Here is a 68,338-nt window from a genome sequence, read left to right as displayed (position 1 = left end):
ATATTTTAACACTTAAATTTTTTGTTATTTTAAAAATATCCTTAAACTATGTAATTTTGAGTTAATTGTACACCTCGACAAATTTGTTGAGGAACAATTGATTCAGGAGTGTAATTGAAACAACAAAAAGTTTAACTGTCCAATTAACTCAAATTTGTAAGTTCAGGATGTCTTTGAAATAATATAAAATTCAAGTGTTTAAATGAAAAAAAAATACAAATACACGAATTAAAAAATATATATTGCCTTTCTATTTTTCTATTGCTCTTGAGATTCCAATTCTTTAGGTTAGCATGACAATTAACTCTCTAGCACGTTTATTTGTCTATGAATAATAATATTTGGTCCAAAAAATCAGACCCCATTTGGCCCACATATCCGGTCCAATATTTCAGACCCAATATTGGGATCCTTTGTCCATAGTGGCATGATAGTCTGACAAGTTAGCAATGTGTTCGGCAGTTTTCAGGCACCTGTAGCACTCACTATGTGGCCCCTTGCTAATGCTGGCCTTGTACTTCTTGCTTAGTTCTCGTACGTGATTTGGGCTCTGAACCTTTCCTTTGTCGTAGTTCAGGGTGGCATGTAATTAGGTTTTTGCTGTTGTCAACTTGTCATTTTGGGTTGTATGATTGCGATTTGAACTTACTATTCCTTCTGCAATCCGATCCAACAGATTTCAGATTGTGATTATATTTATCTGGCATTTGCTTGAATAACGGGGCAAAAGAGGCAGGGAAAGGCTAGGAGGGTGGTTGGATTAGCTTAAATTTTGATTGAGAAGAGCTTATAAATTTTTCGATGACATAATTTGTTTCTACCCGTTTGATACATTATAAAGAGTTAGCTTATAGGCCAACCAGCTTATGTTTTTCCATGAGCTTATTTGGCAGGTTGGTCGGTTGTCCTGTAGCTTATTTTTTTAATGGCTTATAATCCGTCACAAAATAGGCTAGTATTGACCAAGTGTGTTTAATTAAGCTCTTACTAGCAAACACTTTTAACAATTTATGAGCAAATAAACTCCTAGAGCTTATAGCACCTATGAGGCCAATGATAGGTTGTCCAGAATCACAGGGCGAAATGAGTGGTCTAACTTATAAAAATGATGAAGTACCCCTGTCATACTAGTGACAATCAATACCAACATAAGTGCAAAAATTTTCATTTCCGTGGGTCGGCCGCTCATGTTAATCTAGTGATTTCAGATAGCCTATCATCGTTCCTTATATAATTTATGCTTTTAGTTTATTTCTCTTTTTCAATGCGAAGAAATTGCCATCCCTAGGTTCAGATCAAACCCCGGGGGGGGGGGGGGGGGGGGGGGGGGGGTGATTGGGCCACTATTGTTGTCCATGTTGGAGGGGGAAAGAAACAGAGAGAGATTAGTGGAATCCTTGAAGGGGAAAAGAAGGGGGGGGGGTGATTGGGCCACTATTGTTGTCCATGTTGTTGGAGGAGGAAAGAAACAGAGAGAGAGAGATTAGTGGAATCCTTGAAGGGGAAGGGGGGAGGTTAATTGTGCCACCATTGTTGTCCATGTTGGAGAAGGAAAGAAATAGAGAGAGACTGATGGAAACCTTGAAGGGGAAGAGAGAAAGGAGAGAGGGGGAGAGGTTGATTGTACCACCATCATTGTCCATGTTGTTGAAGGAAAGAAATAGAGAGAGACTGATGGAAACCTTGAAGGGGAAGAGAGAAATAAGGTGGGGGGAGAGGCTGATTGTGTCACCATCGTTGTCCATGTTGTTTGAGGAGGAAATAAATAGAGAGAGATTGATAGAAACCTTGAAGGGGAAGAGATATAGGGCAAATAAAGTTTAAGGGTATTTTATTAAATTAATTAATGGCTTTTAAATTGTTTCACGTTTGAAATTTCAAATGTGGTCTTTTTTTTTTATAGCCCAAGTTTCAAATTTTGCCTAACTAATTCTGGAGATGGGCGACCTTTACCCCTAATTTTTTCTCGTTGAAGAAACTCAAATGCGATTATAGCATATACACACATAGAACAGGACATTCAGTTCACACCTATACATGGGACAAATACCATCACAAAGATTTGATCCCTGATAATTTTTTTGTGAAACTCCACATGCTTTACTGTTGAGCCATGCCTGAAGGGCATCAAATGTGGTCTTTTAATTAGACCTAATGTTAATGTTGTAAATGTTTTGTGTAATTTAGGTTGTGTTCTTTTTACTTTTCAATTTTTAATTTTGAGTTTTAAATTCATTTTCATTTTTCTGTTTTGATAGACTGTTTTTAAAAAATTGAAAATGCGTTCTCTTTATCATTTTAAGAAATTATTTTTTAAAACAGAAAATTAGAAAATGCGTTCTCTTTTGAAATTTTAAAAATAATTTTTTAATGATATTTTATTTAATAAATTTGATTATTCAATAAATTATAAATATTTAATGTTAATATATTATTAAAAATATATATCCATTTTAAAGTTAATGAATTTTATAATATTTTTTCTCATTACAATAATAAAATATAAATAAATAAATATGTTTTAAGTTTAGAGTTTGTTTTGGATGAAAACACTCAAAACAATTTTTTGTTATTTTGAGTTTTTTTTATAATTTTTTTTTTGTTTTTAAAAACAGTAAAGAAAACGCGTTTTCATTATTTTAGAAAATTAAAAATTAAAAATAATTTAAAAACAGTATAGCTTTTGGTTTTTTTAAAGTGTAAATTATACTTTTAACAATCTTCAATGTTTGGGGAAAGTTAAAAAACACTCCTCACGGTAAGAAATAATAAAAAAAAAAACTTTTATTGTTAAAACAATCTTTATATATATAAAAGTAGGATAGCTTGTAAAAGAATTTTTTTTTTTAAAACTTGCATTAATTACTAAAAGAAGTAGTAATTAAATGCTTTTGTTTTTTAATAAATTAAAAATAGTAATTAAATTAAAAAATTAAGCATGGGTTTCAAATACTATTTTTAATATTTATTTATTACTTAATTTTAAACTCAATTAATCTTCTTATCAATTAATTAAAAATAAGTATTTTTATCAATATTATTAATTAAAAATATTTATAATATTATTTTTTATTAATTTCTCAATTAATCCCTCAACCAATCAAAAATAAATATTATTTCTGAATAATATGAATAAATAACTTAAACTATTAATTAAGTCATAAAAAATTGTTTATTTATATAAAATAAAAATAATTTGCATTTAGTACTTATCATTCCAAAGCAATTGGAGATCTCTTATAAAGTACTTTGGAACTTTTTATTATTAATTAAATAAATATTATTAATAGAAAATTTGAATAGATAATTTAAATTATTAATTAAGTCATGTATAGATATATAATTTCACAATAAATTAAAAAATATATAAATACTATTAATCAAAAATATTTATAATATTATTTTTATTAATTTCTCAATTATTAAAAAATAAATATTAATGTATGAATTTTTTAATATTAATTAAGATTTAACAGATCATATTTGTAAGACTATGCAAGAAAATTAATACAAAGTGAAAGAAAAATAAGTCAAAATTTATATTTTCAAAATTTTGTTATCACTACAAAAATTAAATTTCAAGATCAGAAATTAAAAATTTCAAATGAATTTTTAATTAACATTGAAAAATCTATGTTTCCTCACATTTAGAAGTTTTAATTTATATTTATATTTATAATTTATAAATAAATATATAATGTAATAAATAATTTTATTTTAATAATTAATTAATCACTACTTTTAATTTAATGCAAGACCAATACATGAGTTTTTCAATGATTTAAGATATTGTATTTTCAAGACTAATATATAAATTTTTTAATATTAATTAAAATTTAATTTTTAAATTTATTGCTATTACACCTCCCATGCGATGCCACGAGTGAACACTAGTTGAGTAAATAGATATTATACTCCTAGATAATATTTGTTAATCAAGACATAGATAAAAAAAAGAAAAAAATATTTCAAATTTTTATTCTTTTTAACGTGCTTGTTAAATTTATCTGACGACTGTTAAAAAAAAAAATCATGTAACTTCTTATCTGATATATTCAAAATATGCTTATTTATCTCCTCATTTCAGATAAATATATCTTGAATCTTACAGTTAAGAAAAAAAATGACGTATATATCCTTTAATGCATTTCAAAAAGTTTAACAAATAGTTTGATAAATTTTTTTGAATGTTTTCTAAGCTTATCTTGATTATTTCATACCTTGATTTGAAAAGCATTTTAACTTTATTTTAATAATTTTAACAAACAATATCCTAAAAAAATACTTTGCTCAATCTTTGAACTTGCTAATCTCTTCTCCCATTTTTTCTTCGTTCAGTTAGAGAGCAACGTTAAAGTCTTATCATTGAGGAGGTTGAAAATTGATTGGAAGGAAGAGAGAAGTTGGTGAAAAAGAAAGAAACTTGAGATTGAAATGAGGGACTGTGAACAGGGTATGGAGAAATCGATGGCCAATGACTTGGAAAATAAGGTGATAGTATGCTTGAGATTAGGGGTGGGCATAGTGCGATTTGAACGATTTAGGGGAGATTCAACACGCCAAACCACACATGCGGTTTGGTAATGCCGAGTCGCACGATCTAATTTAGTGTGTGAAAATCACACTATATCACATCGCAAAATGTATAAGAAGAAAGGGAAATAAATAAGCTGGCAGCCCTAAGGTTAGGCCTTATATTTAGTTTTATATATTTTTTAATTTTTTATTAATATAGTATTTGGTCAGTTTAATTTTTATTCCAATTGAAACATTTTCAAATTGTAAATTGCACGGTTTGAAGATTTCTCAAACATTGTTAAATCATTCTCCTAAAAAATTGCATAATTGAGTGCGGTGCAATTCGATACGATTGATTTTTACGGTTTACTGATTTTTTTGCACCCCTATTTGTGAAGGTCAGAACTGCCACAGAAAAAGAAGGAAATAAAGAAATAGATGATCAAGAAGAAAAAGGATAATAAAAGTGGCACTGGTGACTGACCTCTCCCTCTTCTCCCTCTCTGTCAGCTAATCTGGAGGAATCGAACCAGTTAGTCATGAATCGGACCAGACCAAATTAATATCGAATTTTTTCAAAGTTTTAGATCGAAGACTGGATTGGTCTCAAGGAGGACTGACCCAGACTGGACCACTTCAGTTTAGTTTTGTCCAATTTGGTCCTATTTTGTTTTACCTTAATGAATTTAAGTATTATCTTTATATATAATATTAGTAAGCAACAATAGTCTTTATACAAATTTGACTAGTAGTAAGGCTCATATTGAAATTTTTTACATAATATAAAATGATGCAATTAACTTAAATTTTTATGTAATTGAAAAACCTATAAAAAAAAAAAGTAAATTTAAATGTATAGTACAATTTCAAATGAAACTTGCACTCATCTAATCATTTCAAATCATAGTCGCTCATATAAAGAGTGGAAACAAAAAAAAAAACAAATTTTACCATACATTTTTAGTTGTAATTGGGTGTGTGGGTTTTAATTAAACTCTTAATTCATAACATAACATAACATTATATTTTTAGAACAATGTGTGTGAATTCTATTAGTTTTTAGTTTTATGTTTTAGTTAATTCAATTTTTGATTCAAATGGATGCACAAACTAAGGCCTGTTGGCTTAGATAGTTTGATCGCTTATAAGTTGACATATAACTTTTAAGCTATATAACTTATTTAACTGAAATATTTAGCATATTATAAGAGCATTTAAGTTATAGCTTAAATGCTCTTACATCAGTGTTTTGCAAAAGTTGGTAAGGGAAACTTTTACAAAACATTGCTATCAAATAAGCTGTATTGACTGGATATTTTATTATTTTACTCTCGTCTTTTTTACTAATTTCCAACCATACCCTCTTCTTCAACCTTTGTCTTTCATTGCCAATCACCCCAATTTTTTTGTTCGTTATCATCAGCCATCACTGTTGCCCTTATTGTTCGTCCATATCCTTCCCATCGCCGTTCTCACCCTTATCGATTGTAGCCTTCAACTCCCTCGTCGCTATTGGCTGCTACCTCTAGCTTCCATCACCCGTGTTTGTTGTTTCTTCCTTTGTCGACCGCTATTTGCCACTTCTAGCTTTCATCGCCCGTTGTCTGTTGCCCACATCCACTACTGCCATCGCTCGCGACCACCTTTTTGTGGGTGTATATTTAAATATATGTATATATTTAGCATATATATTGTATTAGTATTTTTTTAATAATTATATATAGTTTTGGTAAAATTTTATGATTTAGACATTAATTTATAATTTAATTTTATTAGAAATTAGTATTTTTATATCTTTTATTTGTATTATTTAACATAATGTCTATTTTTGTCTTTTTGTCAAATTCTAATAGTTTATCAGATCTTTTAAATCAAACACATAACTGTTATCTCATAGTTTAAAAACACATTTATACAAACACATTATCAACTTAAACGTTATTTAATTTAAAATTTTAAACCACTTAAAAGTTGAGTAGCTTAAAAGTTTTCGAAAAAAAAAAAAATCTTAGCCAAACAGACCCTAAATTGGATTTTTTTTAGTTTAATCCATTTTATTTTAAAATTTAAACACTCATAAATTGAGCAATATTGGGTTCCAAAAATTGGAACTCCAATGATCATTGGAGTAAAGTTTCAGGCACTAAATTGCTAGTTTTCCAAAGATTTGGTAGAGATGGAGAAACATTAGACTATATTCTTTTTGTTATTTTTAAATTATTTTTAGTTTTTAATTTTCTAAAATAAAGAAAATGCGTTCTCTTTACTATTTTTAAAAATATATTTTTGAAAACAAAAAAAAAATTATAAAAAAAACTCAAAATAATAAAAAGTTGTTTTGAATATTTTCATTCAAAACAAACTCTAAACTCAAAATATATTTATTTATTTATATTTTATATTGTAATGGGAAAAAATATTACAAAATTTATTAACTTTAAAAAATATATATATTTTTAATAATATATCAACATTAAATATTTCTAATTTACTGAACAATCAAATTTATTGAATAAAATATTATTAAAAAATTATTTTTAAAATTTCAAAGAGAACGTGTTTTTTAATTTTTTATTTTGAGAAATAGTTTTTTAAGATGACAAAAAGAACGCGTTTTCAATTTTTTAAAACAGATTAATAAAATAAAAAATAAATTAAAAAATCAAAATTGAAAATTAAAAAGTAAAAAGAATGTAATCTTAAAGTTTTAGAAATTTCTTGGAGATAAGATAGAGAGGGGAAGGAAGGAAGAGAATTTGGTTGTCAAAAGAATTTTGTTGAAAGAGAAGGGAGAGAAAAGGTGATGAGAGAAAGAAATAAAAAGGTATTTTTGACATTATATAAAATTTAACAATTGTTTAATCACTGTGAGGGGGAAGTGGTACATAATTAATAAAGTTGAGAGAGTTTTTATTTTTGTTATTTTTTAAATACGGGGAGTGTTTATGTGTTTTTATCAAATTTTAAGAATATTGCGTGTAATTTATACATTTGAAAATAAAAAAAGTAAATTCTTTTTGTGTCCAAGGGGCCTGCTATCTATGATGCATGGAAATGACTCATAGGGCACTGTTTTTGAAATGTTTTATGAAATATTAAAAAATATTTTTGAATTATTTTTATAATTTTAAAAATGTTTAAGAGTTATTTTGTAATATTAAAAAAATATCAGTGGTTACTCTTCACTCTCTAATTCAAAACTATTAAATTTACTATTTATTTTTAAGAGTTAGTAAATTTGTAAATTTATTATTTTTATTATGTTTGATTTTTTTAATTTATTATTTATTTTTTATTAATAAATTAGGATTAATGGACGATAGATCTTATGTTTATATTTGTTTGATTGTATTATGAAGTTTATATTTATTTTTTAGTTGAATAAATATTTTTAAAAAAAAATCTTGTATTTTTTTTTATGTATTCATTTGCTCTGCATTTTCATTTTTATTTTTTTTAAATACTGTTTCTCCCTTTTTTTTATCTATACCCGTTTTTCATTTTGATTTTCGTGGAAGGTAATCTGATGGATGGAGCCAGCGCATGTTCAAATTAGGTCAGAAAACTTCAAATTCCAATCCCAACCACCCAACAACGCCGCATTATGCATCAGTCGAATCCAACCCCATGTGGTCCAACAACCACTCCAATCATCTACCTCTTTTATCTTAATGTTCAGCTCATCACAATTATTTACAACTCATCCTATTTATTTGGCCCCCTCATGTAAAATATTTTATAATCACACACACATTGTTTTGTTTTTAATTACTGTTCTTAAAATAATTTAATCCAACATATTTAGTTAATAATTAGTCTAATAAAAAAATGAAAAATCTTACGCGCCAAATCAATTTAATTAATATCAAATTTATTATACATCAACATAGCATCATGATTGAATTGAAATATGGTGTCACATGGAAGCGCACTTAAGGTCCTTTTCAGTGAGCCCGGAGATTTTAAAGCCCAAGCTGGCAATGCCAATGCCATGTGAAAAGAGTCCAAAACTCCTGCTGAACCCGCTTCAGTTTGAAATGAATCTCCCCTCCCCTCCCCTCCCCACTCATTCTGTCCATTCTTTATTCCATTATAATATTTATATTGATTGCAATACCATGTGAACTTAGTCATACATACATACATACATTCCACGCAAACTCCATGACATTAAAATTAAGCATTTTATCTCATAGAAAAATAAAAAAAATGTGGAAACAGGGATGGAAGGAAAAAGAGTCCTTCCCTTGCTGCTTGGGCGGAACTAAACTAAATCAAACTCATTGATTCAATATTTGGTTTAAAAGTTTTGAGCAATCTAAAGGTTAGGGGATGACGTGTGTGTGGTGGCAGGCACAATCTTATTGAGTTGTCACATTATGTGTGACAGCATTGCTTGGCTCTCTGTGTATGTATCTGTGTGCTCTCTTTCAATAATCAGAGTTTGAAATTAGTATTATTTTAATATATATGGGCTGGTGGATTCCATGATGTTCTTTTGAGTTTATTTTTCCCATCTTTTCTTCCAAGTTGGCCCCCTCCCGCCCTGCTTACCATTTGAATTTTTGTAGCACGTATCATATATATGGTTGATATTTAAATACTATAATTACTAAGGCGGCCATAATTCTAATCAATTCCGTGCACAATGGATGAACATAATGCTCTTTTCCTAATTAAAAGGGAGTAAGGTCACGATGATTAGACTAAATCTTTGTCCTTTAAAGAATTATAGTACTATTGATGTGGTAAGAAATTATCAAAATTATTTATAAAATGTATGGTATCTTGAAACGTTTTTCACGTAACCAAATTTAAAACACATTTTTTTTATGATAGCGGTGTATTATTTTTGAAACAGCCAGTGGTAACGAAATAATGACAAAGCCAAATCTAATTTCGTTAATTATGAGTTTCATTGGACATTGCAAATAGAAAAAAAAAATAAAAAAATATTAAATAAATCAAAATGAACTGCTGACAGCTATGTCGATGTGAGGTCGTGACATGCGACGTGTGATTGGATCCAAAATCCATAGAATAGAAAGATTCGAATAAGGAGGCGGCATCTTCCTTCCTTTCTATTCTATGAAGATACCCCACCACGTGCCACCTCCTCACACGCAACCCCGCCACGTCCGGCGTCCGCCGCTGTCTCTCCCTTCTCTTTCTCCCCTCCCCTCCCCTCCCCTCTGGAATATACCATTTTGCGATTATCGGATAACATTGATTTTTGTCAAAAAAATTATTATTCTTTTGAAATACATCCAACTTGTAACGCTCATGTCTTCCTCAAAAGCATTAGTTAAATATAATTTGAGACTTATAAAAGATGGACTAATATCTGTATATATATATATTATAAATTTTATATACTTAATCAATTCTAAGTGAGTCTTCAATACCATATTTCTCTATAATTATTTATTACTTAGGAATGAGTCGGGATAGCAATTACAACCGAAATCGTGGAGAACCAAACTGAAACTGAATCGGTCAATGCAATTAAAAATCATTTAACTGGGTAATTATTTGGTTTGGAAAAAAATCGAACATTGTTTTAATGATTATGGTTTTCACTAAAACAAAACTAAAATCTGAACCGTTATGTAGGTAATTCAATCGAATCGAATGTATAAATATATATTATATATTAGAGGAGCGGCTGCAAAACCCAACCCTAAACCCACCCCACCCCAGCCTACTTGCAAACCCTTCTCTTCTCCTTCCTCTCTCGACCTTGCTCTCGCTCTCTTTCACCCTCGCTGCCTCTCGCTTTCTGCCTCTTCTTTCTTGCTAGTATGCTGGCACTCGCCTTCGCTCTCTGCCTCTCTATTGCAGCCTTGCTCTGGCTCTCATTCTCACTCACCCTCACTGGCTCTCTCTTACTCTCGCTAGGGCTCGGCCCTTCTTTCTCGAGCTTGCCCTCGCTCTCTACCTTTATTGCTCTCGCTTGCCCTCGTTCTCGACCCCTCTCGCTCGTGCTCACCCTCGCTCTCTATCTCTCTTTTGGTCTCGCTCCGCTCTCTCCTGCAGACAGCAGCAAACCCTTATCCCTCTCATCTTCTCTCTTGATCCGTTCTGTTGCTCGCCATCGGCCGCTCACCTTCGCTTTTGCTTGCTACCTATCTCGCCCTTTCTGTAATACAAATACAGTTTTGAGAGCAATAATTGAAACACAATAAGTGTCGACCAGGTAAGTCAAGAGTCGTGGACCTTCGTTTTTCTGAGCATCACACTTGAATTGCCTTATGTAATTTATCTATGTACGTCGACGGCAAGGTCTCCCTCTCTCTCTCTCTCGACTACTCACAAATTAGGGTTTCTGACTTGATTTATTATTTTGGTCTGATTGATGCGCAAATGCCTAAATCTAAATCTAACTTCTATTCTATATTTTTATGTAAATCTGTAATGTTTAAGAATGTATTTGTGTTTGCTATTTCTTTCTTTACTTATATGTTTTAGTTCTTTTTTCCCTTGCTGCAATGAATTGGAAGGTCAAACTTTTTGTTTCCTCATTCCGTGCTTGCATCGATTTTTTTGATCAAATATTAATATATATTATGGGTGTGTTTGTGTTTGTCATTTAGATGTATAATAAATTAAATTATTGCAATTTAGGAGACACTATCAATTTGAAGCCAAAAGCATGGGGTTAATGTTAGGATTTTCATCTAATAGTTAAATATATGTTTGCATAATGTTATTGTTAGTTGCCACAACTGTGAAAGGCATAATGTAGTATATGCAGATCAATAAGTTTTTATGAATACTATTTGTAAGAGTTTGTTTTTATTTGTTGTTATGGATCAAACTAAAAAAATCATGGTTAAAATCAATGGGTTAATGGTTTGATTTTGGTTTTAGTATTTTAAGTTTGGTTTGGTTATGGTTTTAGTAAAAATCGAAACCAAACCGAACCATTGCCAACCTTAGGAATGAGTAGAAGTTTAGGTAAATCGAATTAATTGAATCGAATCGACAAGTTCAGCAGGTTTGGTTCGATTTTTTACCAGTAGTGGTGTGATTCGATTATTTATCTCAATATTTTCAATTATTTAGTTTGATTTTATTATTTTTTTAATAAATGTTGATTATTTGATTTGATTTTTTTTAATATTATTAATCGAAAAATTAAATTGAATTGACAACCCAACCTTTTTTTATTAGGTTTGATTTAATTTTTTTGGTAAGAATTTTAGTTCGATTACAACGACTCAAAATTTAGTTAGTTCGATTTCGATTATTTTAATTAGTTTAAATGACTCGATCGGTTTGATTCGATTAAGTTATAACCGATTATAGACCTTACAATTACTCAATAGAATTATCAGACACACACAATCAATGTTAAATGAACTTGTGTTACGAACTTTTGTGCATGTAAGATTATAATTTTATATTTGGAAGTTTATATATATGTACAAGTAGTGCTCCATAATAAAATAAGACATAAAAGGTGAGGGAATTAATATAAAGTTTGTAATTGTTTTATTATTTGGAAATAATAAAATATAAATGAGTGTTAGGACAATTTGTTTTCTTTGTTTTTTGGTTTAGATAAAATAAAAAAGACAAAGCACTATAAAATAAAATTATAATTACACTCCTTCTTTTTAAAATAAATAAATTTAAAATAAATGAACAGGAGGGACAATATTATTTAGGTACATTGAGTGTTTGGGTGGGCCATACATCCCAGATTTAGCCTCAAAGGGTTTTAATTTGATTAAAAAATTATTTATTTTATTTTTATTTTTAACCAAACCAAGAAATCTTGAATGGGCCCACCCATATACCCAATACCCAATAGACTAAAATATTTTCTAATGCAATTTTCTATTTCATTCCATTTTATTATAAAACCCTTCTTGTCTCGAAATAAAAATAAAATTCTTCCTTTCTCTCTTCCTTCCTTCTCCCACACCCTTTTATTATGTACTTTCAGTTGAAACGCGTGGTTACATCATTAATTTTAAGTTAACATTGTTGAAATGTTGAGGCGGCAGTTTTAGGTTAGAAATGCAATTTAATCTTTAAACCGCGAAGGGGCATAACTAATGATCAATCTGTAATATTGTTTTCAAGGGTTAACTGATATTAAGTGATTCTTAAGGGTCTCCGAATAATTAACTAATCCTGCTACTTACAAATAAATTCACGCGGTCTCTCAAATTTCTCTCTTTCTTCTGCCTTCTCTCCTCCGTATCCATGGCGATCTGAGAGACGGCCGCACTAGATATAACCAGAGTAGGCGAGAGACAGAGGGGGGGAGGGCGAGAGAGGACTGCAGTTTTCAGCTGAAATCTAGGGCTTTTTTTTTTGAAACAATGTCGCCTCTCGATTCTCTCGATGCAGTTCTCATCTCTGCCAGCAGAGCCTTTTGCAGTCCCCTCGCCATGTTCATTCAGATCCAGGTTCGTTTGTTTGATTTATCTGTTTGTTTCTCCGTGAAAAGTAGAAAAATTCTGGAAGCCTTTTTGATTTTATTCTCCATTTTGCATTTCTTGAATCTGGGAATTAGGCCTCTTTTTGTTTGCTAGATAACGCGAAGGAATGGAAGGATGAAGCGGGATTGTTACTCTACGTAGAATTCTCCTAGTCACCTTAGTGGATTTTATGTAATCTCCGGTCCAAATTGAGGCGCACTTACAACGCAAAATTTGCTTTCCTCTGGATTTGCCACAGCAACCCTACAAATTTTAGTTTGCATTGTTCGAGATTGTGGTTCTCTAAGAAATTTCATTTCTTTTTTCACTTCATTTTATTCTTCCCATTTTGTTTGACTATAATTTGTGTTTTACGAACAATGGAGCTTAGTATTTCTCAGTTTTGGAGCTAAGGATCTCAATCTTGAGATTTGTACAATTTGTGGCCTTGGATTGACAGGGCATTTAAGGGGCTCCCCACTACAGGATGCTCCTTGGTCCGCAAAGGGTCATCTCTGTAGACAACCTTACTTTTGTTTTGCTAAGAGGCTATCTTAATAACGCAAGCCAACCTTCCAATCGCAAAAGAACAACCTTATGTCTGCTACCGTGCTACTAATTTGTGGCATGGCATTACTTTTTTAAAATAGAGGAGACAAAAAACCACAACTATTTGGTATATTATTTGTGGCATATTGGGGCTAGTTGTATGAATTCTGTTGGGAGTGTGCAATGTCGGTGCCATCTAATAACCACAACTATGTGGTACACACTCTGTGGCATATTGGGGCTAGTGGCATGGATTTGTCGGCGAGTGTACAATGTTGGCGCCATCTAATTTTGGGCCAATAAAGTGGGGTTTTTAGCTTGTGCTTGCAAATAAATGTAGTTTTCTAACACTAAACCCTCTAGTTATTTAAGGAACATTATTTTTGCCTGCCATTATGGCATTATCCTTTTTGGCTAATAGAGTCACCCAAGCTGTTAAGATGGCTGTGATATGGTTCCTCTGAAGTTTTTATCATGCTTGGTGTAGTTCAGGAATGTCTATTTTCCTTAAACCAGGAAGTTTAAATTATTTTCACTCTTTGATTGGAGAATGCTGTATCTAGCATTGGCTTCAAAAGGAGGTTAATTCACCTGCAGCAAATTCCAGGCCCAGTGTGATTGAATTGCCTAGGTTTTTTGTTGCTTTTGCTTCCTTTGGTAAGAGATGGGGCTTACTAGTTATCAGCTTCTGTTTGCACAGTTGCACTATCTATGTTATGTGCTTTTCATTCCAATATTGAAGTTGGGATCTTTGCCAGACTTAAAAGAAAGGGCCTTTGGATGAAGCCAGACTTAAAAGAAGCCCTTTGTGTTGATAGATAGAACAAACTGCGTTGGATATTAGCCGTGTATCAAAAGTGATAGGAATGTTCATCTCAACAGTCTCTGTCAGGGTGCCTTCCGTGTCCCCTTGGAATGGGATGGCTACTCATATTTAGGCCAATTTTTCAAAAGTCACATTATCAAAGTTTCATGTAATTTCTAGAGAAAAAGTAGCTGCATCTTTTTTTTTGGCTACTGCATTTTTTTTGGAAGATCTCCTTCATTCTAATCATTGATGGTGTGATCCTAATAAATGATTTGTTGGTAGATGACATACTGATTTATTCTTTCTTCTAGGTTGTGTTTTTTGTTGACCAATTCTATTAGAATGGAAACACAATGGGATTAACTCCTACATGACAGAAACATCTAAGAAATGAACAGATTCCACTTTTTAGGTTTATCAGCTATTTAAGACTTGTTTGATTGTTAAATATTAAAAGTAATTAGTTGTCCCTTCTGTTGAATACAAACCTCTAAGCTCATTAAAGTTTATTCATAACACTATGACATGTCTTGCTGAAAATGACAAAGAGGGCTAACAAGGGTCTTCTGGCTGACAGAGACCTCAATGATAAAGACCAATGAGTCAATGACACAAGCGGTTCTTCTAAGGGGGCCATGGGCAACAGGTTTGTGGTAACATAGCTAAAAAGTAAATATTATTGCCGTAACTACAATAGCACAGTTGTGGATATCAACAATGTATAGCCACCTGATTCATGAACTTTAACAAATTTTATGTTGAAGACTTCAAACACACCTTTAAAGGAATAGTGCTAGAAGTAGAACATTAGCTAAAATATTCTATTATAGGAGTACCCTAGTTAGTTGTTGCAAAGATATCAAAAGTTAATAGCCAATGGATTAATTGTGAATTTTAACATATTTCTACGTCATAGTACTTAGATCCCAACTTAAAGGAAATGCTGCAATTCATTTTCATGTACATGATATGAACATGTTATTCTAATTCATGTATAGTGTCAGGGAATGAATTCATTTTGTATCATGCATAGTTTAACTTTTCTCTTCAATTATTATTGAGCAAAGGAATAACTTGAATCTTCTTACTTGCAAGGATTAAAATTTTGTCATAGTGTTTGTTTCAGTGAACATGGAAATGGAAACATTTTACGAATATAAGGGAAATCACAGAAAATTTGAATTAATAGAGATGTTTGGTGACTAACTAAAGCCTGTATAGTTGATTACGCTAACACAATAATTGAGCAATCAAATATGTTTGTGCTTTATTTATAGGCTACATGAGCACCTGAATCATGCCAATATTATTATCCATTTGAAATTCCTGTGAGGTTTCAACAAAATGGATAATAAAAATTCTAAAAGATAGTAATGTGAGAATAACATTATAAAGTAAAATTAAAGTCTGGCCAAGGTTTGGAAGGTCCTTTTGAGTAAACACAGTTGACCTCTTTTATTTTATTTTATTCTAATTTTCTGGACAAGATGGTGATTAGGCTTAATAGAATTCAATGAATGTTAATAACTCACAAACAAAATGCTTAAAGGGTTAACTGGGATGGAATCCAAAAGACCAAAGTAATACTATGTAAAAGAAGCTGGCACAATAAAATAAAAGTTTAGAGAATAAGTGACCTAAATATGTTTGTTTCCTCTTAACATCTCAGTCTTTTGTCTTCGCTTTCTATCTTCTCAAATTCTCTAATAAATTTAAGAATTGTCTTTGTTCTACAAAAGTGGCATTTGATACTCGTAACATTTATTGAAATAACTCATTATTTCCAAATATTTCATATTATTTCTGCATGCTCTGGTGTGTTTAATTTAAGTGAGTTCCCATGGAAACACTACAATTTAGATTCTCGACTAATTTCTTCTATTGGTTTCCTAGGAAGTGGAAACCATAGTTGCCAAATCGAGATATGTATCATGAATCAGAAGGCCTAATTTCTGATTCGTGAATTGCGAATCATGAATTGTTTTGTATTGTAATATAGAATAATAGTTTGATAAATAGCTTAAAAAATATAATCCAAAAGATGTTTATGCCTATACTATGAAGAAAATACTTGAATAGTAATTATAACCCAAGTTTAACATTATTGATATCATGTCTGGACTAAAATAAGCTATGAAGGATTCCAAAATTAATCATAAGTCTTGCATAAGTCATAAACTCATAAATTATAAGTCAAAAAATCTTAAAATGATGAGAAAAGACCCTATTTGACCTGAATTTTTTAACCCTAAATAGGACTGTTTGCATCAGGTTAAGGGGGGAAAAAAGAGGAAAACTGAGCTGTTTCACATTCTGCTTGCCTAGATCCGACCAGGCCTGCTGCGACCCCACTGCAGAATTCCACTTCTGTGGTCATTTTTTGAATCGCCCGAATCATGTGATTCATCCAGAATGTCTTGTATTGTATGATGCATGCGATTCATAGAAAAATTCGATTGGCTCTTTGGTTTGTATCAGTGAGGATGAGTATTGAACCAAATTGTACAGCATGTATTGAGTATTTGTGCGATACTAACAACACTGGTGGAAACTTTTTTCCGTTCTAATGGAAAAGAAACAGATTTTGTTCCTTGCTTATGTGAATTGTGATGGTGTCTTTTATTGGACTTTATGTTCTTTGTCCATGTTTTTGTGGACTCTAGTATGATGCTCCAGCATGATTACGTATCTATCTGAATCCTTTGTTTGTGCTGTAGGGATATTTTATTTGCTTAACTCTTGCTGTTGGGTGGGCTTTTGCTGCCTATGTCAGGTACCAAGCGTTTATTTCTGTGTTTAAAAAGATGCTGCTTTAAGTTCCTGCTTGTTTTCATTCTTAACCCAACAATAAAGTTTAAACTTTTAAGTGGCTTTTAGTTGTGGAAAACAGTTCCAGTTTTCCAGAAATTACTCCACACAAAATGGAAAACTAGAAAATTTGTTCAAACACAAAAATTTTCTAAACAGAAAACGGGGATTTCAAAAACGTGGTTCTCCAAAATTGAACTGAACTTGAAAAACTCTTAAAATGATTTTTCCAAAATTTCCACACTAAGTTGGAGATTAGGAAAATGCAGTTTTTCACAATTTTTTTCCCAAATCATCTTCTCCTTCTTTAACACAAGCCACGAATGCATAAGGGAAAACCCCTCTGTTCCTTTCTTTCTTGAACATATGTTCTCATTTTCTGGATTGGAAATTAGTTTCTAGTACCTCTAACATTTGAACATGCTTTTCAAATTTTCTGTGGAAAATGAAAACTAGTGAGTTTTATAAAAAATTGGAGATAGAGGACTGGAAAACATCTTCCACAACTAAACAGCCACTAAGTTTCTTTATAACGTTGCCTTTCTTCTCACAGGAGGAGAGAGATTAGACAGATGGAAGAAAGTATGAAAGGTGGCAATAGCTTTGCATTTCTTTATCATGATATTAATGACCTCAAGCACTCCAATCAGGTTAACTTGCCAAGAGTGTCTGTTGTATTGCCGTTAAAAGGCTTTGGAGAGTACAATCTGCATAACTGGAGAAGTCAGGTAAATTATATGGAAAGAATACTGCTTGCCAATTTTCTTTCCTTCCCAACCTCTTGGTTGTTTTGGAAATGGGAAAAACATAAAGAACTTGATTACTTTTTTTTTTTTTAAATAATTAATATTGGTTTTTTCTTGGTTAGTTTCTTATAATCTGTTGAATTATTAGAAAATGTAAGCATATGCACCCTTATTGAAAGAACTGTTGGGGATACTTCCTCTTATTGCTATAGTTGTCAATACTATACTGTATCGAGGACAGTATCAGGTATTGTTTTGGATGAATAACTATATATAAATAGTAATATGTATTATAAAAAACATATAGGAATATAATAAAATATTATTGAAATATTATTTTGTTTTATCAGAGGTATTTTGTTATACCACAGAAATCATTTGATTTTGTCTTTCAAAGAGTTTGCTCCACAGATTAAAATTCACAACAATCATTTGTAGGATTAAATTTATCATTAATGGTAGAATCAAGATCAAAATTATAGAAAACAATCATTATAGAGAACAAAAAAACAACAAAGGATTGAACCAGAGACCATTGTCTTTGGTACCAGATGCGATGGTCTCTTGTTTAGAACTTCAGTTCACCACAATATATGGTATTTCTGAAAAAACTTACCAATCATTTTTGGGCTGGAAATTTGTGTTTTCTATTTGAAAAATGTTGGAAAACCGAAAACAATCATTTTTTGTGATTATAATGGCATTTTCCAACTGTCAGTATAAATTTAGAAAATTTGGAAAATCTCTAATTTGAACACAAATTTCAGTTTTGTGTTCATTGTGAACAATTTTCCAGAGAACAGTTCTTGTTGTCCGCTACTGAATGGTCCTGGGACTTCTATAGTATGATTTCCTCAATTGGGAAGATTCTTATTGTCTAGTTGCCTTCATTGTAATTATGCTTCATGAATAAAAAATTGCAGATCACATCTCTCTATGGTGGTCCCTTGGAATTTCTTTTTGTGGTGGAAAGTACAGAAGACCCTGCTTACCATGCTGTAAATCGATTACTAGCAGAATATAAGGTATATATTGTTGCATTTATGCTCTTTGGAATAACCACAATTTGGTAAAATTTGTTCATTTGATTGAACTTGGATTTCCCCATTGTGAGAAAATAGTTTACCAATATATTGTGGTTGCTTGCTATGTGTGTACATCTTTTATTGCTTTTTTTTAGGACTTTGTGGAGTATGTTATATCATTCAGAAAATCATGTTTTAAGTTTGAGGAATAATTTTCCGGAGAAAAATGATAGAGTGTCCGATATGTAGAATGCTATTTTGCTGCTTATCTTTTCCATTTCTGCATTTGAAGCAAATTTTCTGTTCTTTGCACCGTAGATCTGAGCTCTTCCACCCCCTCCTTCCTTTATATGGCTTGATTTTTGTGACTTAGAACATGATTTTCTGCTGTTATGGATGTGTATATTGTGCTAGCTACTCAAACTTTCTATTGTCAAGACTGTTGCTAAAACTGGAGTTTTTGATTTATGGCTTTCTATTGGCTTAATGTGTGTATCATGTTCAAGCTACTAGAATTGTAATAGCTTGCTGTATGCTAAAATATGTTTATTAGTACGTCTCATTGTTTCCTAACACATCTGATTTCTTCTTCCTGTTTCCCCCTCCTTGTTCTCGTATTATGTGCAGGATGATATTGATGCTAAAGTTATTGTAGCTGGTCTGTCAACAACCTGTAGCCAAAAAATTCACAATCAGTTGGTAAGTCACAAGTTCACAGCTTCAGAGTTTTTTCCTATTAAAATAACAGTCTAGTATTAACTAGCTTTCTCCTTTTTTATAAAAAAAAAAGGGATACTAACCTTTTTTAAATTATAAATTGAAATTAATTAAGGACTAGATATCAAAAGGATTGTTTGTGGTGTAATCTTTTAGTACAATGTCATATAGAGCCATCCATATTTACAGCTTCATATGCAGACTGGAGCTATTTGTACATGTTGCATTTATTGTATATTTTGATTATTGCTTAGATGCTTGCATCTTATTGTCATCATCAAGTAAATTCTGGTGAAATTGTACAGGTTGGGGTGGAGAGGATGCATAAAGACAGCAAGTATGTGTTGTTCCTTGACGATGATGTTAGGCTGCATCCTGGATCAATTGGAGCCCTTGCTGCTGAGATGGAAAAAACCCCTGAGGTGTAGTTAGTAACTATGCATTGTTCAATTCGTTTCAATTGATGTTTAGTTGGTTGCTCTGGTTTTGATTATATATTCCTATTGTAGCCTCAATGCATATTCTAATGATATGCAGATTTTTATTCAAACTGGATACCCTCTTGATTTGCCCTCTGGAAGCTTAGGAAGTTACTGCATCTACGAATATCATATGGTATGCACTGATAATTGTGTTCGGTTCTTTTCATGTTTCATTGTCCTTGCTTGCATACATATCCACATGCGTATGATTTGTCTTGTTTGTTTCCAGCAAGCTGGTATTTTACAATTTTCTTTTGAACTATTGTAGAATGTGTCTTTGTTTGTGTATACTTATCAATGTGAAATTGATGTGGTTACAGCCATAGTTACCGGCCTCAATCCCCCCCCCCCCCCCCTCCCTGGGGAATTGTCTGGACCATGTGTTTCTTTTATGTGCCTGGATTGTGAGGAATGTGATTCGATCCCCAAGAATGGGGATCCCAAACGGTGCATGATTTCGGATAAAACAATTTAAAAACTAGGGAGTAAACTTAAAGTCAGAATACTTTTCAAAGAAAATTACAGAAAAGAAGGCTTGCCTACCTCACTTTCTTGTATATTTTATTGCATTCTGAAATATATGCAAACCTGACTTTGTTGCATAGAATTATTCATTGCATAAGTTGTACAAATAGAAAAAAGAATTCAAATTTAAACAAAGAAACCAGCTTCTATAATAACAAAGTATCAATCCAATTCACTTTGACCTGAGTATAATTATAAAATGTACTGCAATCTGAAATAAAGAACCAATTAAGCCTACCCCTCCATACTACAAACCTAGCTTACTAACATACCCCTTACCTGTTCCTGTACCATGACACTAAACATACGACGTTCTTGGTAACTATGTTAAAACATATTAGGTCCACATGTTCAATAAACACAAAATAACATATCAGGATGAAATCAAGTCTCACATTTCATGTTACACAATTCCAAATTCTCCATACCCGAATGATAATAATTCTGTTAATACATGATAAGTTCTTTTGGTGTATTATAGGACTGCTGCTTTTGTACTTCCTTTCTTACTAAGAGATCTGATGCAATTGGAATTAGTTAATTAGGTCTCATTGAGCTAAGTCATTATTTGCAAGATTCTGGAGTAAACCTGATTGGGTAGTATTGCAGTGATATGGTTTTGCCATATATCCTTAATAGTTGGCCTGCCTTACCTTTTGAAAAAAAGTAGTTGGCATGCCTTATTTGTCCCTAAATGTATTAGTCACTTTTACTGGTTTATCACATTACCTAATTGATAAATTAACTGTCATTTTTTACAGCCTTGTTCAATGGGGTTTGCTACTGGTGGGAAAACATTTTTCTTGTGGGGAGGGTGCATGATGGTAAGTATCCACTACCTCGTTTCTAACTGCTACATTCTAATTACATGGATGAATGATGTTCTGCCAATTTTTTCTTGTGGGGAGGGTGCATGATGTTCTGGAGTTCTTTTCTTTACTAACTCTTTTCCCATTCAGATGCATGCGGATGATTTTAGAAATGACCATCATGCTTTGGTTTCGGACCTTCGAGATGGGGGATACTCTGATGATATGACTCTTGCTGCTATAGCTGGTACTTTATCAGTATTTTACTTCTGTAGCCTTATTAAAATTGACTTTGAGAGGCAAAAATGTTCTGTATGCTTGTGCACCTTGTGGTGTGACTGTTGCCTCATCTCTAGCTAGCCAAACAGCCTGATCATTACCCTAAATTGTTAAAGGAGACAATTTAATTCCATCAACTTGATAGATGCTTTCTTTGTGAACCAACATGGATTGTTTCAACTTCATTTCTTTTTAACTGGAATAGTTTTCATTTACATAAAACTGGCTGTTTCAAGTTTTAACCTCGTACATCTGACAGCCCGCTTATTCACCCACTGCAACAAGAATAGCCACGCTGTCTCCCACTAACACACATAGCCTGCATTGGGTGATGGCCTTTTTCCATTATACCATTCAGTCTAAATAAAAAAATCCAGAAGTTTGAATTTTGAGTGTTTGCAAGATGAAACAAATTTACTGCAATTTTCAAAATTTTAATTCAAATACTTATTTTTAACATTTTGGTGGTTCAGAAGTTCTAATTAACTCATATACAATGGCTTATTAAAATCGTGATTTTTAAGATCACATTATTAGGGAAACCTACTGTCCTCGCTCTTCCTCTGAATCTTGTGCACATCAGATGCTTTCTCCTGTAGTCAAATTCATCATATTATGCGGCTTTCAGTTTCATATAGGCTTTCTGTTCTAACATTTTGACATTTCTTAGCTGGTCAATCTGCTCTTCAACTAATGATTCATTGCTTATTTCCAGGTGCTCATAAGAGGCTTATTACATCACCACCTGTCGCTGTTTTCCCTCACCCCCTTGCCAGTGATCTTAGTTTCTCAAGGTTTGTACATCTGGAAGATTTTTTCCTGACAGACAGGCTTTATATCTTAAATAAAGCTCTCCATTTGTTGTTATCGTACTTATTTGTGCAGGTACTGGAATTACTTGAGGAAGCAAACTTTTGTTCTTGAATCATACACCACGAAGGTTAACTGGATAATGAACCGTGCATTATTTTCTTCGCACTGCTACTTATCATGGGGATTTGTAGCACCGTACTTTATGGCTCTTGTTCATGTTGCAGCAGCACTAAGAATTCATTGTAAAGGGCATTCACTTGGGGATGCAGCCCTTACTTCTTGTGGTAAGAGCACTTCTTTCATAAGTAGGCTGGAAGTGTTAAGAAATCTGCATTCAGAGTCCTGACTCCTGGGGAAGGATAATATTAGTGTCCTAATTGCAAGTTAAATTCATTATTTAGCAGTGCCTCAAGAATTTAATAATGGTCTACTGAAACAGAATGTGAAATTAAGGGGGATTGCAGACTAATTCCATCAGATAGAAAATGGACGCCGATCAGTTTCTTTCCTGGAAGATATCTTGTTATTGTTTTCTATAATTTATGGAAATTGTCTGATAACAAGAAACTCCAGGCAGTCTTATGTCTGCGGTGTGATGGCATATCCATTTGATGCCTTCCGTCTTTTGTTTTTGCCCCTCCCCTGTTCTACTAGGGGTATATATATAGTTCTTTGTATAAAGTTATTTATCTTGAATGAAAAGTTAAAGCTAGAGAATGCTGTTAAGTTCTTGGGCATTTGGCTCAGTTCTTCTGTGATTACAGTTATTCTCACTCTTCAACTGCTTTCTCCAGGGTTGTTTCTAGCATCTGGACTGGCTATATGCACTTTTATAGAACTTCTGTCTATGTGGAATTTGACGAGGATAGAAGTTCAACTATGCAACATGCTGTCTCCAGAAGCACCCCCACTCTCTCTTGCTTCTTATAATTGGTCACTCGTAAGTAACCATTTTTCTTTTGTCTCTTATTGTGAAGCAGAAATGTCAGCTGAACTTGTTTGTTTGTATGTTTTTTTCACAAGCAAGAAAAAAAAAAAAAAAAAAAAACTAGCTCATATAAGCAGAAAAGACCCTGTGCAAAGTTTTTGGTTGTCATTCCTCTGTTTTGATGTGCAGGAACTGTCTGTTAATATCTCATTTTTAATCATACGCTTCAGTAAACTTTTTGATAACTTCTAAAGAAACTCCCTCATCCAATTCTCTTATATTCTGTTTATTGCATTACAAATATGGGTGACATTTCTGCTTAACTAAAGTGAAAGAGAGAAGTATGTTTTACAGCAATAATGACTGATATTTTGACTTCAAGATTTGAAGTGCCAGCCTTAATTTGAGCGGCATATTAGTTATCTAAACAAAGGAGTCATCTATATTTTTAGTTGTTGCTTTCTTCATTTTTCACTTTGTTTCCCTATTAATTTGAACAGAACATGTGTCAAATTGTAAAGATCTGGTTTCAGAGATTTTTATTATTATTATTATTATTATTATTATTATTATTATTATTATTATTTTCTTTTTGGGGGGGGGGGGGGGGGGTTGATAAAGAGAGACTCCTTGTACCATTTCTGACACTTGATGTTATCTAGTTTGTTAAGTTTGTGTTGCACTGCTGGCCGATAGTATTTCTAAATTAATGTTTTCGACATTCTAATTACCAGGTATTTATTGCATTGCTGGTGGATAATTTTTTATACCCCATCTCTGCAATGCGTTCACATTTTTCTCAGTCTATCAATTGGTCTGGCATCCGGTACCACTTGAAGGATGGGAAGATAAGCAAGGTATGCTCGTTAAGGCTTTTTGTCACCCACAAATGTGAGCTTTGTTCAATGTTATATCTACTTTGTAGACTATTCCTATAACCATTGGTTTGAGATAAATCCTTTAACTAAAAAGAAAAAGGCCAAAAACATGGAGATGAAATGCCTTTCAGATTTGAGAGTCCTGTATAAGCCATTGTTTAGAGGAGTGCATTCTTTCCGTGAAAATGGATATGGTTTTAAGAGATATTTTAGCAAGCGTGGTATATATTATGGACCTATTTCCTAATAAAGGGGTGGTCCGAATGCATGAGGCTCCTTGCTTTCCTCATTTTGCGAAGTTTTTCCCTTGCTGTTTTGTTAAGAAATTGTTAAACAATTTAAATTCATGACCTTTCATTCACAAAGGAGCAACCTTACCATTGTTATCAAGATTGCCCTTGGCAATTTCATGGTAGTAAGTTTTCCAAATGAATGGGTACCATATGCAACCTAAGCCATCTTTATGGGACAGTTTTATAGTCCATACTTGAACTGAACAGGCTTCTATGAGCTCTTTCCACAATTCTGGTACCACTAAAACTCGTTAAGCATGGATTTGACCATTCTCTGACACTCACAGCTTTTAACTTTTGCTGCAGATCGATAGAAGTAAGGATAAAGGTCCAAAATTTACGGACTTGGGAGGAAAACGTTTGTACGGGAAGAAGGGAGGTCAGCCGAAAGGCTCATTCCTTGGTTTTTTCTCGAGAAGTTTACAGTGGCGCCAACCCAAGAAATTCGATGTTTAGGAATGAATGGGTTCAACAAACAAGAACTTGTGCTCGTTTCCTCCTCGAGGGGTCTGTACCTTTCAATAGCTTCAGATTAGACCAAAAAAGAAAAAAAGAAAAAAGACTCTTGGGGTGATAGTTTTGTCTGCAAAAGTAGTTGGGCCAATCCGTCCATCCTTGATTGATCTAAATGCTATGATTCATTTCATTTTTCAATACCCGATTCAATCAATTGATTTCTTGAGCTTGAATTGCTCCCAGTCAGAGGTTGCTTTGTAATTTATGTAGTTGTAATTCTTGCGTTGAGGGATTTATAGATTACAACCTCTAGTGTAAGAAAATGATTTGTGCAATACTATTCATTATTTCTTCATGCCTCATTTCAACTCTACTTTTTCTTTTTTGTTGCGGTTTGCCTGGCTAAGGAGTATTTCTTGTATGCTTATTTTGTAAAAAGTCTCCATAATTGGATAATTTTTTTTTTTTACTTAGGATTGATATGTTTATGCCATATTTACACACACATTTTCTAGTTTACTCATAATATATTCTGAGTCTTTATGGTTTACTTTTTCTTTAATACATTTTGTTTTGCAAGATAAATGTATTTTGACCTAATAGGAAGAAGATGATAGGAACTTAAAAATATTAAAAATAACCCGTGCTTATAAAAAAAAAAAAAAAAGACTTTAAAACCATTGTGGATTTGGGTGAAATAAATTGTGTCAAAATTGTTTTGTTTTCATCTTGAAGGGCAGTCCTTACATGGCGTGAAAATCCTATGAAAACAATTATTTGATTTTTCAAAAGTTTTCATTATTTTTGTTCAGAGTACAAAATAAAGAAAACAAAATTGTAAAAGCCAGAACTGAAAGAATCTTGTTGAAGTGCTGTATTATATTATGAGAATACAAACAGTTGATGATCACCCAAGTTAGAAATAGAATCATCAATCATTTCACATTCACACAGAAAATCGAAAGCACAGCAACAACGAAGCATTCTGCAGGAGGAATCAAACTCAGCAACTCGTTACTTTTTCACAACACAAAATCAAAATTGAACTCACGATTACTCATTCTAAATTACTTTGGTAAAAGATACGAATATATTCTCATCTTTTTGGGACTAAAAAATAAATAAATAAATAAATAAAAATATTAATTTAATATAAAATTTAAAAATTATATTATTTATCTAAATTATAATAAATGATATCTTTTTATCGCACAATGAAAAAGCGTAAGAAAAGGTGTCACTTTGGGAATAGCATTATTCAAAGTTCAACCTTTCCCCTTGGTCTTTATCTGTGAGTTAATTCTTCTGCCGCTCTGTTTTCCACATTGAATAGGAACATAGCCATTCAGAGTGACAGCCATGGTTGTCTATTGCGTATCTAAATGTTGTGGGATCACTGCTTATGATCGGAAGGATGTGAGAGCTTCTGTGACAGCCCGCCATCACAGACTGTGAGGCTAGCCATCCAATCCTCCACCGAAAGTAGCATAAAATTATCTAAGAGAGTATTTATTCACGAAGAAGAACAGAATAAAGTAGATTACGAGAAAAATGGAATCCATCGCAGAACAACTTGCCCTGTAAACCATCTCCTTCTCTTCTTCTTCACATTCTCTTTATCCTACCGTTCTTTTCCTTTCATTTCCTTTCCTTTCTGCCAAACAACAACAGAACAGAGAAGAGATGAACTGTTTCAGGCCTAAGGGGTCCAAAACTCCCCAAGCTCCCACCAAAGAAGAAAACCCAGAATCCAGGAACGTAAAACATGAAGTTCTTCTAACCGTTCCCGGATGCAAAGTTCATCTGATGGAAGAAGGGGAAGCTCTGGAACTTGCCAATGGCTGCTTCACAGTCCTTCGATTGTCGGACGAAAACGTCGAGCTCGCCACCATCATCAATGTTGGCGAAGATCTTCAATGGCCATTGACGAAAGATGAACCAGTGGTGAAGCTTGATGCTCTGCACTACCTGTTTTCGCTGCCCATTGGAGATGGTGAAGCTTTGAGCTATGGCGTGGAGTTCCATGAAGAAGGTGGCGGCTTGGGTCTGCTGGATTCGTTTCTCAGGGAAAATTCATGCTTTTCTTGTTCGTCTTCGAGTGGTCAGAGTAAGGATTTAAACTGGAAGGAGTTTGCGCCGGCGGTTGAAGATTACAACAATTTTTTGGCCAAGGCGATTGCCGGGGGAACTGGCAAGATTGTCAAGGGCATCTTCAAATGCAGCAATGCTTACACCAACCAGGTTCAATTTGTCAACTTCTCATGTCATTTGTTAGGATCGGATTATACACATCACATGAATAGAAATTTTCAACAGAAAGAGAACACATAAATTTGACATGGTTTAGTTTCAATAGACCTATACATGTCTACAGTTGGTGCCACAATAATGGGATAAATATACTTAATTTATCAATCAAGATGTATTGTTGAATGGAGAAATTAATTATAAAACAAATGAAAAAATGTTGAGAGAATTGAACAGGTGCAAAAGGGAGGAGAAGTGATCCTAACTCAAGCAGTAGAGCACAAAAGCAGCATCCCGGCAAGAGAGAGAAAGAGCAACAAAGACGTTGGCTCCACGAAGAAGAGTGGAGCCAATAAAAGCCTGAAACGGTATATCCCACACAACATTGATATTTTTGTTGTCCCATAAGTCAAAAAGATGCAGCTGGATTCACGCTTTCACCATAATTTCCTCTTTTGATTAACAGTGTGAGAAAGCTGTCCAGGATGACACAAAAGATGAGCAAGAAAATGCTTGATGGTGTTGGGATTGCCACCGGGTCGGTGATGGCGCCGGTGGTTCGGTCCCAGGCCGGAAAGGCATTCCTGGCCATGGTTCCCGGGGAGATCCTTTTGGCTTCGCTGGATGCTGTCAGTAAGTGAAATTCATTTTAGTAGAAAACGCTTTTGTAAGACTCACATCGTTAACGCTTCTCAAAATTTACTGCAAACTCTCTCTCGTGTATGAAAAAAAAAGAAGAAATCGTTCATGATTTGCAGCAAAAGAACAATGGGTGATCCTTGTGAAATTACTACAGATAAAGTCATGGATGCAGCTGAAGCTGCTGAAAAACAGGCTTTCTCGGCCACCTCTGCCGCCGCCACCCGAATGGTTTCTCAAAGGTGGAATCTCTAAAAACATGGCAGCCTATATGCATAAATCTACAATCTTATCTTCTCTTCACTAGCTAGTTAATTAATGACTTGATCATCTGGTATATATATATTGCTGTCGGTTTTTATGTGTACAGTTTTCAAGATTTTGGAAACCAATACAGAAAACTGAGAAGGGTCCCAAAGTTGTTCTTCTTGTTGTTGTTGATGTTGATGTGCTTGCTGGTGAGCAGGTTTGGAGAAAGTGCAGGAGAGGCAACGCAAGATGCGCTTGCAACTGCAGGACACTGCGCAGGCACTGCTTGGAATATATTCAAGATAAGAAAGGCCATCAATCCTGCATCGTCTGTGTCTTCTGGAGTTCTAAAGAATGCAAGAAGTTATAGGAAACCTTAAAATCCTATCGAATCTCAGTTTAATTGTGGATCAAACTTGAAGAGTGTGACAGGAAGAGGGAGAGATTTGTTTAATTGTTGGGTTATGAACAAAGCTTCTGCATCATTTAAAGATGAATGAATGTGATGACAAATAGAAGGCTAAGCAAATCATGAATTTTGGGTGAGCCATATCTTGAACCAATTGATTTTAGGATGCTTTAGAATTAATGCAAGTTTAGATGAAGTGATAGTAAAAGGGAATTCAATTGTTTTATTTTTTTATTGTCCTTACGAGGTAGTATAGATTTGAGTTAGGGAAATTCTATTCAGAATTCGAAAATTTACTCTTTAAAACCCACGTCCCATCAAAATTTTCAATAATTTTAATATACCTCTTTTACCCCCACAACCCACAACAAACTCTCTTTTCTGATCACCTCTCATCCCCAGCCATCACCTAAATATATAAATACACACTCACACACACTTATATATATATATATATATATATACACACAGCATGGCCGCGGCCATGGCAGCCGCGACCATGCAACCCAGCACACACACACACATACACTCACACACCTATATAAATATATATATACACACTCACACACACTTATATATATACAAGTTCCATGGCCGCAGCCATGACAGCTACGGCCATGGAAACCTCCGCACCTCGCGGTGCGGAGGTTTCAGCAACTCCCGCACCGTGAGGTGCGGGGATTTATAAAATCTCCGCACCTCGCGGTGCGGGTAATCAAGCCTTCCCCGACTGCTGGGAAGGCTTGATTAAATTTGTTTTATTTTATTTATTTTATTTTAATTAAATTTGTTTATTATAATAAAATAAAATAAAAAATAATATAAATAAATAAATTCTAAATATTTGTATTTTAAGTAATTATAAATTAACTAATTTTAAATTTTAAATAATTGTAATTAAGTGTTAAATTTTTAATACTTAAAAAAATTTAATAAGATAAATTTAAATATATATATCTTTACCTAATTCAATAAGATAAATTTAAAAATCCTATCATCATTTAAAATATATTCTTTTTAAATATATGTAATTATAAAAAAAATATATTTTAAATGATGATAGAATTGTTAGATATGTGTATCTTCAAGTAATTTAATAAGATAAATTAATTAATTTTAAATTCTTTTAAGTATTAAAAATTCAACACTATGATTTAAAATTTAAAATTAGTTAAATTATAATTACTTAAAATGTAGAAATTTAAAAATTATTTATTTGTATTATTTTTTAATTTTATTTTATTATAATAAAAATTTTAATTAAAATAAAAATAAAAAAATATAAAAAGTCTTCCCAACTGTTGACAGTCGGGAAAACCTAGCTTTCCCAACTGCTAGCAGTCGGGGATTTCAACAACCCCCGCACCTCGCGGTGCGGGGGTTGCTGAAACTCCCGCACCGCGAGGTGCGGAGATTGCTGAAAACCTCCACACCGCAAGGTGCGGAGGTTTTTATGGCCGCGGCCATGTTTTTGTGTGTGTGAGTGTGTGTATATATATATATATATGTGTGTGTGTGTGCTGAGTTGCTGTGTGTGTATATATATATATATATATATATGGGTGTGTGTGTGAGCTTGCTAGTTGCATGGCCACGGCTGCTATGGCTGCGGCCATGCTCTGTATATATATATATATGTATGTGTTTATGTATGTATATGATGTAGGAAGGAAAGAGAGATGCAAGATGATGGTCGATGATGAGAGGTGATCCGAGAAGAAGGTTGGCTGTGGGCTGTGGGGGGGGATAAAATAGGTATTTTAAAATTATTAGAAATTTTGATGGGACGTAGGTTATTAAGAATAATTTTTCGAGTTCGCGATAGAATTTCCCTTTGAGTTAAGGTAAACTCTTTTTTTTTTTTTAAATAATAATTATGAAAATATTTGCTCCAATGATTGAGTAGGAGAGAATGTCATGCATGCAATATCAATTTAAGATGAATTGTTATCTACATATATATCTATATAAGGTCTTAAAGTTAAATAATAACTAATAGTTATTCCTTTTATGATGGGAGCCCATGACACTAAACTCATATGTATAATAACTATGGTCAAATATATTTGTTTTTTCATTTATTACCCAAAAAGTGAAAAAGAAAGCTTTTTTTTTTTTTTTTTTAAATTTCATTATTTTCATTTTTGGAAGAAAATAGGTTTCTGACCAACCATAATAACAATTTTTTTTTGCCTCCCAAAACTCCGTGCAACGGTCCCAAAGAGATTAACATAGTAAAAATGTTAAAAGGAAGAAAAAAAAAAAGAAAAGAAATAAACAAGAAAAAAAAAAAAAAAAAACAGTTTCAGAAAGTAATTCGCAAATTAGGGCCTCAGACCAAGAAAGGGGACTTGGGTCGATCAGAAGGGCCCAATTTGGCCCATTGTCATGTACTGAACCTAGGGCCTTGGGAAATGGGCTTGCTCTCTCTTAAACAGGCTTCTTTCTTATTAAAATTATTCATAAAAAATAAAATTATTATTTAAATACATATAATTTAAAAACACAATATACAATTATAACTATCCACATAATGGATATATATATATATATATTTTTTATTTTTATTTTTTTGGGAAAAGGTTGAGCGCTCTCATTTTATTTTCGCCGGTTTAGCTGTCTGCCGTGAACAAAATTTTTATTATCACTTTCTACCCAAAAAATAATAATATTATTAATCAATAGATAAGAAATTTTAATTAATACATCTCCAAATGCAACTAGATGACCTTTTAAAATGGCGTGCCATCTTTTATTTTTTTTTATATGAAATTTATTGTTTTCACGAAGGCTACCAGCTGTACAAATAATTACAAACAGAACATATATATGCCATTTAAAGTTTTTACCTGAATGTGTGACTATTAAAACAAATGATTCATTATAAAATTATGTATGCTCTTAGAATAATATCATTATCCACGTTACCGCTTATAGTTTTTATTAAATTTTCTGGTAAAATTGCAATTCCCTTTCTATAATTAGACTTTGCAGGTGACATAACCCCTATGTATTCTCACACATTAGGTTTGAGCCTTGACAGCTATCGTGACTAAACAGGAACCATCATGTTTCTTTATACATGAAATATAATTGTAAGTGTTCACATCAAATAATGTAGAAAGTTTGAATTTATGATTTAACATTTATTATGAAATATTAATCACCATCTAAACTATCTTTAAAATCAAAACCGACTTGAATATAAGAACAATGGTATTGGCAAGTACAGTGGCTCTTCTTTTTGCCTATTCCTTTTCTTAGGGTTCCTACCTTTTAATGTCACCATCTCGGCTTTTGATCAAATTAGGGCACAAACAAAAAGTTGAAATTTGTGGGTGGGGTTCCAATAAAGACCAATCTTTTGTTACAACCCACTTTAATTATTGCCTAATCTAGACAATGACTTATTCTGATAGAACAATTAGCTAGTTCATGTTACCATGAACTTTTGAAGGCAAATCAATTTGTGACATTTAAATAAAAAAGTTATGAATTGGAAAAGAAAAGAAAAGAAAAAAGAAAGGAAGAACCAAGTCTTTGTGTGGCACCAGGGATCAAATCAAAAAGTTGCATACAAAACTTAAAATTATACCATTCACGGTTCTAGCTATATAAAGTCACGAGAGGTTAAACTTAATCCCGAGTGTGAGCGACTATAAAAAAAGAAAATAATTGCTCTCAATTTGGATTTCTTTCTTTTTATTGGGTGTTCTAAATTATTTCGATTTCAAGCTACAATTTTCTTGTATAAAACCAAAATAGCTTATGTTGGCACTTTTAGTATTTATATATGTCCAGCCCTTTATTAGATCCTATGGTTGATAACCTTACATTGATAGGGTTTTTGTAAAATTGCTCGCTAGATTATTTATTTTACTATCTTTTATCTAGAAAGAAGAAAAACAAACAGCTTTTGTTCCATTATAAGCATAAGCGCATGCTGCACGTGAAACTACTGAAAATGTGTGTTAATTGCCAAAACCTGTATTGTTACAAGTGCTAGCAAGCCTAATATTCCTTCATTTCTATGACCCATCTGCCATAATATATAATCGATAATGTTTGGCTGCTCCTGTAGCTTCCTTTTTAGTAATCACATGTTCTCGGGGACAGTAAACTTTTTTAGGGTTTCCTGGCCCCTGAACTAATTACCCATTTTGATACACTAAACCCCAGATTTCTCTACTCCGCAGCCCAACTTGCAGCCACTTTAATTAATTAGTACCATATTCTTCGGGATGGCCCTAAAGATTTAGCCATCATGTGTGCTAGTGCTCTAGTTTTATTGTCATCTTCATGCATGGCACCCAATATATATATATAGCACATGTTACTTATGAGCACTAGCTAGGGTTATATTATTAATTATAAGATTAACTAATAACTGAAAAGCAAGAACTTCGGGATGAGTCTTGTAGGGTTGAACATGTTTGACCACTTCAAAAAGAGGAGCTTTCCGTGTGGATCTTTCATCACGATGAAGATATGCAGTGAACAATGATTAATTAGTTTATTCTAAGTGGCGATTATGAGGCCACCTCCACTGTAATACCCGAGAATGATTTGAGGTCATAAATAATATTTGATGAAGGGCATAAATGGACTTTGTGGAAAATAAGACTATAGGGTACACTAACGCAACTTTGGACGATCGAATTAGTCAGAGGGAGTACCCTGGACCCTAGATAGCCAAGGAAAATGGTATAGTATCGACAAGTAATACGAGTTATGATTTTAGGCATCAAAAGAAGTTGGATCGGGAACGGTTCCCGGTACAGCTAAAAAAAAAGCAATTGTGATTTAGGCTGAAATACCGAATTATCGTACGGGGCATCCGGGAAGTCAATGGAACCCCAAGGAAGTTCATATTTGGCATATAGAGTAACCCTTCAGTAGTTTTTGGAAGAAACAAAAGGGTTTGTAGCTAAAACGAATATTCGGGCCTAAGTGCAGTTTTTTCGAAATTGACGGAGGGAGATCGAAACGATATTTTTTCGGAATTTTAAAGAGAGTGTTTTGGGATATTTCAAAGAGTTATAAAGGTCTTTAAAGAGAAGTTCAGTTTTTGAGCCGGGGGCAAAATCGTAATTTTTTAGGTTGGGGTAAAAGTGTAATTTACCTAAAAATTAGGGGCATTAGCGCAATTAGTCCATTCTTCAGGGACTAAAATGCAATTAAAAATTAGCCCGGGGACCATGTTGAAAAGGGTCTAAGTGCAATTATCCAAAAGTTCGGGCCAAAGTGTAATTCTTGAAATCTTTTTACTAGGGGCATTTGGGAGATTCAGGAAAAAGCTTCATAAATGACTTTAGAGATAAGGATGAAGTCTCATGATGACGTTAGAGATAAGATGAAGGCTCATGATGACTTTAAGGATAAGATTTGTATAAGATTTGATTGGATAAGAAAAGATTTGATTTGGATAGCAATGATTGCAGAAGATCTTACAAGATTTTGGAATGAATATATAAAAGATATTAGAAGATTTGGAATGATTATAGAAGATTTACAATGATTGCAGATAATCTTAGAAGATTTTGGAATGATTACAAAAGATATTAGAAGATTTGGAATGATTATAGAAGATTTACAATGATTGCAGAGAATCTTAGAAGATTTTGGAATGATTACAAAAGATATCAAAAGATTTGGAATGATTATAGAAAATATTAGAAGATTTGGAATGATTGGAAAAGATTTTGAAAGATTTGAAATGATTGCAGAATATATATTTCTTGGTGGCTAAGTTTCCTAAACATATAAATAGGGGCTCAAGGCTAAGGATTCTCTCATTCGAAATTGTGATACATTTGTGCTAGACGAGAGTGCCTCGGGTTTAGTGGATAGAGGGTTTTTAAAGCATACGTGAGGCATCACACGCGTAGAGCACTTAGGCAGCGCGTGAGGACCTGTAAGAAGGTGGTTTGGTTAAAAGACTTGAGGAGTTGCACGAAAATTGAGGTTGGGCACAAGATTCGAGGTGTTCTGAGTTTCGTTCAAGGTGAGTTGTTCGCTACCAAAATTTGGCTTTCTTGTGAGTGGTTCTCCTCCAAAACTTGATTTATTGTGCTTGTTCTATCTGAACATATGGTGATTTCATGCAAAATGGTTTTGTGCATTAAAATGGTAACCAGTGACGGTTGGATTTATGAGGGAGGTTTGTCCCTAAACGTTTTGAACTGTGCATTGCATTTTATAAATGTTGTTTATACGATGCATTGAATTGTGAATTGTGGCATTGTCTTGGGTTTTATGTGTACGTATGGAATGTCAGCCTCGGATGTTGTCTGGATAGTGTAGCCATAATTCTCCAAGGGCGTGACGGAATAATAGGGGTATCTGATGCTGGTGTGCATGTCAGGATAGCCGCCTTGGTTTCCGTGCCAGACCGTTTGGTCAGGGAAGTTGCACTAGGACGACTAGGTGATCCATACTGTTTTGTTCATGTGGGATGTCAGCCTAGGATGTTGTCTGGATAGTGTAGCCGTAATTCTCCAAGGGCGTGACGGAATAATAGGGGTATCTGATGCTGGGTGTGCATGTCAGGATAGCCGCCTTGATTTCCGTGCCAGGCTGTTTGGCTAGGGAAGTTGCACTAGGACGACTAGGTGGTCCATGTGAAATTTTGGAGTTGGGATTGTATGGTGGTTCCTGGATGCTTAAGGTGGGAACGTATTCTGGTGAGATGCGTTGGCAGCCCCATTTAAGCTAGAATCGCGTCGCGTCGTCGTGTCGTCGAGTCGGTGTGGTGGCATAGCTTTTAGAGAGATTGCTCTTTCCCCATGGTAGGGTTAAGCGCGTGGGAATTCTCTTGAGCTAGGGCTTACCGGGTATATTGGTTTATTTCATGTCTTGCATTATTCATGAAAAATGTGTTTTGAACTCTCACTTAGATGATTCATCATCTAATTTGGACTTTGTTCCTGGAATATTCAAACGTTCCAGGTGAAGGCAGCGGTGCAAAAGGGAAAGGAATCGTCGAGGAGTGACGGCGATTAGCGGATAGTTTACATTATGTCTTTTCAGTTATGTTATTTACTTTTGAAAACGTCATGTAAACGTTGGTGCAACTTTATATATAAATAAAGTGGTTTTGGTTATGACCTGTTGAGGTTTCGATCTAGCTTCCGCATTTGTGTTGGTGAACCTGTCTTGGTTTATTAATGGTTCATAGTTGATATACTGAGAAGGTGTAACGGGATCTTCGGGGAATGGTTTTTGTGTTGGATTTTTGTTTGAAAAAAAATTTATCCCCGGAATCTTACGTTACGTTAACGCTCCCGAGAATTGGGGTGTTACATCCACATTGTCTCATCACAAATATAAAATTTAAGCAGTAGCCAACATGAAAGAAAATAAAGAAAAAGTAGCTGCCCCAGGACCCGCCCCCATATATAACCTAATTAACCAGTGTAAACATGTTTGGTGTGTGGTTAACATTTGAATTCTAATACGTACCATAATACATCCATAGTTTGCTTATTATTTGTTTCCCCACATATATATATGTTGTATTTGGAAAAATGTTTGAGTGCTATATATATTTAATATATAGTGTTGTGCATGTGCCTAAAATCATGCATGATGAACCATTAATGTTTGGTGCGTATATGACATGTATATATGCTTATGTGTGAACTAGAAGGAACAATGGTGGGTTTTTTTAATATATTTTTTTCAAGTAAAAGATAATTAAAACAGAGGACTTTTAATCAGCGATTTTAAAAAACTCACACCTCTTGAAGCTGCAAGAAGATCTACCAAAGACTGAAACATAAATACCAAAAGAATTAACTGACCGCAATCTAGCTAGACCGGCCAATACAAAAAGAAAAGATCAACACCGAAACAAAATTATTGAAAAACATAAAAGTCAGCACATTACCAGTCCTAATTACCATTGCCTTTAACATATACAGATCTACAGGCACGCTCAGGATGCAAAATTAATAAAAATTTTGAGTAAGATATTTGTGAATCCACTGTGCACATTGTTCAGTAAGCCTTTATATTTCGGCAACTGTATATATGTGTATATATATGTCACTGCCTTCGTATTCCCAATTCATCAGAAACCAAACTGCTACCTAGTCTTTTGAGACAATCATTTCAATTTTTCTTAGTTGAGTGAAAATTATACTTCTTTTGACCCAATTAAGATAAATGGTCGTACTTTTTCTTCCAGTGTCAGCAATAATAATATATATCTAGCTGTTTGATCTGCAAGTTTCAACCCAACTGCTATGATGCTTTGTTAGACCAAAAATAATGGAAACCCACGGCCGGTAGAAGAAACTTTCATTTTGGTCGGAACAAAGCTTCTCTGAGAAGATGAAGCTGCTGCTGTAACAACGACCGAGTTGCTTAAACCTGTGAGTTACTCTCCAACTTTCAGAACAATAGTTATTTCCATTTATAGGAGTTTCTAGTTTAATTAGTTAATGTATTTCTCACGTTTAATTTTGATTATCCCCAGACAATTGATGGTTAATTAAAATGAAAAAGTAGCTTCTTTTTGTTCATTTTGACAGTAACATGGTTTAACAAAACGATGGTAACCCTCGTGGAATACGAGGATTGTTAATTAGGAGTTAGGATAAATATAAGAAATATTTTTTTTTCTTTCATCATGGTGAAAAATGCAACCGACTACAGCCCCTACTCGCCGTCCGTTTGCAGATTGTTGGTTGCCACTCCTTCGCTTTTTAGGTAGATAGCATGGCTGCCGCCATGGCTTCCCATCCCCGGCCCCTGCCGCAAAATCTTGGAGCAAATTAACCACCATCGTCGAGTCTTCTTCCTTCAACGACCCCGTGTCTCTGCTCCTCTCTTGTCGCCATTGAAACCCTTCATCGCCGGATTTAAAAGTGAATTATTTTTGCTCCAAGCTACAGAACTTATTGGCAAGAGGGTTGCCTTTCCTGGGGAGATGATGATATATAGGAGCCATGTCGGGAAGCTATTTTGAGTTAGTTAAATTTGAATTTTTTTTTTTTAAGAAAAAGAATAGAGAAGTACATAAAAATAAAAATAAAAAAGGAAAATGGGAAACAAAAAAAACCAAGAAGAAAGAAAACCTATCTACCCACAACATTCGGCTTTCTTCTTCTTTTTGCTAAGTGGGTTGGCTTTTTCTACGTGGGTCATAGCTTTAATTATGATGTTATTGTTCTTTTTGCATGGCCCTGGCCGTAATTGAGTGGAAATACTGTTTCTGCATCACCTAATTAATTTACTCCCACAGCTAGCATGAGAGGATTTTCCCAAGCCACCCATAAAAGTTTTTTTTTTCTTTTTTTTTTAAGTGGCCACCCAAGTGACAAACAAATAAAAATTGCACACATAAAGCATCCGCCAAGCATAAGATTTAAGCCAAAAACTTTATAGAGCAATACACTAAGAAAAACTAAATCCAACAAAAAAAAAAAAATCAACAAATTAAACAAGGATCATACCAAACGTAAAAAACTACAACTCCACACAAAACCCCGAAAGACCCAATAAAAGCCTTCAGACCAAATCCAACAGAACTCTTATCATTTGGTTGAAATATAGTCGAAGTAGTATTATTTTGGTTGTGAAATGATTATCCTTTATTTAGTTTAATTTAGGATTATACTTGGTTAATCTTGGGACAAAATAATTTATGAAGGTGGGATAAATTAATTCTACACACTCTTAAGATTATTTTGTCCGGACACAAGTTTAGAGGTAATAAATGGTTTAATGACTAATTTGCCACTCTTATCATAAAAACTACAACACTGTCAATTAATACTGACACTCTCTCTCCCCTCGGTTCTTTTACAGGCCAGACAAATTGTAAGAAAATGATATCGAATGGGGACAAAAAGACCAAAATATCCTTGCCACTTTGCAAATTTGTAAAGTGGGCCACTGCCCTGCTCTTTCCTCTCCCTTTCCATGGCCGTTGATGCAATCACAGGCTCGCCGTCGCTTTACCTCACCGACCTTCAAGATGTAGCGATGGTCGGCGAGGCGAAGGCAACAATGAGGGGGCGATTGCATCGGCGACCATGGGAAGAGAGAGAAGAGAGCAGGGCAATGGCCCACTTTGCAAATTTGTAAAGTGGGTGAAGGCATTTTGGTCTTTTTGCTCCCATTCAGCAAGCCTTTTTGGCTTTCAAGAATTTTCCCTCTCCCTCTCATTTCTCTCTCTTTCTCTTCCTTCATTGTCCGTTGCCTATCTTTGTGTTGATTGCCATCATATTTTCTCTTCGTTTTCATCCTCCTTCAACTTGTTCTTGCTTCACCACTCACACTACAATAGAAAAGCTTTGCCACCTCGAGCATTGCCTTTGCCATCGTCACAACCTGTCTTATCCTCTTTCCTTATTGATTTCTTCTTCCTTGTTTTATTTGCAATCAACACACTACCATTGTCATCGTGTCAAATCTTTTTTCGTCGTCTTCTAACACCATCGCCATTACCACTGCCATCATTGACCCTGCTATCCCTCCTACAAACGCCTTTATCCCCCTTGGTTTTCTCTTCCGTCTTTGACCAGCCATCGCCTTTCCCTTTCAACATCTTTCTCGTTTTTTTCTTTTCCTTTCTTGTCACGTCTAATTTCTCAATCAAAATTTGGGTTTCACCAATTTGGGATTTTTAATAGATTCACAACAAGAAAAACGAGTTTTAACCACAGGAAAATATATATATACACGCAGACTACATATATACACACAATATATATATATACACATATACCTTCTTTGAGGTGACAGAGGTGTAGGATAATTTGGCAGCGGCGAATGCAAAGGCAAATCCCGATCGAGCTAGAGGCGGCGGCAACTGAAGGCAGAGGCAGCGATAATGGGTTGATCGCGAGAGTACTTTACAGATGGATAGATAGAGAGAGATGGGGGTGAGTTAGGGTTAGATTTAGGGATTTGGGGAAGGAGGAGGGGAAAGGGAGGAGAGAGAGAGAGAGAGATACGGTGGGAGTAGTTCTTGCCCACGTTTTTACTTTTTTTTTAATATTTATTTGTTAAATAAAAAAAATAATTTATACAAATAATATTATTAATTAATTATTTAATTGATAAAAATTAAATAATTTATGATTATGATAACTAATAAAATAATAATTTGAAATAATAATCTAAAATATAGAATAATAATAATTTACGATTATGATAACTAATAAAATAATAATTTGAAATAATAATTTGTGCATTTATAGAAAAATATAATTATATTGGAATTACTTATATAAGTATTACTTAAATCTTAATAATTTTTTTTTTATTATTTCATGGTTAGAATTAAAAAATTTAGTCAATAACGACGGAAAAATGGTTTGTTAATGACGACTTATTTAGCCCGTTGTTAAAATTTATCTTATAACGATGGGATTTATATTTAGTCGTTAATAGTATTATATTAACGATCAAAATTAATCCCGTCATTAGCTTTTGGTCGTTAATAACTCTTTTGTTTTTGTAGTGATTGTGATTTTTGGGTTTGATCAAATTTGAGGGCTTTGATTAGATTTTGGATTTGATTAATCTAGGTTTTGAACATATTATGATTTGTGGGTTTGCATGACTTGGGGCATTTTGATTAGATTTTTGCTTATGGGTTTTATCAAATTTTGTTGTGTGGTGCAAAACGACAATTTGATCTTTTGATAGTTATTACCAAGTAATTATACCTATTTATATTTTTACATACCGAGCACAAAATAGTTTTATCCCATCACTATTTTAGTTCTGGTACCACGTGTTGTGAACTAATATTATCATAGAAACGAGAAGAAGTAGCCAACCTCATTGTCTGTTGATTGTAGTCGTTGTCCGCCCCTTCCAATCCTCTTTAGGATTCCATAGAGTCGAAGCATCACCACTGCTATGACTTCGTTTTCTCCCCCAGATTTAGTCCTCGCCGCCAAATTAGAGCAAAAACCATTATCATCTTCATATTATTACTTCAACAAGCCTTGATCGTCTTTCCTCTCTTACTACATCCACACCGTTCATTGTCGCCTCCCCTACTCCACTCATCACACTTTGCACCAGCAGATAGGAGGAGTGAACCTTAAAGGAAACCCACAAATTCATAACAAGGTTTGAAAAGGAATGGGCAAAGACTATGAGAGGGAGGAGGAATGGGCAAATGAGCCAAGTTGGTTTAAGAATCAAAATCTATGATCAATGGAAAAAAAAAAAAATAATAGTCAAAATAACCAAGTCCAAAGAAACAATTATAGAAGATGGGGAAAACAAGAAAACCGAAAGCCATATCGTCAATGAAAAACCGATCAATTGCTCCATTTGACAAGGCTAACCAAAAACAAAACTATGTAAAAGGGTTGATTGGAGACTTCTCAAGTTTCTCTTTCTTCGAATCTTCTGTAAAAGTTACTGTTAAATAATGTAGCTTTTGGCTTCAAAAAAGGATACAATAAGCTCATGTGTTAATTTAGAATTGTCATTTCATCATTCTTACAATAATTTTAACTTCTCTAAATATTAGGATAACTTACAAAAGCATATTTGAGATTTGATATAATATACATTTTTCATTAAACTTTTTGTTAATATTATGGTTTTATACCTAAATCATTTCTAACTTCACAGAAGCATACCTAAGGTATAAATTTTCACGGTGAGAAATATTTCAAAATTAGTCAATATTAAAGATAGGTAAAAGTGTTTGTGAAGTTACAAGTCTAAAAAAATTTATCTAAGGGGATTTTAGATATCTAAAATTGTCATTTATAATTGCCTTTTTGATATTTGAAACGCTTTAAATTATCTCTTTGAATTGCAATTTTATCAACACTTCATCAACTTTTTGGAAGTGTATAGACTATTTTTTGCAAAATTTTTCTTCTTGAAAGTTTAGTTCATGAAAATTTAGATATTAGGTAGATTTTCTATTAGGTTAAAAAAGTTTCTGTATCTTTTTGTAAGATCAACAAAAAATTTAATGAAAAGGGTACATTATAGCAAAACTTAGATATATATGTTTTTGTAATTACTCCTTAAATATTTAGTGTGACATCTGTTATCTTCTTAGGTTTCTTAATTCTTAGGTAGTGTTTTAGTTGAAACTCTTGTTGGGCCTTTTGTCTTTTGAGCCCTTGGTTTATGCTCGTCTTTGCTTGGTCTTTTTGTTTTCTTTTTAATTTTTTATTTAGCTTATTTGTTTATGTATCTCAACCATTGCTATGGCATTTTTCCCGGCTTGAGAGTTATAGATAAATAAATATATAAATATTCTTATAGAATAGAACTTAATTTCATATTTTGAAATGCTTTACCCAAGATAAATCAGAAACACTCTTCCATCTCATTCCCGTTGGGCTCCTTCAGTTGTTATCTCAAGCTCATCATAATCATCCCAAGCTTTTTCTCATGAATTGTAACAACTTGGTTAGCTCTCTTTTGTTATTTGCTCAGAAAGAAAAAAAAAAAATGAAAGATAAATTTTAAAAAGCACCCAATGGGAGCCAAGGCTTAGAGAAACCCCTCGAGATTTTAAACATTTCAATAATTGAAGGTAAAGCCAAATTTACAGGGCATGCGAACAAAATAGCTCAAATCGTGAGCATAACTAAACCAACGCAAAGGCTCAAGTAAGGACAGTGGTCGTAGTCGGCCTTAGAAAGGGACAACCACAGAAACAGTGATCACTGTTATCTTTGTCCGACCGTTATTGAAAGGGTTTATCATCTTCTGGTGATTTGGAAGTTAAAGCCATGAAAGCAACAAAGGGGTATATGATTTAGTGACCCCGCGTTGATATGAACCCTTTTTTTTTTCTCTGGTTCCTCACAGAGTTTATAATTATTATTTTTCAAATATACATTGAATAGATTTACAGAATATATATAATAATAATTTATAAACCACTCATGTAAACTGAGTACGCAAAAATCGATGTTCAGCTGTAGATTGGTTTCATGGAAAATCATATTCAGGTCACCTTTTGACACATTATATATAGTGGCATCTGAAACTTGCTAGAGCAAATAACAAGCTTGTTCATCTCCCTAGCTCCTCGATCTTGCTTTGCAGGAAATATTATAGCAGACTGGTGGCTGGAAAATGAGTTCCAAAGCCGAAAAAGAGGTAGAAAATGGAGATCCAGTGGAAAGGAAGAAGGGGAGATCTATGGCTATAATCTTCAGATGTGCAGATTGGGTGGATATTTTGCTTATGTTGTTGGGTACTGTGGGGGCTATTGGGGATGGCATGTCGACAAACTGCTTGCTCATGTATGTTAGCCGTCTTTTCAACAGCTTGGGCTATGGTAAGACCCAACAAAATCATGGGAATTTCATGGACAAGGTTGAAAAGGTCAACAGCCATTATTAGTTCATCTCTCTCTCTCTCTCTCTCTCTCTCTCTCTCTCTCTCTGTGTTATAATATTTGATGCTTTTTTGCGGGTTTTTGTTAACAGTGCAGTTTATACTTCGTGTACTTGGGATTAGCAGTCATCGTGGTAGCTTTCATGGGTAATTAACCCTTACTCACTTTCTAGGATCAGTTTTGATGCCCTAACAAATTGGATCAGTCTATTCTGTTTATTTTTCACTCAGCATCGAGACACAAAAATTGGTGCTTTAATAAAGGAAACGTCCTCGCTACAACCAAGACGAGAACAGAAACGCTTTAATTTTATGAAGCCCTAAGAATAGCTACGATAAAACAAGAAGAACAAAAAAAAAAAAAAAAGATGAAGAAGAAGAAAGAGAAACCTTAAGAATGCCCATATATATACTAATAAACCATTCTTTGTATTTAACAAAAAAAAAAAATTTCTTATGGATTTGTAACATATCAAATGTTAATTGCACGAGAAATAAACGCTGAGGATTTACAAATCTGTGACATGAGTTGGGTTTAATTTCACTAATTAAGGTATTGAAATTTTATGGGTGTAGAAGGGTATTGCTGGAGCAAAACCAGTGAAAGGCAGGTGCTGAAGATTCGTTACAGGTATCTGGAAGCTGTTCTCAGGCAAGAAGTTGGATTCTTCGATTCTCAAGAAGCAACTACTTCAGAGATCATCAACGGCATATCCAAAGATACTTCTCTCATACAAGAAGTTCTTAGTGAGAAGGTATACATAGATTATTATAAATATATATACATGTATCTCGAAACATATATATTAATTCATGGTCAGCAATTTACTCTCTCTAAGTTCATGGATCTTTTAATTAGCCATCTCATTCTTATAGATAATCAAAGGGGAAATTACAGATATGGAAGAAAGATTTAAGTTTCCTGAGCAAGCCTTCACTTCCCATGTATCTAGACATTTAATATTTAAATTTATTAATTTCCAACAATTTTCAGATATCTGACATCAAATTATATATGCTCATATCAATTTCACATGCTGCTTGCTGACAGGTACCAAAGTTTTTGATGCACGCATCACAGTTCATCTCAGGACTTGCCTTCTCCATCTACTTCTCATGGAGGCTATCTTTGGTAGCACTCCCAACTCTGATTCTTCTGGTTATTCCAGGAGTGATCTATGGCAAATACCTTCTCTATTTGTCCAACAAGTCCTTCAAGGAATATGGAAAAGCAAATGCCGTAGTGGAGCAGGCTCTTTGCTCCATCAAAACTGTGTATTCACTGAATGCAGAAAAGAGTATAGTTGACAGATACTCAGCCATACTGGAAGAGACGACAAAGATCGGCATCAAGAAAGGAATTGCAAAAGGAATAGCTGTTGGGAGTACAGGGCTCTCCTTTACAATATGGGCTCTTCTTGCTTGGTATGGGAGCCATTTGGTGATGTACAAAGGAGAGAGTGGTGGCCAGATTTATACAGCCGGCATTGCATTTGTCATGGGTGGATCGTGAGTTTCTTCTCTTCACCCATTTTTCCTAATTTTATGCATCATCATCTGATTGCGAGGGATTGGGATGATTAATTACATACAATTAATTAATTCAAGATTCATAGTTTTTGAAGATTTAATTTTTAATAGCCAGCCTAACCATAGTAACTTCATTAATCCACTCCTAAAGATATCGGATTTTCTAGGAAAGTTCAAATTGGCATGACACAAGTCCTCATGCAATAGGCACATACCGTTAGGAGGAAGAGGTGGAATCTGAAAATGGTGTATTTTATTAGAGGCAACAACAGCAAGCCTTAAACCCGTTATAAGTGGGGGATCCCTTATATATATTTTATATGTTCCAGTCATCGACTGAATCTCGTGCAGATCCTTGGGAGTGGCACTGCCGGAAGTTAAGTATTTCACAGAAGCTTCAGTTGCAGCCTCACGAATATTCGATAGGATCAACCGGACTCCAGAAATCGATGGGGAAGACATAAAGGGACTTGTGCTGGACAAAATACGGGGTGAAATCGAATTCCTTAACGTTGAATTCAAGTATCCTTCCCGGCCCGATTCCATCGTTCTAAGAGAGTTCAATCTCAAAGTTGAAGCAGGAAAGACCGTGGCTCTTGTTGGTGCCAGTGGGAGTGGGAAATCCACTGCAATTGCATTGCTGCAGCGATTCTATGATCCGGATGCTGGGGCTGTGCGTATTGACAGTGTTGATATAAAGACACTGCAGTTAAAATGGCTAAGGGGGCAAACGGGGCTTGTTAGTCAAGAACATGCACTCTTTGGGACGTCCATAAAGGAGAATATAACGTTTGGGAAACTTGACGCTACTGCTGATGAAGTGGTGACTGCAGCAATGGCTGCAAATGCTCACAATTTCATAAGGCAGCTTCCACAAGGGTACGAGACCAAGGTATATCCAAGGATTATTATTCATGCATTATTTGAACTATTGTACTTTATTATATGCTATATTATTTAGGAACGATTAGATATAGAGCATTGATTTTGGTGACGTTAGAAATCCTATTATAACGATTGACTAAATCACTTTAAGTGGTCATTTCGAAGATACAATATATATATATATATATTTAAAGAATTTTGGACTAGAGAAAAAGAAACGAATGACACATTGTATTTAAGTATTCTTAAATCTTGTTTTACTACTAACCTAAGAAAGTTTATATAGAACTATACCCAAACAATTGCAATACCTTCTATTTATTCAATACAAAAGAAAAAATACTTAAATATAAATTTTAAGAAAAAACACTTAAATCTTATTATTTCAACGCGAGAGACCGAACCACTTGAAAAACATTATATATAATATTTTATTTGGGTTTCTCTATCCATGAAGGTTGGCACAACAACATATATATAGATTTTATGTATATATGTGTGATCCGGATAAGATGTTATTACAGATTGGTGAACGTGGAGCACTCCTATCAGGTGGACAAAAACAAAGAATTGCGATTGCCAGGGCGATTATCAAGAACCCTGTCATTCTTCTCCTTGATGAAGCAACCAGCGCTCTTGATTCAGAATCAGAGAAACTTGTGCAAACTGCCCTCGATCAAGCCTCCATGGGAAGAACAACCCTGGTACTATTCTCCTTAATTTTTTCTTGGGAAAACATGGACTCATTAGAACGACAAATTAAGAAAGTTTAAACATCAGCTTGTTCTTCGATCGGCTAATCCTTAGACCATCTCCAACCCAACCCCAAATTTGGGGTAAAACCCTCTTCAACCCACCCTCAAATCTTACCTCAAATTTGGGGTTATGAATATTATTACCCCAAGTTTGGGGTTAAACTATTCCTTGACCCCAAATTTGGGGTAATATATTTATCCCTATTTTGCTCCCCTCATTTTAATTATAACAAAATTTAATTCTTTTTGTATCCCACCTTTATATATTTTTACATTTTTTTTACTTATTATTAGTATTAATAATATTTAAATAATATTAATAAATTATAATCAATTAATGAATAATAATTAATAAATTTTGTTGTGTTTAATATAATATTTTATTAATTGAGATAGTAAATGTAATGTTTTTCTTTTTTAATATTATTGATAATTAATTTTTTTAGTTAATTATGTAATTTTTAGGTAATAATTTAAATTGATATATAATAAATAAGTAAATAATTTACCTTATAAAAAAATGTTTAGAATCAAAAAATAAAGAAAAAAAGAATAAATTATTTCTTTACCCCAAATTTGGAGTTAAGGGTTGGAGAGGAATTAGGTCTTACCCCAAATTTGAAGTAAGTTTTATCCCAAATTTGGGGTGAAGGGTTGGAGATGCTCTTAATAAACCAAGTCCAGCATATATATATATATATATATGCTTCATCATTATAATTCTCCTACTCATAGCTTAATTAATTAATTACCAGAAAACTTTATGCTAAATATTACTTTGCATATATTCCTGATATTGATCTTGGCCTGCTAGGTTGTTGCTCACAAGCTCTCAACAGTGAGAAATGCAGACGTCATTGCAGTTATCAGCGGAGGCTGCATCACCGAATTGGGTTCACACAATGACCTAATCAACAGGAAAGATGGCCACTATGCAAAACTGGCAAAGCTTCAAAAACAGTTCAGTTCTGACGATCAAGATCAGAACACCGAGCACTGCGGCTCTTTGGTGGCTGCAAGAAGCAGCGCCGGCAAGCCAAGCACCGGCAGATCAAGCCCATTGGCGTTTCCCACACCATTAGCCAGTGATCATGATCCAGAAACCATGTCTTTGCCACCACCTTCCTTTTCCCGGCTCCTGTCTATTAACTCTCCTGAATGGAAGCAATGCCTAATTGGAATCCTTTCGGCCGTGGCCTTCGGCGCAGTGCAGCCTGTTTATGCCCTCACCATCGGTGGCATGATCTCAGCCTTCTTCACGCCGAATCATGAAGAAATGCACGCTAGAATCCGAACATACTCGTTCATTTTCTCCTCTCTCTCTCTGATTTCAATTCTTGTAAATATCTCGCAGCATTACAGCTTTGCTCTCATGGGTGAGGAGTTAACGAAGAGGATCAGACTAAAAATGCTTGAGAAAATATTGACCTTTGAACCGGCGTGGTTTGACGAGGAAAGAAACTCCAGTGGAGCACTGTGTGCCAGTTTGAGCAATGAGGCTTCCATGGTGAAATCTCTTGTGGCGGATAGAGTTTCTCTTCTGGTCCAGACCGCCTCGGCCGTGACCGTCGCCATGGTCATGGGACTAGTCGTGGCGTGGAAGCTTGCAGTTGTTATGATCGCCGTTCAGCCGCTCACAATCCTATGTTTCTACACCAGAAAAGTCTTATTGTCTTCGATCTCGACCAAATTTGTCAAGGCTCAAAATCAAAGCAGCCAGATTGCAGTGGAGGCAGTCTACAACCATAGGATCGTGACTTCGTTCTGTAGCATGCAGAAGGTTCTCCGACTTTTTGACGAGGCGCAGGACGGGCCGAGGAAGGAGGCGATAAAGAAGTCATTGCTGGCAGGAGCTGGGATGGCGGCGGCTCAGTGTCTGACTTTCTTGTGCTGGGCACTAGACTTCTGGTTCGGCGGGAGGTTAGTGAATTCTGGGGAGATATCGGCCGGAGATGTGTTCAAGACGTTCTTTGTGTTGGTGAGCACCGGAAAAGTGATAGCTGAGGCCGGGAGCATGACGTCTGATCTTGCTAAAGGGTCTACGGCTATAGCGTCCCTTTTTTCCATCCTTGATCGGAGGTCTCTAATTCTAGGATCTGGGGCCGGAACCAAGTTGAAGAAAATGGCCGGCGGCGTTGAGATGAAAAGGGTTGATTTTGCATACCCAAGTCGGCCGGAGAGTTTGGTTTTACGGCAGTTTTGCTTGGAGGTTAGGCCAGGGACGAGCAACGCTCTCGTGGGGAAGAGTGGCTGCGGGAAGTCGACAGTGATCGCTCTGATCCAGAGATTTTACGATGTCGACAGAGGCACCGTGAAGGTGGACGGAGTCGACATAAGAGCTCTGGACATCGGCTGGTATAGAAGGCACATGGCGCTTGTAAGCCAAGAGCCGGTGATATACTCGGGAAGCATCAGCGACAACATTAAGTTCGGGAAGCTTGATGCCTCCGAGAGTGAAGTTGTGGAAGCTGCCATGGCTGCCAACGCTCACCATTTCATCTCGTAAGTGTTCTTATTCCTTCTCTCCAGTCCACCCGCTCTTAAACCCCACTTACACATAATAGTTAGTCACCAAAGTCTCATGCAGGGTAGGGGATGCACTCTCACTCGGGACCAACGATCCCTGTACTGAGACATGCTAATGGGATTTAAGTTCTTGCAGATCACTAAGAGATGGGTACGGAACAGAATGCGGGGAGAGGGGAGTGCAACTGTCAGGAGGACAGAAACAAAGGATTGCAATTGCGAGAGCAATTATCCGGAATCCGACCATACTGTTGCTAGATGAAGCAACCAGTGCTCTGGATGTTCAATCGGAGCAAGCTGTGCGAGAGGCTCTGGACCGGAGCATGGTCGGAAGGACAACGATAGTGGTGGCACACCGCCTCAGCACCATAAAAACACTCGACTCCATCGCCTTCGTCGACGACGGGAAGGTGGCCGAACGAGGAACATTCGCGCAACTCAAGAATAAGCGAGGCGCCTTCTTCCACCTAGCCAGCCTTCAAAATGCCTAATTAATTAGCTGGTGTAAATTATTCGCTTCCAATTTTTAAGCAAAAGAAGGAATGAGAATAAATATTATCCCTTTTCTATCGCCTTTCCGGACACTTTCTCTTCGATTTCAGATCAACAACAATGACAGAAATGTTGTCGGAGCTGTTTCTTGCCAAAGCTATTTCGGCAAGATTGTCGGCGACGGCCTGTGCCGCCAGAATCTCGCCATCATCCGCCTTGGATCTGCGTCGTCTCCTCAACAGCCGGCAAGCCATCTCTCCGACTTCATCGTTTGTCATCACCTCCCAGAGGCCATCACTTGCCAATATCAGACACTCGTCATCATCGCTCCTAGTCGTGAAGGTTGTTTCAGGAACAGGAATTATCCATGGCCGCAGGTATCTATCACCTGATATCCATTGATTTAATCGGCATCACTAATTGGAAGAATCAAAGCAATAGGGGAAGAAGTAAAGGCATATTTATTACCTATAGCTCTGGACATGGCAAGAACTCCATAAACCCTGGCACCAAACCAGCTAATAACTTTCCCTCCCCCGTCTTCAATTCTCTTGAGTTCGTCTTCTCTATCAGGCTGTAAGAGGCAACAAGCAACAAATTAATGTCTTTAAAACTGGTTGACTAGAAAATTAGTTTTTTTTTTTTTTTTTTACAAGAGAAAATTAGTTTAGTTGGGGCTAAAATATAATGAGATTTTTTTTTTATAAAATTAAAATTAAAATAAAAAATAATATATATATATATATCTATGATAGTTTCCTATAATATCTCTTAATAAACATCTAAAATTTGTCTGAAGACTTAAAACATAAAACTTTATGTAGTAAACACAAACCTTCAAAATTAGAGCTTGGATAGAGATGAAGAAAATGTGCGCAAAAACAAGTAAAAATAAAAAAATATAACCAAAAACTAATTAATGGGCTTAAACTGCTTAACTTTTCCACAAATAATAGAACTATTTAACGTATGATAATACTTAATACCTAAGCTAAGCATGTGACTTGAGTAATTCAAATCCACCTTGCTCTTTGGAAAGCTCATCACATATTTAAAAGATAAATAGTTAATTTAAAAGTTAAAATCTTCAACATATTAACTAATTTTTATTTTTCAGTGGAGGCGACCGACCCTCTTGGCTCTTAGTTGATCTACCCCTTGTCACCAGAGGAGGAAAAGAAACAGTGTTTAGATCAAATTCTCTCTCACACTAATGTCTTTTATTTTATAAGATACTTATAATTCATATTGTATTCAAGTGTTTCTTATTAAATTTTGTTAATGCCTGACTGACCTTTTGATCAATGGTCAAGGGAATTGTTTGAGTCCTTCGGCAAAGCACGGCCCTTGAGTCGCCGCAGTTGGATGCGATGATCTGGCAACCTGACAGAACCACCACAACGGCAGTTGAGCCCACCATTTCTGGTGCCACATCCTCTGTCACCACCTCATTGTCAACCCTTTCGAAGCTACTAATGAATGCTGCTTCCCACCTCTGGCGCCATTTGGATCCGTCAAGTATTGTTTCTCTTTCCCACTCCTCGTCCACCACTTCATGCAAACGCTCCGCACAAAATTTGGCCACCTGGTAAAGCATCAGCAGAGTTAACTGGAAACCATCAAGCTATCAGTACAACAATATATATTTCACCAACTTCGACACTAATTCTTACCATTATATCATCAGTTATTGATGATAGTTTTACGTCTAGCCGATTGCCACAAGGAGAATATATATCTCTAATTACTTTGTAAGCCAAACAAATTTTTCATTCTGTTCAAATAGGATCATTAATTGCTTAAATCATTACTAGGACTGCCCTTTCTACTTGATTCAAGTGTAGATCAACACAAGGTCCCAAACCATTAATAGGAGATTCACACACCCTCATAACTTATAGAGAGGAAATGGATTTACTTTGATTCAACTCCACACCTAGCAAATGAGTGCTACAATGCATACAAGTATTTGGACAGGCATAGGGGTATTTGTAAGTTCCATTGAGCATATATGTATCTAGCCTAATACATTTTCCCCATCCACAACACTTTTACCCTTTACCTACATTCATTTACCATACAAAAAGACCATTCATGTATCAAACCAAGACACGTTTGACTGTACGTATATGAACTAATCAAAACACTGTGCGGTTTTACTTAAAACATATATATGACATATGGTTAATTCCAGAATCACAGAATAAATGATTAAGCCAAAACCAAGAATAATTCCAGGAACAGAGTAGCTCCAGCTAACTGCAGTGGTACACCTTAAAAGAATTATACGCTCTACCAAAACCTGAAGACAACCGAAGCTGAAACGTGTTCGAACTATGCAGACCCTATCAAGCCAAGCATTGATAAGGAAATTAAAGACAGAAAGCAAATAAGCTATGCATGAGTTAGCTATTCATGCAATATAAAGAGAAGAGGATATCAGCATTTAAGGTAAAGGAAACTCCAGACGCAAAAACTCCAAGAGATTAGTTTCAACGTCATCAAAAACAGAGCAAAAGCCAAGAACATTGCAAGTGAGGACAGAGACCAAAAACCCGCCGCATCCCAAATACATTGGAGACTGAAGTACCTTGAAATGTGTTTCCTCCAATTTTATCTTTTCACATGACCACTGTATGGATCTCCGTGCTTGAATTCTGGATAGGGCATCTACCTCACCTTTTTCAGATCAAAGAACTCTTCTAGATTCACTGAACCATATCAAACATGGAATACTCCTTCCCAATTTGCAGCTTATAATGAACGGAGATCTCAAAACCTTCATATTCACTATTTCACTTCAATGAACCAATTTCTTAAAGAAATAAACTTCACACATCTCAATTCCATCAACTTTAACTATTATGTCAATTTTATCAATTTCCTTTTCCAAATCTAACTCTTTCAAAACCTCATGTATCATCCAAAAGCCATATATATGACCATTCAAGAACTGAACCACTATACAAAGTACCAGCCCAGATGACATAGGCATACATAGAGGCATCTAGATACAGATCAAGTTTACTATTCCAACATAGTGAAATATATATATATATATATATACACACTAAAAACAGATACAAGTTGAAAATGGGTATATGCTTGTACCAGAAATTAAAGCATTCTAGTTGTATATATAATTATTAAAAACAACAAAAAAAATACTAACAACAGATTAATGTAACCTCCTTTTATTTGTGTATAAAACTCTCAGACAAATAAAAACAAAATGGGTAATCCAGTAAATACATATTATTTTTAAATAAAATACATTTATTACTTTGAATTTTCGCATTAAAATAATCATATTAGATAATAATAATAATAATAGTATGATGCATAATCATCATTACCCAGACAAAATTACTGACCTTCCTCACATTGTACCGTAGTGATTAATTGAGAGAATGCAAGACGGCACTTTCTCATTTGGTGGAGCCAGGTGGCAAAGCAAAGCACTAGGGGGGGTATGGATGGACCCATGACATGAGTACGAGCTGACCTGACGTGTCTCGCACATGTAAATAACCGGACCCCCGCCTTAAACCCTATGTCCTCCTCCGTCCACCCACTTTCTTCCTTAATAAATAAAATATTATCAAATTTTTATATAATTATTAATTATTTTCATAAATTTTTAACGATAATTATTTGTAAAACATGTTATTTTTCTTCATCTTTGGTTATTATTAGTAAAGGTTTTTTTGCCTGTTACTAATTGTGTGAAAGTTTGGAATGCTAACATTCACTAAGAATCTTTAAAAATATTATTATAAAATTTTAAATTATTTAATATAATACTATATTTTCTAAACAATTACAAATCATTACTTCACCTAAGAAAGAATGGTACGATTTAAAAGAAAAACTCGCTACTACTAGTAGCAAATTTTTACAGCATTTTTGCTTAATAAAAAATTACAAGAACTTCGTTATTATTATGAATAATGAGGAGACAGACAGAATAAAATTTAGCTAAGTATCAAGTTCTAAAAAATTTGTTCCTAGTAATAACAAGTTCCCGTCGAATGAATTCCATGTTAAAATGCGATGCCAATGATTTGTAAGAATTTATTAAATTATTTAAAAAATATAAAATTAGATCAACTAAAGTGAAAACTTAAAAATTTTACAAATTTCTCTGCAAAGTCCATTTATGATGATGCCTGTGATGACGACCGTTATGAAACTCCGTGACGCTAGCGTGTAGCGTCGTCCTGTCCTGTATGAAACGTGTCGCCTCAGCAAGTTACCTCATATGGACCACTCTCAGTACGATACTGTCTGTGTCATCTCTCTGTTCGTATAACATATATATATATATATATACACACGTATAAACATAATCAAAATGAAAAGTGAAAACAAATAATAATAAATTTAAATAATCTTAATTAATATTTAATAATACTCATCGAAAAAGAAAATAATAAACTGAAACTAATTAATGCCAATTAATTAATACTGAATGATTTTCTAGTAGTACCTGAGATCCGCCGTGGCCGTCGTAGACGCCGAAGAAATTTACCGGTAAGATCTCGCCGGAGCTCCGCGAGCCAGGGGCGACACAGCCTCCGACCTGATCGCATGTGCAGGTCAGGAAGCCCGGGACGACGGCGACGGTGTCCTCCATCTCTCTCCGCCTCCCAATCACGGAAGCGAACCCCCAGGTCACGCTCTTGTTGCTCCTCCGCACGCACTTGAGCCTCTCCGCAGCCGCCGGAATATCGCCGGAGAAGTTTCTGGCAGGAGATCTGGAGCCTCTGAACGCAGCCGAGAGAGCGGAGCTGGAAGAGGTTGAGTCGAGGACGGAGCCGATTCGGCTGAGGTCATCGCGTTCGATTTTCGATTGGGCGGCAGCCTCCATTCTGAGAACACACGTCCGGCAGGGGAAGCGATGAAGAGAGCGCAGAAGGGGATGCATAAAAAGAGGGAGGGGACAGCTAGGCGGTTGACACGTATTGAGAGGAGGATCCCATTCGCACGCTTCCGCCGTAATTCCTGAATAAACGAAGGAAGAAAAGGCGTGAAGGGAATTGATTTAGAGTTGGGGATTGAAAAGACACAAAAGAATTTATGATGCTCTTCTAATAATTTTATTAGAGTTTTTTTTAAAAAAAATAAATAAAAATACAACAATAAATGAGGTTATATAAATTTGAAGTCTAAAATTGAATCACTTTACCTAATAACTTGAAATTTGTCTTAGTAACTTTTTAAATAAAACAGAAATTGGGAAATAAACTTAAAATTTGTTTTGAGTGACTGCCACGTACCGGTTGTGAGGGCGACGGGTGCTGCGCTGCGTCCGGTTCCGGATGCACGTTGTCTCGCACTGACGTCATTGCCCAAGCCCAATTATCGATTAATGCTCCTTCCTTCATGTTTATGATTCTGAATTGGCATTACCTGTAGAAGAAGAAGGATTGGTGGGGTGTGGTGTCATTGTTAAAAGTTTGAATTTCTCCTGCCTGTATAAAGTATTATGGGCGGTTTAGTTGTAAAAACCGTCTTCTTTTGTAACTTTTTTTTGGGTCAAATGATGCATGACATGTAAAATTTTGTAGAGGATTATTAGTGATGTGGTAGTACCTAAAATTACAATCATATCCCTATGCGCTAGTGGCCTCGCTCGCCACGTGAATTGCTCGAGAGGCTGACACATGATAAGTCAACAATCTGGTGTAGAGTCCGAAAGATCCGAGCGAGACCTGTTCCATCTTGATCAGGGTCCTCGGGAGTTGTGTCCACCCATCTTGGGTACCTCAAAGCGAGCCCGCCTATAAAAAACAGAGATCCTCATCAGGTATAAAAGGCTCTACAACTCTTACATTTATTACTACTCGCATTTACTCTATTAATTTGAGCGTCAGAGTCCACCCGGGGGATCCTAGCCCTGGCACTCCATTGTCTTGCAGGTTCTATACCTGAGGTCCGACATGGCCAAGTCCGAGGTACTATTCTCGAGATCCATTCATAGAGGTGGCACGTGATGGTCGGTCCCAAAAACCATCATCATTTGGCGCCCACCGTGGAGCCGACGTCCATACTTGCCAGCCTCTTCTTTCCTTGCTTTGGACTTCTACTCCTCACCTTAGACCTTAGTCCTTTAACAAGTGCTAACGACTTTCGCTCCTTGCCATAATTAACTATATGGCTCCCCAAAGAGACGTGACTAGTAGCCAGATCGGTGCTAATCTAGAAGCCCCACTGCAAGGGGAGAATCCACCGCCTCCGGCTAATCCAATGCCAGACGACTGACTCACCAGGCTAGAAAATCAATTCCAACAGTTAACTGAGTTGTTGACTGGTTATCTACACCAGAATGAACAACATCGTCCACATGTGCCCTCTCAACGGGAAGAACACCAGTCACCTCCTCCTACTCGGGAGTCTCGTCAATCCCGTCAGTCTAGCCAAGAAGTCCATCCCTTTGAGGCGGCCAGATCTACTTCTTCCCCTTCACGAGAAGGAGCGACTTCGTAGGAGATGCGGGTACATTTCTTAGAGAGGCAAGTATAGGAACTCAAGAAAGGAAAAGAAAAGCTACCTCATCTCGGCTCTAACCAACCCCTGAGCAAGAGCTAAGGTGCAACTTGGATTTGATGGATGAGCTCCGAGACCTAGCACAAATTCGACAAGTCGCGTTTAATCAACGCATTGCTAGATACTACAATTGACGAGTCCACTCTAGGAGTTTCATGCTAGGAGATCTTGTACTGCAACGGTTCGACGTGAGTCATCATCGGGACGCGAATAAACTAACTCCAAATTGGGAAGGACCGTACCAGGTGGTGGAATCCTTAAGTCAATGGGGGCATATCGACTAGAAGACATGGAAGGCAAGCCCTTGAAGCATACCTGGAACGTGCAAAACTTAAAGAAGTTTTATCAATGAGTAGGGGAATTCCTCGAACCTCTTTGTACTATTTTTATGACTAATGGCAAGACTTCGGATTCTCTCCATCTAATAGCAATCTCACAAAGGCCAACACTTCGCCAAAGAAAAATCCAAGGGTCATGAGCCCTAGGCCGTCCCCAAAGATGGACTAATGGCAACGAAAAAACTCATCCAAGGGTCACGAGCCCTAGGCCATCCCCAAAGGTAGACTAATGCCACGGAAAAACTCATTCAAGGGTCACGAGCCCTAGGCCGTCCCCAAAGGTGGACTAATGGCCACGGAAGAACTCATCCAAGGGTTACATGCCCTAGGCCGTCCACAATCCAAAGATGGAAGGCCGAAAGAAAGTCAACACTTTCCTTCATGTGGGAGTGGCAACAATTCAAGGGTCAAGTACCCTAGGTCGTCCACAAGCTGAAGATGGACTAATGACTCAACACCCTCCTTCGCGTAGAAGTGACAACAATCCGAGGGTCAAGTGCCCTAGACCGTCCCCAAAGGTGGACTAATGGCCAAGGAAAAACTCTAGCCCAACACCCTTATCCGCAAGGGAGTGGCTAAAATCCAAGAGTCACGAGCCCTAGGCCGTCCACAAGCTGAAGATTGACTAATGGCCGAAAAAAACTCAACACCATCCTTCGCGTGGGAGTGACAACAATTCAAGGGTCAAGTGCCCTAGGCCGTTCCCAAATGTGGACTAATGGCCAAGGAAAAACTATAGCCCAACACCTTCTTTTGCAAGGGAGTGGCTAAAATCCAAGGGTCACGAGCCTTAGGCCGTTCACAAGCCGAAGATGGACTAATGGCTGGAAGAAACTTAACACCCTCCTTCGCGTGGGAGTGACAACAATCCAAGGGTCAAGTACACTAGGCCGTTCCCAAATGTGGACTAATAGCCAAGAAAAAACTCTAACCCAACACCTTCATCCACAAGGGAGAGACTAAAATTCAAGGGTCACGAGCCCTGGGTCGTCCACAAGCCGAAGATGGACTAATGGTCGGAAGAAACTCAACACCCTCCTTCGCATGAGAGTGAGAACAATCCAAAGGTCAAGTGCCCTAGGCCGTCCCCAAATGTGGACTAATGGCCAAGGAAAAACTCTAGCCCAACACTCTCATCCGCGAGAGAGTGGCTAAAATCTAAGGGTCATAAGCCCTAGGTCGTCCAAGAGCCGAACATGCACTAATGGTCAGAAGAAACTCAACATCCTCCTTCGCATAGGAGTGGCAAAAATCTAAACGTCAAGTGCCCTGGGCCGTCCACAAGCCGAAGGTGGACTAATGGCCAGAAAAAATTCAGAGCCCAACATTCTCCTTCGCGTGGGAGTAACAACAATCCAAAGGTGAAGTTCCCTAGGCCGTCCCCAAATGTAAACTAATGGCTAAGGAAAAACTCTAGCCCAATACCCTTCTCCGCAAGGGAGTGGCTAAAACTCAACACCCTGTTTCACGTGGGAGTGACAACAATCCAAGGGTCAAGTGGACTAATGGCCAAGGAAAAAATCTAGTCCAACACCCTTTTTCACGAGGAAGTGGCTAAGATTCAAGGGTTACGAGCCCTAGGCCATCCACAAGCCAAACATGGACTAATGGCTGAAAAAAACTCAACACCCTCCTTCGCGTGGGAGTGACAACAATTCAAAGGTCAAGTGCCCTAGGCCATCCCCAAATGTGGACTAATGGCCAAGGAAAAACTCTAGCCCAACACCCTCCTTTGCGAGGGAGTGGCTAAAATTCAAGGGTCACGAGCCATAGGCCGTCCACAAGCCGAAGATGGACTAATGGCCGAAAAAAACTTAACACCCTCCTTCATGTGAGAGTAACAACAATCCAAGGGTCAAGTGCCCTACCCCGTCCCCAAATGTGGACTAATGGCCAAGGAAAAACTCTAGCCCAACACCCTCCTCCGAGAAGGAGTGGCTAAAATTCAAGTGTTATGAGCCCTAGGCCGTCCACAAGTCGAAAATGAACTAATGGCCATAAGAAACTCAACACTTTCCTTAGCATGGTAGTGGCAAAAATCCAAGAGTCAAGTGCCCTGGGCTGTCCACAAGCCGAAGGTGGACTAATGGCTAGAAAAAATTCAGAGCCCAACACCCTCCTTTGCGTAGAAGTAACAACAATCCAAAGGTCAAGTATCCTAGGCCATCCCCAAATGTGGACTAATGGCCAAGGAAAAACTCTAGCCCAGCACCCCCCTCCGCGAAGAAATGGCTAAAATTCAAGGGTCACGAGCCCTAAATCGTCCACAAGCCAAAGATGGACTAATGGCCAGAAGAAACTCAACACCCTCCTTCGCGTGAGAGTAACAATAATTCAAGGGTTAAATGCCCTAGGTCGTCCCCAAATGTGGACTAATGGCCAAGGAAAAACTCTAGCCCAACACCCTCCACCGCGAGGGAATGGCTAAAATCTAAGGGTCATGAGCCCTAGGTCGTCCACAAGTCGAAGATGGACTAATGGTCGGAAGAAACTCAACACCCTCATTCGCATGGGAGTGGCAAAAATCCAAGGGTCAAGTGCCCTTGGCCATTCACAAGTTGAAGGTGGACTAATGGCCAAGGAAAAAATTCAGAGCCCAACACTCTTCTTCACGTGAGAGTGGCAAGAATCTAAGAGTTAAGTGCCCTAGGTCGTCCACAAGCTAAATATGGACTAATGGCTGAAAAAAATTCAAAACCCAACACCATTTTCTGCGTGGGAGTGACTAAAATCCATGGTTCAAGAGCCCAAGGGATCCCAGCTTGACCAGAGGATATCCCATCTTGACCAGGGAAAATCCCAACCTGACCAGAGGATATCCTAACCTGATCAACCAGACCAAGGGATCCCAGCCTGACCAGGGGAAATCCCAACCTAACTAGGGGAAATAACAACCAGACCAGGGAATCTTAGCCTGACCAGGGGAAATCCTAACCTGATTAGAGGATATCCCAACCTGATTAGCCAGACCAAGGGATCCCAGCCTGATCAGGGGAAATCCCAACCAGACCAGGGAATCCCAGGCTAACCAGGGGATGCCAGCCAAACCAACCTGACCAGGGAATCCCAACCTGACCGGCCTTATTGTTCCATTATCTTACAGGCTACATCCACACAAACAGCCCCAGGTATAACCAAGTCTGAAGTGCAGGCTACAGATCCGAGACCAGGAATACCCAAGTCTGAAGCTTCCACTCCCGAGATCTATTTGTCGAGGTGACACGTGGTGGCTGGTCTCACAGATCATCATCATCATTTGCCAAGCTAAAAATACTCTTATGTATCTTGGGAAAAATTTACAGTCAAATAACCTCATAAATTAAGCTACTCCTCGACCCAGCGTGATTCTCAACTCAGCTCAAGGAGTGGGGGGCAAGTGATGTGGCACTACCTAAAATTACAATAATACCCCTACGTGCTAGTGGCCTCGCTCGCCACGTGGATTGCCCGAGAGGCTGACACGTGGCGAGTTAACAATTTGGTGTAGAGTTCGAAAGATTCGGGCCGGATCGTGAGACCCGTTCCATCTTGATCGGGGTCCTCGGGAGTCACGCCCACCCATATCGGGTTTTATCTCGAATACCTCAAAGCAGGCCTGCCTATAAAAAACAGAGATCCTCATCAGGTATAAAAGACTCTACAACTCTCACATTTATTACTACTCGCATTTACTCTACTAATTTGAGCATCGGAGTCTACCCCGATGGATTCTAGCTCCGGCCCTCCATTGTCTTGCAGGTTCTATACTTGAGGTCCGACATCGCCAACTCCGAAATACTATTCTCGAGGTCCATTCACAAATGTGACACGTGGTGATTGGTTCCAAAAACCATCATCAATTAGATTGTGTTTTTGAATAAGATCTGAAGTGATGATGATGTTTTGAGTGGGTCTAATTTTTATATGTCTCGATATGTGATTGAAGTATAATTCATATTACCACTTATTGAGAGCCTAATTAGAAGATAGGTCATTTGTTTAAGAGAGAGAAGTCCAATTTATTACTTGTGTAGCTCATTTGCTTTGTGCAAATTCATTTATGATGTGTTTGATTGCATGAAAAATGCCTCATCCAAGGAATTGAATTCCATTTTGGGTGTTTGACACACTACATTTTTCATAGAATTGAATTCCATGATACAACCATTAAAGCATGTTTTTGGCTATTTCCCATGAAAAATTTTATCTAACAAAAAATAATTTTTATTTTCCATATAAATTAAAAAATAATTTTCTTTACACCTAAATACTATCAAACACATGCCATTGTTGCCTCATATGCTCCTGTCTCTTTGGAGACTATGTTTTTCTCCCTTCCTTAGTCAGCGGCCAAAATGCTCTCTCTCTCTCTCCCTTGTATCAGCCTCAAAAATATCTCCCATGTCCGATCCTTCTTTGCAGCTTTGTGCGACATTTCCTTACTGTTTTGTGTGGTTATCTCTTGCCATTTTTAGGTATATAATAATATTGAATCTTGCATAAATATTATACTTTGAATGTCTCATGCATAACTCATGTTATGATACTGTTTTGTTAAAATTAATATGCATAATTCATGGAATATGATCAATATCAATATAGGGGTATTTTTTGATTAGTATAATTATTATGCATGTAAGATATATAGGATAAAAAAATATAATTAACTAAAGCTTGGTTGCTACTTGCTAGCTACTGTTTAAATTCATATTTACTTTTGTCTAATAATTAGTAGTCTTCCATACCTAACTTAGTAAAAATTTCATTATTAAATAACCACTTGAAATTTTTGATATAAAAGAAATTAATAAATACATTGATGTTACAAAATTCTATACTTTCAACGGCTCACTCACCGGACTTCCAGTGGTCGACAAGAACATCACCGGACCAATCCCACCCTTCATCTGCCACCTCAAAAACCTGGCTCCCATCGATCTCCATTACGACTATGTCACTGGAAATCTTTATTCACCTTTCACAAAAGAGAAATTCTATTTACAGTGAGGGTTTTACTCTTCATAACTTTTATCCGTCAAAATTTTTCATCATTTTTCAAAAATTCTATTTTACCCTTCTGTCACCCCACCATATCATTTTTCTTCCCTTTTTACTCTGCACAGTCACTTTATCTCTCTTTTTCTCTTATGATACTCATTTTTTTCTTTCTCACACCCATCTCTCCATCTCTCTCTCTCAATGAGCCCACACACAAATATATATATATATATATACAAACACACAGATAATTTATTATAATAAAATAAAATTAAAAAATATAAATAAATAAATTATTTTTAAATATTTGTATTTTAAATCATTATAAATTAACTAATTATAAATTTTTTAACTAATTTATTTATTAAATAAATTCAACTAATAAGATATATGTATCTTTTTAAAAAGAATTTATTTATTTATATTTTTTATTTTTTTATTTTATTTTATTATAATAAAAATTAATTAAAATAAAAAAATCCCCAAAAGCCAACTTTTGGGAAACATTGAGTTCCCCGAAAGCCGGCTTTCGAGGAACAATTTGATAGTCAAAAAAAAAATTAAAATTAGTTATTTTATTTGATTAAATTACTTAAAAATATATATATTTAAAATTAGTTATTCAATTAACTAATTTAATAAGATATATATCTTTAAAAATTAATTAAATTTTATTTAAAGATATATGTATCTTTTTAAAAATAATTTATTAAATAAATTCAACTAATTTATTTTTTAAAAAAATTAACTAATTTAATTTATTTAAAGATGGATGTATCTTTTTAAAAGAATTAACTAATTTATTTATTAAATAAATTCATTTTAAAAGAATTTATTTATTTGTATTTTTTAGTTTTTTTTAAAAGAATTTATTTATTTGTATTTTTTATTTTATTTTATTATAATAAAAAAGTAATTAAAAAAAAAAAACTGCCCCAAAAGCTAGCTTTTGGGGAACCTAGCATGCCCCGACTTTCAACTTTCGGGGAACCCAGCATTTCTCGAAAGTTAGGGGTCAAGAACGCCCCCAAAAGTTGATTTTCGGGGAATCCAGCATTTCCTGATCTCCAGTTTTTTGAGAACCCAGCGTTCCCCAAAAATTGGAGGTCGAGGCACGCTAGGTTCCCCAAAAGCTAGCTTTCGGGAAAGTTTTTTTTATTTTAATTATTTTTTTATTATAATAAAATAAAATAAATAAATATAAATAAATAAATTCTTTTTAAAAAGATACATATATCTTATTAGTTGAATTTATTTAATAAATAAATTAGTTAATTCTTTTAAAAAGATACATTCATCTTTAAATAAATTAAATTAGTTAATTTTTTTAAAAATAAATTAGTTGAATTTATTTAATAAATTATTTTTAAAAAGATACATATATCTTTAAATAAATTCAATTAATTTTTAAAGATATATATCTTATTAAATTAATTAATTGAATAACTAATTTTAAATATATGTATTTTTAAGTAATTTAATAAAATAAAATAACTAATTTTAATTTTTTTTTTACTCTCAAAATGTTCTCCGAAACCTGGTTTTTGGAGATTTTTTTTATTTTAATTAATTTTTTATTATAATAAAATAAAATAAATAAATATAAATAAATAAATTCTTTTTAAAAAGATACATATATCTTATTAGTTGAATTTATTTAATAAATAAATTATTTAATTCTTCTAAAAAGATACATCTATCTTTAAATAAATTAAATTAGTTAATTCTTTTTAAAATTAAATTAGTTGAATTTATTTAATAAATTATTTTTAAAAAGATATATATATCTTTAAATAAATTCAACTAATTTTTAAAGATATATATCTTATTAAATTAGTTGATTGAATAACTAATTTTAAGTATATATATTTTTAAGTAATTTAATAAGATAAATTAATTAATTTTAAATTTTTTTGAGTATCAAAAATTTAACTCACGATAATTTAAAATTTAAAATTAGTTAAAAAATTTATAATTAGTTAATTTATAATTATTTAAAATATAGATATTTAAAAAATAATTTATTTATTTATATTTTCTTAATTTTATTTTATTATAATAAATTATTTGTGTGTGTTTGTATATATATATACATATTTGTGTGTGTGCTCATTGGGAGAGAGAGATGGGTGTGAAAGAGAAAAAAATGAGTATAATGAGAGAGAAAGAGAGATGGAGTGACTATGTAGAATAAAAAGAAAAGAAAAATGATATGGTGGGTGATAGAAAGGTAAAATAGAATTTTTGAAAAATAATAAAAAATTTTGACAAAAAAAAAGTTGCGAAAGAGTAAAACCGTAGAATTTTCCTTCACAAAACTATTTCGTCCGACAAATTCCCCGCGACATCCACTGGCTGTCCCCTGTGCCCCGGTCGTTCGACACCAACGGAACAACTTCACCGGAGATATTCCGCCTGCGATTGGGAAATTCCAGGAGCTGAGAATTCTCCGGCTTTTCCTCAACAAATTCAATGGCTCTTTTCCGCCGGCAATTGGCAACCTGTCGAACCTTGAATATTTTGAGATGTGTTTCAAGATTTTAAACAGGCAGCAGTGCCTTGGAGCTTTACCCAATCGATGAAACTGAAGCAGCTGTCGATTAGAGAAGCGAGTTCGATCGGAGAAATCCCGGAAACAATATGGAATTTGACTGCTCTGGAGATCTGAAGAATTTAACTGTACTGTATCTGTTCGAGAATTTGTTATCTCGTGAGATTCCTCTCGGCCAATTCAATCTCCAAATTTGGCGATAAATGATCTCTCTCAAACCAACTTGAATGGAACGATAACGGATGATTTTAGAAACCTAACAAAGTTGACGAAGTTAGTTTTGTTTTTCAATGCATTATCCGTTGAAGTGCCGGAGAAAATTGCCCAGATTGCGTCACTGAGAGTTGTAAAGTTGCTCTCAGAGTACTGACACCGGAGATAGGTCGGTACTCGATTCTCGCAGAGTTTCTGTAACATCCCGAAAATTTGAGAAATAAATAATAATTAATAATTTTGACATTTGATGTCATTTTGAAGTATTAGAGAAGTTAAGAGAAAATATTTACTTATGTTATTTTGAGAAAATAAGTAAATAAGATAATTATTAATTCTTGCATTTATGGAAATTATTAATTTATTTGAGAATTTGGAGATATAAGAAAAATAAATTAATTTAATGGATTTTTGAAAGTTTTCGGGTGTAAGTGCAATAAAGGAAATTGGAGTCTGGGGTGTGTGTGCCAATAATGAAAGTTCTGGGTGCTGAAATGTGATTTGCCGAAGTGGTCGCAAATCACCTTAAATATAAGTGAAGGCATTATATGGTTAAAGGAGTCGGCTAGCGCGGGCGATCGCGAGTGCTCGTGTGCTGGGTGAGGTCGCGGGTTCGAGCCCCCTTGGGTGTGCGCGCGCGTTGGAGAATTTTGGCTGATTTTTCAGCCAAAATCCTTGCCCAAAACGGCGTCGTTTTGGGCAAGGCGGTGGCAGCCATGTGCGGCTGCTGGGCGCGCCACGTGGCGCGCTGTGGGTCGCCCAATTTGCCAGCAGCATTTAAAAAAAGAGGAAGAAGAAGAAGCAGCGCGCAGGGTTATTTTTGTGGGAGAAATCTCAGATTAAAAGAAGTTTAATCGCAGTTTAATTATTCCGGTAAGTAAATAAATGTGTATAAATCATTTTGTACGGTTGGAATTTAATTTTGAACCCAATTTTGTTAATTTTGGGAGTTTAATCTAATTTACAGCGTGTATTAATCTGGTGATGTTTAAGCGTGGAAACGCTGTAATCAGCTGAACGAGGCAAGTTCTCCTCTACCCTTGCGATCTATTTCCATTTGGTGAACCCCTTGTCTTCCCTTAATCCGGTTTGGTTTTACGTATTAATTATACGAATTAGGGATGTTTTGGGCATGATTTAATTTAAAAGAAATATGAGATTTATTGGGATTTTATTTACGAGGTGCCTATGTGGAATTTAGATGGCTAAATTAATTATATTATACGGTTAGATTTAATTAATGTGAGCCTCGAGTTTTATTAATCGCTATTAAATGTTATTAAACGTTTTACTTCGCAGCGGGAGTGCAAGAAATGCAAGAAACGGCTGTGTAAAGGCAAGCTCCTAACCCTCTCTTCCTAATCGTTAATTCCCGTGAAAGATCCCGTGATTCCTTGTATTTTATCACCTCCCCTACTCTAATTCGGCTCCTAACCTTATTTGTTATTATTAATCATTTGTTTTAATTTAAATTAAATCCGAGACTTCTAGAGTATTATTTGTTGAGTGCCTACGGGGGTTTGTACCGCCCCCATTCCTTTCGGAATGATGCTGAACCCAGTTGGGAACTAGGTTCCTAGACGGGCGGGTTTATTTAGGATTTTATCAGAATTATTTACAGTTTTTCTCAAATTTATTTATGGTTCGGTTAGAGCTATCGAGCAGTAGGGCAGGGGTCGGTTGTTGGTGACGTTGGGGTAGTCTATTGTACTGCCCTGATGTGGACCGTCGGGTGGACACTCCTTGTCACTGACTGTTGACCGGTGCCGAGCACTACTGACTAGCTCTGCCGGTATGTGATTTACTGCATGATTAGATACCTTGTATTACTGTTCATGATTTGATATGCACATGGGTACGGGATGCATGTTGGGATATTCATTTATTGAGTATGCTTGGACACGGACATTCTAGCTTGGTTAGGTTGCATCCAGCGCGGCATATGCATGGCGTGTGGTTTACTATGTGGGCGGAGCATGGCCTGATGCCTGGATGTATGGGCGCCTTGTATCACGTTGATGCTCACTACGCCATTGCATTTTTATGTACATTGCATGGCTACTGGTAGTATTTAGTTCTCGGACGGGAGTACCGTTCCGAGGGAGCCTATGGCTCGATTGTCGAGAGTACCGACGGATACAGGTGACGGGAGTACCGGCCTGGGACAGCGCGTGCAGGTTTGTGGAGACATTTGTTGCCTTTCAGGACAGCGGCAGGTTGGTATGGGACTTGGGTGCCAAGTGTCTTATGTGGGCCCCAAGGACCGGTATGTGTTTTTATTTTATTATGCTATTGAGCTGTTGTGATGTAGCGTCTCATGGCTTGTGTGTACCTGGGGTTTATTATGGGGTGAGATTTCTGATTTTGTGTAGTCTTCAGCCTTTTCTTCCTTATACTTGCTGAGTCTCTCGACTCACCTTGCTTTCCATCATTCCAGGTAGTGGCAGCGTGGGCCATAGCAAGGGAGTCAGCTTTAACGGCAGAGTCGGTGTGGTGTACAGGCAGTCTCGTCAATTCTTATCCACTCTGATGTCTAAGTAGAATTTACTTTATTATTTCGTACTGTGCTATGTGTTTTCTTGAGTCTTGTGTATGTCGGCACAGGAGTTTGTGTTTATTTATTTATCTTCTGACCGCTGTGTTAGCGGGGTACCCATAGTGCATGCATGTCCTGAGCTTTGCTTCCGCTGTTCTTATTTTCGTGTATGCATGCCGGGGTGGTCTTTGTCTCGTGTTTCATTATTTTTCCCTTCCGTAAGTGCTCCCATTCGAGTAGTCCCGACGGTTAGGCTATCCGGGCAGGGGTGCTTACAGTTTCAGGTCTCATCTAACTAATTCTCCAGTCAGTTGCGGGAGTTCTTGTGTGCTAACGGTGCACTGACTAGAATCGTGGCTTTCGGCAACCGGCTCAGTGGCGAGCTGCCAGAATTACTTGGTGATTGTAGGAGTCTTTTTTTTTTTTTTTGAGAGTTCACGGCAATAGACTTTCTGGAAGAATTCCATCTGGTCTGTGGACATCTCTCTCTCTAATTCATTTTCCGGTCACCTTCCAGAAAGATTGGGAGCGAATTTATCGCGACTCGAGATCAGCAAGAACAGGTTCTCCGGTGAAATCCCATCTGGGTAGCGGGGTTTCATCCTGGACCAATTTGGTCGTGCTCAATGCACGTAGCAACCTCTTTACTGGCTCAATTCCTCAAGGATTGACAGCTCAGCCACTTGATGGCAATCAACTTTCTGGGCATCATCTTCCATGAGACATCAGGCACAGTCCCTGTAGAAGTCTCTTTAACAGTTCTAAATCTCGCTGCTGGAAACCAGCTCTCATGACCAATTCCTTCCAAAATTGGTTCTTTACCCAATCTCACTCATTTGAAACATCATTTTTGGACACCAGCTTCTTGCACAATCCCGATCATCATTAGGCTTACATGTCTGCTCTTCACTTACGATCTCAAAACTTCACCAAAATATCCACCCAGCTATTCGCCGTAATTGTAAGTAAGTATAGCAGCAGTACACGTGATGATCTTTGTTATTCAAGTGAGATTCTTTTAGGTACTCCGTGGTCCAAAAAGGCATTTTTGTATAATCAGTTAAATTTAAATTTAAAGAAGTTTAGTTGAAAAAAAATAGTGATCCTTATTTTAATAAATATATTTTTCTAAAATGTTGTAATTGTAGTTGGACTAGGTACAATCATTTGTTAATTTCTATAAATACATATTATTGTTGTATAAATACAATAATATAATTTATATGTTAGTAAATCGTCTTCAAGTCAATAAATTCCTACAAAGAAGAGTACCGTCAGAAAGTGCAAGAGAGTCCTTGTATTATCATTTCCATACTTAAGTTAAATTCTTGAAAATATTTAAAAAAATTGCTGAATTCTTGAATTAATATGACTAAAATACAATTATTTTCCCTCTCCCCTCCCCCTTATCTTCCTCTTATATGCCGGACAAATGACTAAAATTAAGTAATTTATTGATATCTCTCTTTTTTGATTTAACTATCATCAATTTGGAGAGAAATGGGCAAGCAATTAAATTTTGACTAATTCATTATATAAAGTATTTTTGTTATATAAAATTAAAAAAAATAGTATTTTTTAAATATCAAATATATCTCTTATCTTTTTTATCAAATTAATCTAAAAGATGGAGTTATTTTAATTATCGTATTTTCACTCTTTCTTGGCATCAAAGGCATCCATGCACGCTGGCCACCATTTTTTAACCAAATGCTGAAGCAAAGTTGCGGTGAACAATGCCGTGCTACAACTCACCTTTCTGCTCCTCTCTATAATTATATATATATATAACACCCGCGCCCCCCCTGCTCTCTCTCATTCATGGATCAGGTTTTTTATCTTGACTTGGCGTTGACTGTGATGGTGGACAGCTTGAGAAACAGGATCAAAGGTTCAGGCTGTTCTCCGGCGTCGTCCTCCAAGGAGAGGAATTACGTGGCGGCCGGCACAACCGTAGTCCAGCAAGTCCCATGTGACACGTGTACCGTGAAACCTGTATATATCGCCAGGTGGTTCTATCTCCATGACTCTTG

At 35.5% G+C, this 68,338-nt stretch overlaps 4 protein-coding genes across 14 annotated transcripts; 3 read left to right on the top strand and 1 right to left on the bottom strand.

Annotated features, from left to right (window-relative positions):
* The first annotated feature begins 12,694 nt into the window (after positions 1 to 12,694).
* On the top strand, positions 12,695 to 25,454 carry LOC127795877 (uncharacterized). Of its 6 annotated transcripts, XM_052327834.1 has the most exons (16): positions 12,695 to 12,938; positions 13,065 to 13,142; positions 14,885 to 14,953; positions 17,025 to 17,080; positions 17,766 to 17,843; positions 18,785 to 18,886; positions 19,514 to 19,585; positions 19,909 to 20,025; positions 20,141 to 20,218; positions 21,372 to 21,434; positions 21,570 to 21,666; positions 22,414 to 22,492; positions 22,584 to 22,795; positions 23,306 to 23,451; positions 24,174 to 24,296; positions 24,917 to 25,454. In XM_052327834.1, exons 3-16 carry the CDS (start codon positions 14,893 to 14,895, stop codon positions 25,064 to 25,066), a joined length of 1,434 nt encoding a protein of 477 aa, XP_052183794.1. In that variant the 5' UTR covers positions 12,695 to 12,938; positions 13,065 to 13,142; positions 14,885 to 14,892; the 3' UTR covers positions 25,067 to 25,454. The 6 variants fall into 6 exon arrangements, with proteins under 6 accessions (XP_052183794.1, XP_052183793.1, XP_052183792.1 ...); XM_052327833.1 differs by lacking the exon at positions 13,065 to 13,142; XM_052327836.1 differs by lacking the exon at positions 13,065 to 13,142 and having other exon boundaries at positions 12,698 to 12,938; positions 17,669 to 17,843; positions 24,917 to 25,453.
* A 1,152-nt stretch (positions 25,455 to 26,606) lies between these two features.
* On the top strand, positions 26,607 to 28,804 carry LOC127795202 (senescence/dehydration-associated protein At4g35985, chloroplastic-like). 6 transcript variants are annotated; one of them, XR_008021759.1, is made up of 5 exons: positions 26,607 to 27,307; positions 27,551 to 27,681; positions 27,780 to 27,946; positions 28,052 to 28,194; positions 28,419 to 28,482. XR_008021759.1 is itself a non-coding variant. In XM_052326735.1 (5 exons), the coding sequence occupies exons 1-5, from the start codon at positions 26,750 to 26,752 to the stop codon at positions 28,579 to 28,581; spliced, it is 1,200 nt and encodes a 399-aa protein (XP_052182695.1). In that variant the 5' UTR covers positions 26,607 to 26,749; the 3' UTR covers positions 28,582 to 28,804. The 6 variants fall into 6 exon arrangements, 4 of the variants coding, with proteins under 4 accessions (XP_052182695.1, XP_052182697.1, XP_052182696.1 ...); XR_008021758.1 differs by having other exon boundaries at positions 28,049 to 28,194; XM_052326735.1 differs by having other exon boundaries at positions 28,110 to 28,194; positions 28,323 to 28,804.
* Positions 28,805 to 36,791: 7,987 nt separating this feature from the next.
* On the top strand, positions 36,792 to 49,140 carry LOC127795581 (putative ABC transporter B family member 8). Its single transcript, XM_052327356.1, has 9 exons — positions 36,792 to 36,985; positions 42,660 to 42,941; positions 43,046 to 43,100; positions 43,530 to 43,708; positions 44,005 to 44,462; positions 44,835 to 45,375; positions 45,893 to 46,072; positions 46,938 to 48,625; positions 48,786 to 49,140. The coding sequence occupies exons 2-9, from the start codon at positions 42,690 to 42,692 to the stop codon at positions 49,138 to 49,140; spliced, it is 3,708 nt and encodes a 1,235-aa protein (XP_052183316.1). The 5' UTR covers positions 36,792 to 36,985; positions 42,660 to 42,689.
* A 52-nt stretch (positions 49,141 to 49,192) lies between these two features.
* LOC127795580 (probable protein phosphatase 2C 6) lies at positions 49,193 to 54,192 on the bottom strand. The gene is made up of 4 exons (XM_052327355.1): positions 53,631 to 54,192; positions 50,436 to 50,726; positions 49,610 to 49,715; positions 49,193 to 49,529 (listed from the first exon to the last, which is right to left on the bottom strand). The coding sequence occupies exons 1-4, from the start codon at positions 54,066 to 54,068 to the stop codon at positions 49,216 to 49,218; spliced, it is 1,149 nt and encodes a 382-aa protein (XP_052183315.1). The 5' UTR covers positions 54,069 to 54,192; the 3' UTR covers positions 49,193 to 49,215.
* Positions 54,193 to 68,338: the final 14,146 nt, after the last annotated feature.

This window comes from Diospyros lotus, chromosome 2 (genome assembly GCF_014633365.1).
Source record: "Diospyros lotus cultivar Yz01 chromosome 2, ASM1463336v1, whole genome shotgun sequence".
Taxonomy (NCBI): domain Eukaryota; kingdom Viridiplantae; phylum Streptophyta; class Magnoliopsida; order Ericales; family Ebenaceae; genus Diospyros; species Diospyros lotus.
Note: the sequence above shows the minus strand (reverse complement) of the source record. Positions and strands in the feature narration are given on the sequence as shown.

Excerpts from the sequence above, each read along its gene's own strand:
- LOC127795580 (XM_052327355.1), bottom strand. The coding sequence starts at position 54,068 with ATGCATCCCCTTCTGCGCTCTCTTCATCGCTTCCCCTGCCGGACGTGT. Across the intron at positions 50,727-53,630 it reads ACGGCCACGGCGGATCTCAG|GTGGCCAAATTTTGTGCGGA; the intron begins GTACTACTAGAA and ends ATGCTTTACCAG. Across the intron at positions 49,716-50,435 it reads CCTTGACCATTGATCAAAAG|CCTGATAGAGAAGACGAACT; the intron begins GTCAGTCAGGCA and ends TGCCTCTTACAG.
- LOC127795581 (XM_052327356.1), top strand. The coding sequence starts at position 42,690 with ATGAGTTCCAAAGCCGAAAAAGAGGTAGAAAATGGAGATCCAGTGGAA. Across the intron at positions 42,942-43,045 it reads TCATGGACAAGGTTGAAAAG|TGCAGTTTATACTTCGTGTA; the intron begins GTCAACAGCCAT and ends TTTTGTTAACAG. Across the intron at positions 43,101-43,529 it reads CATCGTGGTAGCTTTCATGG|AAGGGTATTGCTGGAGCAAA; the intron begins GTAATTAACCCT and ends TTATGGGTGTAG.
- LOC127795877 (XM_052327832.1), top strand. The coding sequence starts at position 12,852 with ATGTCGCCTCTCGATTCTCTCGATGCAGTTCTCATCTCTGCCAGCAGA. Across the intron at positions 17,844-18,784 it reads TGCATAACTGGAGAAGTCAG|ATCACATCTCTCTATGGTGG; the intron begins GTAAATTATATG and ends AAAAAATTGCAG. Across the intron at positions 23,452-24,173 it reads CTTCTTATAATTGGTCACTC|GTATTTATTGCATTGCTGGT; the intron begins GTAAGTAACCAT and ends TCTAATTACCAG.
- LOC127795202 (XM_052326735.1), top strand. The coding sequence starts at position 26,750 with ATGAACTGTTTCAGGCCTAAGGGGTCCAAAACTCCCCAAGCTCCCACC. Across the intron at positions 27,947-28,109 it reads GGCTTCGCTGGATGCTGTCA|ATAAAGTCATGGATGCAGCT; the intron begins GTAAGTGAAATT and ends AAATTACTACAG. Across the intron at positions 28,195-28,322 it reads ACCCGAATGGTTTCTCAAAG|TTTTCAAGATTTTGGAAACC; the intron begins GTGGAATCTCTA and ends TTATGTGTACAG.